General features: G+C 50.7%; 1 protein-coding gene across 4 annotated transcripts; it reads left to right on the top strand.

Annotated features, from left to right (window-relative positions):
- Positions 1-5,889: 5,889 nt before the first annotated feature.
- Positions 5,890-47,413, top strand: ADCYAP1R1 (ADCYAP receptor type I). 4 transcript variants are annotated; one of them, XM_021689641.1, is made up of 16 exons: positions 5,890-5,955; positions 7,973-8,078; positions 19,959-20,066; positions 22,398-22,418; positions 23,467-23,508; positions 25,863-25,975; positions 26,607-26,704; positions 27,189-27,321; positions 28,240-28,393; positions 28,831-28,891; positions 29,435-29,504; positions 33,596-33,687; positions 40,605-40,688; positions 44,041-44,170; positions 45,537-45,578; positions 47,138-47,413. In XM_021689641.1, the coding sequence occupies exons 1-16, from the start codon at positions 5,905-5,907 to the stop codon at positions 47,324-47,326; spliced, it is 1,494 nt and encodes a 497-aa protein (XP_021545316.1). In that variant the 5' UTR covers positions 5,890-5,904; the 3' UTR covers positions 47,327-47,413. The 4 variants fall into 4 exon arrangements, with proteins under 4 accessions (XP_021545316.1, XP_021545317.1, XP_021545313.1 ...); XM_021689638.1 differs by having other exon boundaries at positions 5,905-5,955; positions 40,608-40,688; XM_021689642.1 differs by lacking the exon at positions 40,605-40,688.
- Positions 47,414-70,144: the final 22,731 nt, after the last annotated feature.

Genomic DNA, 70,144 nt, shown 5'->3' on the forward strand with positions numbered 1-70,144 from the left:
CCAGAGGAATTCATGGGGCCGCAGCCCCATGAGGGCAGAAGAAGGACCTAGATCTATGTGGCCCAAGGGAGAGGGAGGGTGGAATGCTCCCCTCCCACTGTGGGGGCGTCCAGAAGGCAAATGTTGGCCCGGAAGGCCATGGTGGAAAGACATCAGAGCTTTCCTCTGAGGGCCTTGGACCAGCCGCTGGAGGGGGGTGAGCACCCCGTCCCAGGAGCTGGGCCATCCTCAGCTGGGGTGCAGCAGAAAGGGTCCTGCAGGGTGCAGGGCAGAGGGGAGTGGCTGGAGGGTGTCAGAGTCCCCTCCCACTCCGAGGGGAAAGTGGGAGCCCTGTGAGTCACCACGAGCTCCGGTGTGCTGACTGCTGATGCTGTCTTCCTGTGTGCTTGGTGCAGTGGCTCCCCAGAGGACACGGCTGCTCTCATCTCTTCCCGCTGCCATCAGTCACTGGGCTGATGGGGCCCGAAGAGGGCCTCCCAAGTGTGGACAGGGGAGCAGACTCCCCTCTAGACCATGTATCTGTCACACATCCATTCCTGCCAGGCAGGGCTCCAGTACTCTCTGCTGTGGGACCTTGGGAAGTATCTCCTCTTCTCTGGGCTCAGTTTCCCCACAGGAGAACTCAGTAGTAATAATGGAAGGTGGCCTTTAAAGTCCATCTCAGGTGTGAAATGGTGTGTCTATAATGAACTCTTTCTAAGGAAGGTATTACAGATGTAGAAATATGGGCAGGGGGTAGCAGAAGGTCTGACCAATCCCCAAAGGTGTGAGAAGGATCACTAATAACATACAATGAGTTCTGAGCTGATCTTCCTTTTATCAGAGACAGAGAATGGCAGGAGGGTAAGGATGGAGTGTTCAAGCTTTAGAGCTAGCCTGCTTGGGTTCCCTTCCCAGCTCTACCACCTATTTGCTGTGTGACCTTGGAGAAGTTATTTAATCTCTCTGTGCCTTAGTCACCTTAGCTATAGAATGAAGATAATGCTAGTAACTACTTCAAGGTTTGGGGCAGGTGAAAGGAGTTAATGCAAACTGATGGCTTGGAAGAGTGCGTGGCACATACTGAGTGTTTAATAAATGTTAGTCATTAGCAAATAAAGGTACAGTGGTCCTGCCGCTCCCATTTTGAAAGTGACACAGGGCTATGGGGACAGAGGTGACAGCAAGAGGTGCAAAAACCTGAACACAATAGTAAGAAATTAGTAACGGTTAATGCCCTACTGGGAACCAGGCTACATTATATTCTCTGTAGTTTACTTACGTGAATTTGTTGGTGTCTCACAGTAGTATCTATGAGATAGGCATTACTATTATTTCCATTTTACAGACAGTCAAATTGAGGCACAGGAAGAACGGGCATGCCCGAAGTCCTAAGGCTTAAAACGCTGGCAAAATGGTCCCCACGTCCACCACCATAAATGCCAGGGAGTAGAGTTTAATTGTTCTCAGATCAGTTGCAAAAGCCAATTGCCCCAGCAGAGGCTGGACCCAAGAGAGCGAGCCCAGGAATACTGGTGACCAGGTCGTCCTGAGCCAGCTGCGTGGCTGGGCCGAAAGAGCCCGGTGTTCATTCTCAGGGAGGGGAGAGTCCAACCCTAGACTGCAGTGGCCGGGCCTAGCCTCGTCCTGGGCGAGGGTCACTGGCAGGCTGGGGGAGTGCAGAGGGAGGAGGCAGCCAGGACGAGGGGGAGGAGGAGCAACTGACAGGGCTGCAGGTGACAGGCCCGGGGGACGCATTCAGGGGCACCATGCCTGTGGCCCACAAGAGGAGCAGGTTTGGGGCAGGTGGCCTCCAGCTGTAAACTCTGAGCGCTGTCCAACAAGGATGGGGCAGGGAGGCGTCAGAGCGTGGACAGGGGGGCGGGCAGAAGTGCCAGAAGGGGCTGAGGAGACTGTCGTCTTGGAGAAGCTGGAGAAGGTGATCCCTGAGGTCCCCAGCCAGCGTGGGGGCGTGGGAAGATCTAGGCCCGGGAGCTCCCACGCTCTCTCTCGCGGGTGAGTCTAGTGGGCAGGGGAGTGGTGGGGAGAGTGAACAAGAGACAATAGTGGGCTAAGGGAGTAGATATTAAGAGTTCTCATCGTGAGAAAAATGTTGTAACCGTGTGGTGACGACGTTAACTCGGCTTACTGTGGTGACAATATATATAAATATCAAATCGTTACGTCGTGTACCTGGAACTAATATAACCTTATATGTCAATTATATCTCACTTAAAAAAAAAAAGAGGGCAACGGTGGGAATGGGGAACCCGGGTCTAGTTCCAGATAAGGCCCTGTGTTGAGCATACCCCAGCCCCTCCACCCTGCGTCACTGGGCTGCTTCCCATCCTTGCCGAAGCAGCCTAGTGACAAAGCAGAGCTGGGGGATGGTTGGGCTGGGGCCTCCGCTTCGGCTTGTTTTGAATCAGTGCAGCTGTGGCCGAGGAACGGGGCCTGCCGAGAGCGGGCAGGAGCATCCTGCGAGCCCGGCGTCCCCGTGTGAGTGCGTGAGCGTGTGCGTGCTCGCGTGGGCATGTGCGCATGTTTGTGTGTGCGCCTGTGCCTGAATCCAGATAGAGCTAATTGCCTCTGTGTATCTGAATGCCTTTGCAGAATCGGGGTGTGTGTCACTACATAGATCGAGAATCTGATAAACATACGCGAGTCTCTGCGCCGCCGTCTGATTGCATCTGTACGTATCTTCATTCTGTGTTTTGCATGTGCTTCTGCGTTTCTGTGAAGGCGAGTGTGCAAGAGTGTGTGTGGAGTTGTCTGCCAGCCCCTGAAGGAATCTGCCCCTTTGCGTATTCCATGCATGGCAGCGTACCGATGCCTCAAGTGGGTGCCCTGGGGGTAAATGTCTCTCTTTGTCTCTGTGGGGTTGACATGTGTTTATGCTCTTCTCTGTGGACCTGTTTCTATGTATTTGTGTATGTGTGTGTGTGAGAGAGAGAGAGAGAGGGAGGGAGAGAGAGAGAGAGGGAGGGAGAGAGAGAGAGAGGAGATAATCAGAGATCAGCCAGCTCTCAAACACAGATTCATTCTCTGCCTGCTTGCTGCCCCCCACTTGCCCTTAGAGCAACCGGAGTCGTGGAAGCTGTTTGGTCTTCCGGACCAGCTCCCTGAGTTCTAATAAAGGTCAAAACAGGGGCTTTAAAATCCTACTCTCCATGAGAGTTACCTGGAGAGCCAAAACCAGTATCGATGTCCGGGCTCCCGCCCCAGAGAGACTGACTCAGTTGGGCAGGGGTGTTTTAAAATGCTCCTCACTCCTCGGTGGTCCTGATGGGTGGTCCGGGCTGAGTGTGGGCTAAGAGGTCAGAGCACGTCTTCAGACTGGGGTTAGGGCTCAGGGAGGGGGCAGCCAGTCTCCATTTGCGGGATCCCCATCCTGAAGGAGGCAGGAGTGCTGTTGCCATCTCAGGATGTCGCTGAGAGCAGGGAGCCCTGATTTCATGTCTGAGTGCTCTTGCCACATGTCCTTCTCCAGGAACTTTGCTCTGTGCCCCAGGGCAGAGTCTCCCCCAAGGGACAGAAACAGCCGCTGGCCCCTGTTTCTGGTGGCACCTTGCTGGGAGTACGAGGGAGGTGGCCTCTGAGGAAGGAGCGCTGTGTCTGCTTGGTGATACGGACTGTGCACCCATATCCCTTCTCTGGCTCTTGTCTGGGCCCTGCTGGCCAGGAGGGAGCTGAGATGAGGAGTCACCTTCCTCCTGGCTAAGACAGCTGAGATCCACAGAAGCCAAGGGTCTAGACTGTGACTGGGTGCGGGGCCAGAGCCCAGGTGCAGGCTGTAGGCTGGGGCTGCTGACACCCACCCCCCAGATGGGCGGATGGAGGTGCTGGGGCCCCCTGGCATGGTCCTGGGTGGGGGCCCACCTGACTTCACATCTCACCGGCCTTTGGCTTGACATTGTCCTAGGTGTGGAAGAGTCAGCTGCAGATCGCAGACGTTTGCTGCCTTGTGGTGGCTTCTCTAAGCCCTTCCCTGGCCGAGAGAGACAGCCTGTGGGTTCTGCTGTGGGGCAGGGGGCTAGGCATCCCTCTGTTCCAGCCAGGCGGGTCAGAGTGTCAGCTCCTGCCTCAGCACACAGGGCTTTAGGCTCCCCAGGGAGAGCGGAGGTGACCGAGCCCACTGGGGACCAGCAGTGCCGGGTCATGCCAGAAGCAGCCCATGCCCAGTAGAGGTGTGGGGGGGGCCTTGGGAATGGGTATAGAAACCCAGGCCTGAGAGTCGAGCATAGATGGTGCCTCGGGGTGCCCAGGGATGCTGGGGCCGGCGCTCCCCCCAGCCTGCCCAGTCCTTCCTGACCCATAAGGGAGAGCCTACACCAGCATCCTCAGGGCCCCCTGGGCTTCTCAGAGCATTTCTTGGGGATACCTGAGGCCTCCCTCCACATCTCTGAGTGGGCCCTGAGTGGGTAGAGCAACAGGTGGGTAAGACAGGGCTCCCTTTTGTTGAGCTATCCTGGGCTTGTTTTCTTTCTCCTTTTTGGGTACTTGCTGGTCACCAGAGTGAACTTGGAGAAGCTAGGAGAGAGGGTCGGCAGCAAGCCAGGGGCACAAAGGGAACCAGGATCATGGCAGCTCTGCCCAGTGAGGGGCGTTATGTGGAGACTAATGGCTGGGGTGCAGCCCCCCATGGGTCTCTGAACCGGGCACCTATGGTGGGGGCCCTGACACCGGCCGACTGAATTGTTTTAATAATAATTTAATAGGAATACAAATAATAATTTTTAAATTACTGTGTAGTATTCCCTAGCATGGCTGCCGGGGCCTATTAACCGGGCCTGCTTGATGGATGCTATGTTGCTTCATTTTCTGCTGTGGATGCTATTTTAGGTGATGCTGCAGTAACTATCGTTGCACATGCTTTTTTTTCGGGCGAGTGCAAATATTTCTCGATAAAAACCCAGATGCGGAATTGCTGGGTTGAAAGGAATGCATGCTAACGATCAATTTTAGAAGCAGACCAGGCTCTACCCCCTGGGAATGTGCCAGGGCTCCCACATTCTCCCTGCTGGACTCCTGGTCCCCTGTCCGGTCCCCACCAGCAGCCCCAGTCCTCAGGGACCTCCCCCCTTAGCGTGCTCTTCAGCAGTCGCTGTCTGGCATGTCACGATGGTAGAGGCTTTCTCTTGGAGGCCGAGTGGGCTGAGGCAGGGGGAAAGGAGGTTACGTCTATTAGCAGGCCGGCTCGGCAGCTGGAACGAAGCAATGCTCTGTGGTGAGCACATGAGTTGAAGTGCAGTTCTTTCTCATGTAGCAGGCTGGAGCTAGGGAGGCCTTCCAGGCTGGTGGGGTGTTCGCGATGATCCAGTTCCTTTCGGTGCGTGGCTCCCCATGCCCCAGGGATTAGCTCTGGCGTTTGGGCAGGGTGAAAGAGCAGAAGCCAAGAGCAGGTACTGCCTCGTGGACAAGGGGTCCAGAGGTGGCACCTGTCACTCCCACCCGTATTCCATAGGTGGGACCTTCGTCACAGGCCCACACCTGCGGGCAGGAAGGACTACGGAATGTCCTCTCCAGGTCGGCACGCACGTGCCGGCTAAAATTCTGTCGCGTGGAGAGAGAGATGGGGAGACAGTTGTCTGCTACTGAGGGGAAATGCAGACCCTTCTGGTGGCCTGATGGGGGCCCAAGCCCATGTGCTCCGCACTGTATCCCCAGTGCCTAGCACTGCGTAGGCGCTCAGCAGATGTTTGTTTGGAAGAAGAACAAAGGCAGGGAGGGGCTTACCCTTGGAGGCTGAGAGCCTTGCTGCAGGTAAGAGGGTGTCAGGCAGAAGGGCTGTCCCTGCCAGGGGACCCACGGCACTCATGTCTTCCTTTCTTTCTAGCCCATAGACACCGTGGGGCTGACCAGCGGCTGCTCTGAGTGGGAGGCCGGCAGTGCTGGCCTCAGTCTCCTTCTGGATTGAGAAGCGTCATGGCCAGCATCTTGCAGGCCTCCCTGGCTGCTTTTCTCCTGCTGCCTATGGTAAGGGCCCAGACCCTCCCCTCCATGACCCACTGGAGCCCCAGGCTCACCGGAGCCCACACCCCAGAGAACCTGTGTCTTTTGTGTGTCCTCAGCCAAGCTCAGTTCTGCTGGCTGGTATCTCTGCCTGAACCCCTACTGGGTCATTCAGTGCCTTTGGGTGAATTACAAAGGGTGGCCCTTCCTCAAAACCCTGTACTGATTTGATTAGAAATTTTGACACAATTTACAGAGAAAGACATGTATCATATGATCTCACTGATATGAGGAATTCTTAATCTCAGGAAACAAACTGAGGGTTGCTGGAGTGGGGGGTGGGGTGGGAGGGATGGGGAGACTGGGTGATAGACACTGGGGAGGGTATGTGCTCTGGTAAGCGCTGTGAATTGTGCAAGACTGTTGAATCTCAGATCTGTACCTCTGAAACAAATAATGCAATATATGTTAAGAAAAAAAAAAGAAGAAGAAGGTGGTAGCGGGAGGGGAAGAATGAAGCGGGGGAAATCGGAGGGGTAGACGAACCATAGAGACAGTGGACTCTGAAAAACAAACTGAGGGTTCTAGAGGGGCGGGGGGTGGGAGGATGGGTTAGCCTGGTGGTGGGTATTGAGGAGGGCACATTCTGCATGGAGCACTGGGTGTTATGCACAAACAATGAATCATGGAACACTTCATCTAAAACTAATGATGTAATGTATGGGGATTAACATAAGAATAAAAAAAAAAGAAATTTTGACACAATTTACAAGTCTATTATGATGGTGCATGTGTAGCAATCTTTAGAGTTGTACAGTGTACAACCTGTTCAACTGTATGCAGCGGCCCTAGTCACAGCTGCAGAAAGCTTTTTGATCCCAGGCCCTAGCCCATAGTCTCTGCCAGGTTAGAGCTCAGAAGCCTGCTCTTTACTTATGCTCTTTACTAACAAGGGAAGGGTAGGGGAGGAGGGCTCCTCGGCATTGACCTCTGCCCCTCAACTTGGGAATTTAGACCAGCAGTCGATGCAGCTGTCTTCAGAGACCTGGATGCCAGTCCTGTCTCTGTTCTGCCTTACTGCGTGACCACAGAGAACCTCGCCCCTCTCCCTGGAAGCCTGCACAGCTGTGAATAGTCAAAACTCAACCGGATCCCTCAGCACTGTCCTTGGTGGCTCAGATGCCTGAGCCTGCCTCCGCACTTGCAGACATCCCCTTGAGGAGCCATCCCTGCCCCAGAGTTTTACCTTAAAGTGACAGCATAAGAACACAGCTGTCATGGACTTTGAAGTTACTTGGTCCTATGCTTAAATCCAGTGCCTGCCACTAACTAGCTGTGTGACCTTGGGCAGGAACATTTAATTTTTCTGAGTCTTGGTTTCTGCTTTTGTAAAATGGGGGCAGGAGTGAATGAGAGCAGCTTGTGGGTCCCACTGAATGCAACCAGTGCTCCTTTGCCCACAGCCCCTGGGGGTGCACCTCCTCCTGAGCCCCCAGAGGAGAGAGAAGATGAGCTCCCTCAGCCTCCTCTCTCTCCCACCCTCTGCTTGCTTCCCTGAGGTACAGTAATAGCCTCGTGGTCTCTGGAGCCAGACTGCCTAGGTTCGGATCCTGGCTGTACAGCCTACTAAGCTATGTGACTTTGAGAAAGTCACTTAATGTCTCTGTGCTTAGGTTCACATCTGTCCAATGGAGAACGATGAAAATAGTACCCACTTTGTAGTGCTCTTGAGCGATGTATGTATAAGACAGAATAATGCATGCACACAGTACAGTGCTGTATATGTGTTTGCTAATATTATTACAACACATGGAAACTGAGACCCAAGGAGGAGTGGAATCCACTGAAGGCCACATGCTGAATTGGTGAAGGAGAGAGCCCTCATGGTATCTGTGGCCCCTGCTGGCCCCGAAATCTCTCTGGGACTGTGCTCCTCCTGCCTCCGCCCCCCACCCTCCACACTGCCCCGGGGCTTAGGTAGCAGGGCTTGTGGGGGAGCGTCCTGCTCTCGCCTCCCATCCGTCCCATGTGTCCCTCGCAGGCCACCGCCATGCACTCTGACTGCATCTTCAAGAAGGAGCAAGCCATGTGCCTGGAGAAGATCCAGAGGGCGAATGACCTGATGGGCTTGAACGACTCCTCCCCAGGTGAGTAGGGTGGTGAAGAGGTCACGGCGTCCCCAGCACAGCCAGGCCAGCCTTTAGAAACTGGCGTCCCATCCTCTGGCCATTTTGTAGAGAGTGGTGGAGGGTACAGGTCCCTGGGTCCTTCTGAAAACCCTCCGGGGTGATGGAGTCCTGGATCTGCTCTGGGCAGTGACCCTGGGGTTGCCCTCCTCGGGGACAGCCTGCCCTGGATGCCTCATTCTGGAGGAGGCTGTTCTGGGCGGCTGGATGTGGCTGCGTCTGATCCCATGGGGGCTGAGATCGGGCTGTTGTCTGGGCTGTGGAGCGGCCGTTAGAAAGCTTATTAGCAAGCAGCCTGGGCCTGGTGGCAGCAGGGACACAGCTGTTGCCAGTGGCCGAGCTGGAGAGCACCTGGTCAACCCAGGGCAGGCAGGGTGGGGTCATTTCCCTCTTTCTGTGCTCACTCCACCAGAAACCAGAGAACAAGCCTGTAGCAGGAACCCCACTCCTAAGCCTGCTGGGTGCAAAATGCTTCTCTTGGGGCTGCTGTTAGCATTGGGGGGTGGGGGTACTGCTTCCTGGTGCTGGATGGGGCCATGCACTGCAGGACACTTAGCAATCATAGCTCTCCCCGTTAGATGCCTAGAACACCCCAATCCCAGTGACAACCCCAGCTTGTCCAAGTTCCCTCATGGCAGGGCCCCTGGCTGAGAACCAGAGGTCTGTGTGAGGCCATTCCTGCTGACTGACTCCCCACTGTGCAGATGGGACGCTGAGGCCTATGGGGCAGAAGAGGGGGTGTGTGGGAGCTTGGGGATTTGGGGCTGGGGGCATCCCTGGAGGCCTTGCCAACCTCACCTGTTCCTAAGTTGCTAGAGGGTGGGGCTCTCTGCCCCGACTAGAGGGCTCTACTTTTCCCTCTGGATCCTCCCCATTTCTGAGGAGCTCTTCTGAGCACCATCTGTTTAAATACTTGATTAATCGGCAGCCCAGTTAAATGTAATGGTCCCTGCGGGCTGAGCTCCCTGTACAGTCAGTGAACATTAACTGGTAATGAAGCTGCTCCTGGCCATGCTGGCCTTTCCCTCTGGGCCGAGCGCTGGCTCAGCCCTAACCAAGGCCGAAAGTGGATTCTAGGGCCCACCACCCAGGGAAGCTAAGCAGGGGGCCCAGATGGGCATAGTTGCAGGAGACCAAAAGAATATCTGGTCCAAGGCGCCCTGGGGGCAGTGACTCGTTAGACCACACAGGGAGGAGTGGGTGGCTGAAGTGTCCTGCCTCCCAGCCTAGGGCTGTGGCTCCTGCATCGCAGGTCTCAGATACACTGGGGGTTGAGCAATGAGATGCATCCAGAAGGGAAGAGTAGAGGTGGGGTGGGAACCAGGCCTGGGGAGCTGCGTACAGATTAATTGCACAGCGGTTTGGGGAGCCCTGGGTTGGGAGAGGACATGAGGGCCTGGCCACAGGGGTGTCCTCGCAGAAGCATGAGTGAGACAGATATAAGGATGGACACCCTCCCAGGAAGGGGCAGGCCAGTGCTGGGTTGGGGGGGGCGGTCTCACCCCCAAGTGATGCTCGGGAGAGGAAGAAGTTCTCTGTGGGGAAAGTGGGCAAGGATTCGCGGAAAAGGTGGTATTTAAACCAGATCCTTGGTTCTCAAACCTGGCTGCACATCAGAAATCACCAGGAGCTTTTAGAAAAATGTACCCAAGCTACAATCCAAACCCATTAAATCAGTACCGCTGTCCATCAGGATGTTTAAAGGCTCCCCAGGAGATTCCAATGAGAAGCTAGGCAGAAACCCCTGAGTGAGGCTTAGGGACAAGCAGGCACTTGCTGGCAGGTGAGAGCTGAGGGCTGGATGAGTGGGGAGAACATTCTAGGCTGAGGGAGCCCCAGCAGGAAGAGGTGGGGGAGGGGAATGGGTACCTCCCTGTATGTGGAACCCTGAATTAGGGTGGGTGCGAGTGGGCTATAGCGAGGGTCTGGCTGAGGTCCCAGGGGCCCTGTGAGTCATGGCTGACCACAGGTCACCCTCAAACCCGGACGTGGGTGAGGGACCCCAGGCCTGTGGAACAAATTCATTCATCCACTGACCTACTCACTCATTCATTCACTTGTTCATTCACTCATTCGTTCATTCACTCACTCATTCACTCATTCATTCACTCATTCATTCATTCACTCACGCATTCATTCACTCACTCATTCACTCATTCATTCAGGTGTTTAAGTGCGAGTTGTTACAGTCCCGCCTACCGTACTCACTGTGCCCTTCCTCCCTCCATCGGGTCATCCCCCACCTGGAGCTCTGTCTCCCTTTCCCAAAAGGTCCTTGGGGCATCCTTGTCATTGCAGTTGAGCCAGGTCTCTTGGCTTCGTATTAAACCTGCTTGTGAAATCCAGGCAGCCGTTGATCTCCTTGCACTGTGCAGTGCCTTAGAACCCCCAGGAGCACTTAAAGATACCAATGGCCAGGCCCTTCCCAGACCAGCGTGATCAGCATTTGGTGGTGGAGTTTGTTGAAGGCACGTGTTAAAAGCCTTCAGATGATTCTAAAGCATATCCAAGTTTGAGAGCCATTGTTGTGGCCAGAGGACAGCATCCACTGGATGCTCATGCCATCTTGGACCAGAGGGCAGCCCCCAGGGTGCAGGTAAGCCAGGCTCGGAGCTCATTCCTAGCCAAGAGTCAAATGGGAACGGCAAGGAGAATTGGCAGTTGGCATGGTGTTGCCAGGCTGTGCTGGGGTGACCTGAGAGGCCAGCCCTCCCCCCGCATCCCTTCTTTGCCCCTCCCCTGCCCCTTCTGTGCCTAAGCACATGCACCATGCACAGAACTCTGGCCAGAGGCTGGCTGATGTCCCTGAAGTGCACTTGAAAGTGGAAAAAGAAAATCTCTCCGCTTGTTCTAGTAACTGTGAGTTACGAACTCACCATCATGCTTTGCTATAATTGAAAAATGTATTTCTATGTATTTTATATATTTCCCCATAATCTTTTAAATCCAATGAAGTGAGTGCATTGGAATGAGGACACTCATCTGCTGGAGGTGAGGTGTATCCATGCTACAGTGTGTGTGGCTGGGGTGGGGGGGTGCTCCCAGGAAGGCACCTGCTTCCTCTTAAACCCTGTCACTGGGACACCCCAAAGAGAACATGGGATGGTAATGCACAGAGTGGCCTTTGGGGTGGAAGCCAAGGAACAGAGAGTTGCGAGGGTGGGGGGTGGGGTGGGACCAGAGCTCCGCAGCCAGCTAAAGAGGGTAGAAAAGCCAGGTGAGGCCGGCAGAGTGAAAGCAAGCTTGCTGACCGCGTGGCTTTGTTCACAACATCCTTGGTGTGTTTTAGATGTGTATTGGGACCGTTACTGAGGCGATCCGTTTAGTGGTTTTGTATCTCATCCCAAACCCCTGAATGCTAAATAGGACTAGAGACAACAGCTCTGTCATGTGACCCAGAGAGAGGTTGAGGCTAGACGTGGCAGTCACTGGCTCAGTCACACGGAGCACTGGAGCCAGCTCTGGGGCAGGACCCAGGTCTGCCATCCCAGCCGGGGGGGTGCCCTCTGTGTGGCAGTGCTCTTGTGTCCAGAGAGAAGGACAAAGGAGTCCTGTCCGTGGGAATGGGCTCTCCACTCTTAAGAGTCGCCGGTCCCACACAGGTCACAGGCATGGGCTGCTCAGCCCGAGCGGCCAGCCTGTGCGGGGCAGGTCCGGCCAGCGCCTCTTCTTTGCAGGACCGTGGGCTTCCGTCAGCCTGGAGGCCTTCCCTGCATTTAAGCGGAGCTGCTTGTGTGTGGTCCTACTAGGGGTCCCCCTACTCCGGAGAAGATGAAAGAGGCCTGCGGTGGCTTTGGCGGGGGCAGGAGGGAGGAGATTTGGAGGGAAGATGAGGAAGCCTGCTCATTGCTATTCTGCCCCAGCCTCTGAGCCCTGTCCCGGGTGCAGAGTGCTTCGCCCCAGCCCCCGCCTCCACTCTCACCACGAGAAGAGAGGCCTGGAGGAGGGGGCCACCTCAGGGCTGGGCCCAGGCTCCCCAGCCCTGGAGCAAGATCGGCTTCTTGACTGCACCTGCCAGCCACTCTGCCACAGAACAGGCACTCAGCCTGGGAAGGGGTGGGGTCCACAGGCACCCTCACTTCTGACAAAGGGTTCCATTTCTGTCCAAACTGGTTTTCCTTTAGTCCCGTAGTCCTCAGACTCAAGCCTGCATCAGAACTTCCTGGAAGGCTGTTAAAACACAGAATTCTTGGACCCAGCCCCAGAGTTTCTGACTCAGTGGGTCTGAGTGGGGTGCCTCTCAGTGGTGCAGATGAACATCTGCATCTCTGGCAAGTTCCCTGTGGTATTCTTGGGCTGGGGACCCCACTCTGAGGATCACTGACTTCCAGAGGAGAGGACTGCATCTTCATTCCTTCCCCACCGCCCCCCACCCCCAGCACTGAGCTCACAGCTGGTCCCCATTTTATGGATCGGAAATATTGGCTGGGAAGTAAATTTCAGGAAATGGAATCATATTTTTTTACCCTTGAATTGTGATGCTAAAATGAGGGGCTTGTTCTAACAATACCCGAGCATCCTCAAAGGGAGGACTGCGTCTTTGTCTGAGTCCCTTTGGTGTCCCTGGTCTCATGGGTTTTGAACACTGTGTGGAACTGGACAAAATCATCACCATGACAACCTGCGATTAGCTCCTTATTTTGTTCCAGTTGAGGCTAATGGTCCTTGTGTTCTCTCTCTGTTCAGTGTGCCCAAGTGGTCTTTTCCCCTCCTGCTGTCGCAAGGCACTGCGTCTCCTTGGCTGCTTTGTGTCTAGTGTCTTAGTGTGAGCAGCACCCTCCCACACCCCCAGAGTGTGCACAGCGCTCTCCCCTGAGCAAGATCCCTGCTGCGCCTGGGTTCCTCGCACCAGGTTCTGTAGAGGCTTTCAGGCTTTTGGGGGGTGGGAAACAGACTGAGCCAGGAGGGCACAGGTGGACTTCGTGTAGAATTGGGGAACCAGAGGACAGGTGAATAAGGAGACTTGGGGGTGTAAAAGCAGAGAGCTCTCCCAGGGGAGAAGAGCCATTCTGATTTTCAACCTCTTTTGCGGGGGAGGAGAGGAGGGGAACAGGGACTGATGCACTTGACCATGTCTTCCTTGAAGCAGGCTTTCCTGGCTGCTGTGTCGCTAACCTGTCCTGGTTTTCCCCGGGTTTCTGGCCACCCCTCCTCAGTCTTTTTTGCCAGCCCCTCTTCTGAATGCTGCATTCCTTCTTCTGTTGGGACCAAGCCTTATTCTCTTCTCTTCTCTAGTGCACACCCTCTCACTAGACCCATCGTCCCGGTCCGCGATGGGTCCTACCTAGCATCCCTGTGCCGACCACCCCTGGTTCTCTTCCCCCTGTTCCGACTCCCCGTCTGCACTCCGGACTTGTATCTAACCGCCTGTTGGAAATCCACCTCCACTTGGCTCCTGGCACCATCTCAGACTGAACACACTCCAGACGAAGCCCTTGAGCTCCAGCCTGCCTCATGCCCTCTACCATTTGCTTCTCATCCAGTTTCTCTCCACTGTGGGGAAAGGCTGACCCCTCCAGCCACACAGACACTCAAGCCAGAAGCCCAAGTGCCATCTTTGGTACCTCTCTCCCTTTCACTGCATCAGTCAGGGTAGCCTAGATGCCACTGCAGTAACCAAAAAAAAAAAATAATAATAATAAAAATAAAGACCTTAAGATTTTAGGGACGCAGCACAACAGCCTTTATTGCTTGCACACACGGGTTACAGGCCTGCGTGGTTGGTAGAGGCGGGAGGCGGAGCTTCATTCTGCACTGTCATTCAGAGCCCCGGGCTCCTTCCATCTTAGAACACTGCCACCCTCAACCTGTGGCCTCCCAAGGATGCTGCAGAGAGGGGAGAGGGAGAGAACAGGCGTGGAACCTGTGAGGGGCGCCTCTGAGAGCAGTCCATCACCTCCACTTACTTACCATTGGTGAGAACTCAGTCACGGGATACGGGTGAGCACCAACGGTCGCTGGCAGGCTGGTCTGTCACTGGGCCCTCCTGTTCTGCCACCTCCAGGCTCCCCTACACAGCATGCCTTTCCGTCTTGGCTGTCCTGGCTCCAAATCAAGACCCTCTGCCCTCCCCTGGACTTCTGCCATATCCTAACAGATATGTCTCCATTTTGATTTGCTGCTCTTGAAATGTATTATTACCTTCCCACGCAGCTGAATCAGATCATGGGACTCCTTGTCTTAAAACGCATCTGTGGGAGGCAAAACAGTGGTGTCCACGTCCTAATCCCCAAAGCCTGAGAATGTGTTACCTTACATGGCAAAAGGTACTTGGCAGGTGTAATTAGGTTAAGGATCTGGATTATTCAGGTGGATCCAATATAATCGCAAGGGTCCTTTTAAGGGAAGGAAGGTGGCAGGAGGGTCAGAGAAGGAGAGAGTTGAGGATGCTATGCTATTGGCTTTGAAGACGGTGAAAGGGGCCACTGGGCAAGGAATGATTTTAGCCCAGGGAGGTCAATTTTGGACTTTCGGACCTCCAGAACTGCAAGATAAGAAATTGTGGCGCTTAAGCCCCTGAGTCGGCTTTGTTGCAGAAGCACTAGGAAGGTAATTCATCATCTAAGGGCTTCTCTTAGCATTTAGCCTAAAGTGCAAGATCTTTCCCTTGGACCACCGGACGGTAAGCTCTATGTAGGCAGAGACCGGGGCTGTTCTATTCACTCCTGTATTGCTGTGCAGCATCGGACTCGTAACTGACACAGAATAAGAGGGAGGGGAGGGAAAGTGAGAAGAAAAATAGGGTAAAAGGAGGAGGGGGAGGAGAAGGAGAAGAGGCGTCTTGAAATCCTCCAGTCCCAACAACACCAAGCTTTGTTGGGACTAGAGTCTGGAACAGATGGGGATAGAGAAGCTGGATGTATTCTGTGGGGGTGGAAGGAAAATGAGTTGCTGTCCTCAGTTAGAGAAACCCAAGGCTCTTTCCCATCCTCCTCATCTCCCCGGAAGTGGTTTCTGGGGGGATTCAGAGCAGGCCCCATGAAGGAGGGGAGACGAGATAGAGCCCACACCACCTCTGAGAGGTGAGAACTGTGGAAGTGTGCATGGGGCATTCTGGGAAGCCCCGAGGTGGCGACCTGAGTCTCCTGCGACCCCAGTGATGCGGGCCAGAGGGGTGGTCGGAGGGCTTTGAGTTCCCGATGGGGTCAGGGACATTGTCCCCTAAAGGAAAACTGTTTTTCTGCTCACAGCATTTCTGACATTGAACGTGTGGGTTTTCCAGGTTTCTGTGGACACCGACTGGTGTTCCTACAATTTAATTCACTTCTGACACTAACTACCTGGAGTTAGCACAGACCCTCCTGGCTAAGAGCTTGGTCTGAAGACTGTCTCCTCCCCCACTTCAGACGCCAGTTGTAAATCATGGGTCCCCATGTCATCCACACTTCTGTCTGATTTGACTACAAATTGGGGGTTCCCATGACCTACCTCCTCCTCAGTTTCAATAATTTGCAGTAATGGCTCACAGAACTCAGGGAAACCCATGTACTGGTTTACTATAAAGGATATACAAGAACAGCCAGATGAGGGGCTCATAGAGTGAGGTCCAGAAGGATCCCAAGTGCAAGAGCTTCTGTCCCTGTGCAGTTTGGGATGCACCAACCCAGAAGCTCTTTGAACCCCATCGTTTAGGGTTTTTATGGAAGTTCTGTTATGTAGGTATGATTAAATCCTAAGCCATTGGTGATTAGCCCAATATCTAGCTCCTCCCCCCTCCCCTGAGTTTGGTGGGTGGGGCTGAAAGTTCCCTGGCAACCAACCACCATGACCCCAGAGTCACCTCATTAACATAAATTCAGGTGTGGTTGAAAGAGGCTTATGAATAACTAAAGACACGCCCCTCACCCTTATTAGGAAATTCCACAGGTTTAGGAGCTTTGCCTGGAAGCTGGGACTAAGACCAAATACATAATTCTTACTATGTCATGGTACTGCAGTTCCCTAAACCCAGACACTGGGATTGGGCCCTCGAATTATGGATTTCAGTTCTAGTCTTTCCACCTGCCCTGGTGCTGTAGGAATTGCCCCTAGGAACCTTAGTCCCTGGAGGGGAACCAGGCTGGGAACCTAAGGAGGGCACCAGGAGGGCTCCTATAGTGTGGCAGGCCATGGGGTAGGGTGGGGCACCTTGGCAGGTACCCCTTGGGAGATGTTTGTCTTGGCAGTGGGGTCAGAGAGTGCAGCCCTGGACTCCCTAGCCACCCTTCTGGGCACCAGCAGGTCGTGAGTGAATCTTGAGCTCTGGTCACCCAGAGTTGGGCATATGCTCAGAGACACCCTGCCCTTGCAATGCACACAGGGAAACTGAGTCAGAGTCATGAAGTGAGCCCTTGGCAGAAGTCAACCCAAATTCAAGTCTTCAGGCTGCCTTGCAGGTGCTGAAGGGACATGGAGGTGCCCTTCTGCTTCCTCTGCCCTCACAGGCAAACTTCTCAAATTTGTTTTCTGCCCCACTGTGGCCCCGGGCCTGATGGGTGCGGGAGGTGGGGCAGGTGTTGAGTAAGTAGTTGCTAAGAGCATGGATTCCCCACCATGCCTCTATGCCTCTGCCCTCCAACCTGGGAGCCCCCAGCTCCCCTCATGGCATCTCTGCCTGGGGCCTGCATCTTTCCTTGCACCTCAACCCTCGGGATCATGCTCCCTCTATCTGAAGTGCCCTGAGGAACATCAGCTGGCTGCAGCAGCTGGTTGTGCCAGGGCCTAATGTTCCATATTTTGGGAGTATCTGTTGGCTGGGGCTTCTAGGGCATGGGCCAGACACAGCCCTGCTCCACGGCCGTTCCACAGTTGGTCTTCGTGGACCACGGCAGCCAAAGATGTGCCATTGGGTCTCTTTCAAGGACATGACATCATAACCAGCCACGTGCCAGCTGGTTTCCTGCTGTGAAGGGTGGGCGGGAATCAGCAATAACTGGCTACTGCTGTGAGACCTGGGACGCTGCTCCCCTCATGTGGCCCTGGTGTCCTTGTCTTCTTGGTTTGTTACCCTCTGAGTTTTCTATGGTGCTTCCAGCTCCCAAACTTGGTCATCCCAGGAGCCAGGAGACCATAGGTCAATGTGACTGGGTGTGAATTCCAAAATAGCCAGGTCTGGATTCTGAGAGACCAGGTTTTCTGCATTTGGAAGCTTGGGGTGCCTTCTTGTCCAAAGGCTACCCATAAGTCCATCATGGACCCCAACAGAGAGGCTGGGAGCCCATGAGGCCTGCCCTAGGCCCCCTTGCCCTGCCTAGAGCCTGCCCAGGCATCCTCTGTGACCGGTTGGTGGCACTCCACTGGAATTTCTCCTCACCTTGCAGGGCTCTGCTTCATCTCCTTGTCTGGGCCTCTCTCAGGGGAATGATTCTCAGGGACACCTAACTGAAATAATGAAATTAATGCCAGTAACAGCAGTGACCATGCATTGAGTGAGCCTGGAGTTCTAAGAGCTTTACATGTATGAATTCATTAATCCTCAGGATAGCTCTGGGAGGTGGGACACTCTCTCAGTCACCCGCTGATTGTCCTTTATCTGGTAAAGAAGCCTCTCCAAAGCCCATATTTACAGACCCCTCAGCAGGATGTGGGTCCCTTCCTGAAACTGTACTCTGCCATCAGACCCTCCACGTGGCTGCCTCCCTCCTCCGCCTTTGCCCCCCCCCTTAGGAATTCTATCACCGCATGCACTTCCTCTGCCCACCTGATAAGTGTGGGGTTCCCTGGGGCTCCCTTCTCCATGCCCTTCTCACTTCATGCCCTTTCCCAGGGCCTCACCCCCTCCCCATGTGCCAGAGAGGGAGGCAAGGCCTGGGCCTTGGGAGCCATGTTGAGGACTTGAGGTGGTGGGTCCTCTGAAAGGTGTGCACTGCTGGGGGTGGGCTGGATGTCCTGACCAGGTCTTCCTTTTGAAAAGATCACTGTCACAGCCTTGTGGGGTCAAGTGAGGAGACCGTGGTGCTAGTAAAAGGTAGCTTACCCCTTAACTCAGTGGGGGTAGGGGGATGGAGAATAGGGCATGGATTTCACAAATACCTGGAGGTCAGACCGGCAGGACATGGTGGCCAGTTGGATATGGGAGAAGAAGGAGGAGACCTAGCAAGGGCGGTCTATTACCGAAACCCAACTTCGGCTGCCCTTTGTTCGAAAAGCCAATACTCAAGAGATGAGTTTTGCTTGGAAAGGAATATGAGCTTTATTCAGGACACCGGCCACTTGGGAAGAAGGCAGTCTTGTCCAAAGGCCAACTCTGAGGTTTCTGCCGGCCCAGAGATTTTTTAAAGGGTTTAGGGCAGTTAATCAGTTAAGGGAGTGCAGTGGTCTGTAACATTTCTTGATTGCGTGCCCACCACAGACGCCAGCTGCAGATGTTATTGGGGTGCTCAGAGGTCATACAGGAGAGTCTGGCGACTGCTACACAAGGACTGTGTTCTTTCTAGGAAAGAATGCATCATCTGTAGGTATACAAAGAAAGGTTTAGTTAATCACGTGGGTTAAGGGAGCTTGCTAAAGCCTGAAGACTACTAGCTTGGCCAGAGGGGCCCAAGTGGCTTCAAGTCTGTCTAGCTGGGGCTGAGACAGGAAATGGGACTCTAGTGGGAGATGCTGAGCTGAGTCTTGGACAGGCTGGGTTTGGATTACCTCGGGCCTTTCATGGTGGGGATACCCAGCCACGGGAGGCTGTTTTCAGGGAGTGCAGGTGTCAGGATCGGGGGTTGTCTGTGTGTAGCTCTGTCCCTAAGTCCATGAGCCAGTGATCCTGTCCGAGGTGGGAGGGGTGAGGCGCTGGGGCAGGGCAGCCGCCAGTGTCTGTGTTCAGGCCCGGTTAGGGAAGGTGGAGAGGTGGCCAGCTGGTGGCCAGAGGCATTTCAGCGGAGAGAAGAGGAGGGATAGAGCCAGAGGAAGGGGTGGAGCACGAAGGGAGGTGAGGAAGTGGCCACGGGGGTTGCAGAGAGCTCCAGGCGAGGCTGGCCGAGGCTGGAAGGAGAGAGAGATTGCATGGTAGGCAGAGGGGCAGGAGGGTTTGCTGAGCCCCCAAATTAATACCTGGTCGTCAAGCTTGTCATCCTTCTCTTGCTCCCAGCAGCGCATATCCAGCGAGGCTCCAAGTCTTGATGATTCCTAAACACCCCTCGGTCTGTCCTTGCTCCCCCTCCAGCTCTCTGCCTCGCCTAAGCTGGGCCTGCACCACCGCAGCACGGGCCTCTTCTGTCTCTGGGCTCTGCGTCCCTTCATAGTCCTGGGCCTTGGCCATGCAGGCCTCTGCCTGGACAGCATTCCCCTCCTCCCCATCGGGCGGTTGCTGCTCCCCCTCCAAGTCTCAGAGCCTCGCCATCTGGAAGGCAGGTGCGGGCCTGGAGCAGCACCCTTAGGCCAGCCAGTTCCTGGCCCTCCCCTAGGGGCAGGGAGGGCCCACCGAGGAGACCGAGCTGAAGCTGGACCCCATAATGATGGCAGAGGCTGGGAGGACTAGGGGGAGCTGGTGTGGGGTGATGGTCGGGTGCTCCAGAGACCCCCAACATCTCATGCTTAGTGATCCCCCCCTGGCCTGGATTGGCCTGCTTCTCCCTTCCCCACAATCCTTCCAGCACGGTGGGGCTGTGGGAGATGTAAAGTTAGGTGAGAGCTCCCTCTCCACCCAGGAGCTCCTGAAATGTCCAGCTCCTCCTTGATGGGTCTTCCAGGGGTGAGGCTGAGCCCTGCCTCACACAGTGAGCCTCACCTTCTCTCCCTGAAACCGTTCCCTCCCCCTGCAAGGGCCGGGCTCACCAGGGTGTGTGTGCCCACCCGCATGTGTGTGGTGTGTGCAGTGTCTGTGCATGCAGGGGGTGGGGCCCCCTCTCACCAGGGTTCTCTCCTGCACAGGCTGCCCTGGGATGTGGGACAACCTCACGTGTTGGAAGCCTGCCCGCGTGGGTGAGATGGTCCTGGTCAGTTGCCCTGAACTCTTCCGAATCTTCAACCCAGACCAAGGTGAGTTTCCCCCTGGGGCTTCCCTAGGCCATGATTGGTCTAATCTGCTCCCCACACTTGGGCCCCAGGCCTTCCTCCCATGCTAGTGGGAGCATGAAACTATAGACCCTGGTCCGCACAGGGACATGGAAGCACCTGCAGACATGGCTCCCAGGGTGATGTCGAGATGCGCCCTTGGGTGTGAGGCCAGGCTGTGCCCTTGGATGTGGGCTCTGTCACTTACCCAATTTGGACCTTGAGTGAGGCAATTCACCCCTCTGTCCCCTGCCCCCCATTCCCTGGTCTGTCAAATGGCAATGTGGCATAGTGACTGGGGAATCGTGTGGAGGAATGCACATGGTAGCCCAGGTCTTGGCACATTTTAATGGTCAGTAGTGTTAGTTGGTGTTACTATCAGTATCACACATACAGGGATGCTCAGAGGCCCAGAGAGATACCCAAAGATGGACACACAATGAGACGCCTTCAGGCAGCTGGGCACAAGACACTCACCCGTGTCCACACCCGCATACCCACTTAGATCCTAGGTATGGTATCACAAAGACCTCAGCTTGGGACATGCCTGTGTTTGAGGTCTCGGTGGGGCCACTGATGTGCTGTGGAGATATTCAGGGCCCCAGACCCATTTGAGAGTCCTAGGGGTGGGCAGTGTCTGAGCTGTGTGACTCAGGATGTCAGGACAGGGGGCAGAAGTGAGGGGGGCAGTGCTCTGAGAAAAGGCACAAGGCCTTAATGACCACATCTTCAAGGGGAAGGGTCTGACAAAGAGGGGTTCGTGCAGATCTCTTCTTTGGGTGTGAGCTGGCCTCTCTAGGCCAGTTCCCACCTTTCACCTGGGACCTTGTAGACTCCTAAGAAGGGCTGCTCTCCAGCCAGACTGCCCTAACTCTGGGAAGGGCCTAGAGTTGGACCCTGGTCTTCCACCCCACTCCTTGTGGCTGTGGAGGGAAGCAGGACACCAAGTTAGGCGGGGCTGGGCTTCAGGCAGGTGATATCCTGAGAACCGCCCCACTGACTGCTGAGCCCTCGGTTGGGGCCTTGTTTAGGGGAGGATGGACGGCAGGGACTCTTGAGGGGTTTAGAGACATCTGAGTCACTTGTGTGCTCATGCACAGGACCTTGTGACCTGGTCTTCAGCTTCCTCTTTCACCTACCTAAGGCTTAGGCCAGTGTCCTTCTAGACCTGGAGTGTGCTCGAACTCCACTCCACTACGGAGTCCTGCCTCCCTCCATCCTCCGACCTGTCTAGGAGAGGCAGAAGGCATATTCTCTTTCACTTCTGGAACTCTAGCAACCGGGCCTCTGCCTGGAGGGGCAGGTGCTTGTGGGAGGTGGCAGAGGGGAGAGGGGCAGTATGTTGGGGTACAGGGCCCCATCTGAAGACCAGGGGAGGCAAGGTTTAGCTAAGATGCCTCCCTTCCCCTCCTCCCACTTCCCCTTCTGGTTGTTTAGCCACACCTCCCACCTCCAGACCTGCCAGCCCAGGAGGATGGCTTTAGGCTCTTCCATCCTGACAGCTGGGGGGCTGGGTGTGGCCCCAGAGCCAGACAGGAAGTGAATTTGGAATCAGAGACAAACTCGGGGTACAGTGTGCATGGGGGGCCTCGGTGCGGTGGCAGCTGGTGACTCAGCCACATCCTGCTGCATTCCTATGGAAACCGCCTTCCCCACTTCCTCCATTCATGTGCTCCTCTCATTCATCATTTACCTGAGGCTTCTTGAACATCTACTTTGTGTCAGGTACCATGGCGAGACTGCTTCTTTTCGACAACCAAAAAGGCAAAATGCCTCAGTGGTGAACTAAGATTTTAAGGAAAACTTTCCTTCACACTCTGTCCCTCCCTTTGGCAACTGCCCCCCCCTTTGGCAACTGCACCATGAATGTGTTATTTACACCTGATCCTTAATGGCTCATTAAGGCAGGGCCCTTTAGCGTCTTTGTTCACAAAGCTGGATTAGTGAGACTTGCCTTACATGCTGAGAAAGTTGAGAACGGCGTTTCTCCTTCTATGTCGTGGCTCCCAGGGCCGAATGTGTTTGCTGTAGTAGTTGCTGTTTTGCAGGCTACTGAAGATACAGGGGCCCTGAGCTCCCCTCCTCCTCTCAAATGCCTTTACTCATCTCTCCTCAGCTGGGTTGCATTCTGGAGGGAGAGGTAGAAGTCTCCCGTGTCTGGCCCACCCCCAGCCTATAGTCCTCATGTCCCTGGGTCCCCCGCAGAGTTTGGGCATGGGGAGTGGGGGAGGGAGGAATTCAGCAGGACCCAATGAGAGCAGACCCAACTCTAGCTCCCTCGTTCACCTCTGGGTTCTCTCTCTTTCTCTGTTTCAGTGTGGAAGCTAGAAACCATTGGTAAGAGGAACCTTGGAGAGGACAGGCTGCTGATCATCTGTCCATCTGTCCATCCAGCGGGAGCCCAGTTCTGACTGCTGGGAATGGGTGGGGGTGGCATGAGAGGCTCCTCAGGGACCAGATTCCCCACCCCTACTGCCTGCCCTTAGCCATCTGGGGAGGTGGGGGACACAGGCAGATGGAAGACACAGCGCTTGGCCTCGGGGTGCTCATGGGCTGATTTGGGAGGCTGAGACACACTGGTGGATGGGATAGAAAATGAGCATTGTACAGGCCTGAATGTGTGTGTGAGCCCGTGTAGATAGTGACATCCTCAGTGGCCTTGATGCTGGAATGGAGGGCAAGCTTGAGAGAACTAACTATGTAGCATGCAGGCAGGGTAATGAAAAGGTCAGGAGAGGCTTCTTGGAGGGGGTGGCATGTCAGCTATGTGTTGGAAACAGAGGATTTTGAGAAGTAGAAAGGAAACGAGGGCTCATTGCTAGCAGGGGGTTCGTCATAAGAAAAGGATGGAGGTGGTATAAAGAGTCAGGAGAGAGAGAGAAAAAATGTCCATGGATGAAGTCCTGGGCTCCCTTGGATGAGAGAGTTGGGGGCTGAGATGGAGGCTTGTAGACCCAAGAAGAAACCCAAGTCCAGGACCTGTGTTGCTGTTCCTGCCTTTTTCTGGAAGAGGCCCAGTCATCCTTTTCCATTCCTCTCCCAGTCCGGAGGCCCTCCCACCTTCCTGACGATATCCCATTTCCACTTCCTGTGGCCCAGTGGGGAGAACTGAGTCATGGGCCATCATCAGCATCACGGAAGTACAGAGCAAATGGGATTGATGCCAGAAGGCACGGGGTGTGTGTATGTGTGTGTGTGTGTGTGTGTGTGTGTGTCAGAAAGGTGTGTGGCTTCTGTGTGTGCTGCAGCCTTTTGGCTGAGACCCCACCTCTGTCCTTCAGACCAGGGATGGCCTTGACCTTCCAGGGTAGAGAGTACACCACGCACAGCCCTGGCATGCTGATGGCTGTGCGTGCTGACTCATGCCCACTTCTGTGCTTTGCAGGGGAGTTCGATTTCCCTGACAGTAACTCCTTGGATCTCTCAGGTGAGGGGATAAACTGGGGCCCACCATGGGCTGGCTGGAGGGAGGGCATGTGCTGACATGGGAGCTTGGGGGCCCCGTTCCAGGGCAAGCAGGGCCTTTCTGTGGCTGTGTGATCTCTGGAAAAGCTGTGGATTTTCTCCACAGAAACTTGCACTCACGTGCTCAGACAGAACGTTGTGTGTACAATTTCTGGGAGCACAGATCTCTCGAAGCCACACTGTGGACTCCAAGTACAAATCCCCTGGATTCGATGACCCCTGATAGTTTGGAACTCCCAGGTGCAACGGTGGTTCTCCGACTTTCAGTGTGACCTCAGTCACCTAGGGGGCTCGTTAAAACTTGGATTCCCCACCCCCAGAGTCGCTGATTTAGTGGGCCTGGGGTGGGGCCTGAGAATGTGCATATCTAGCCAGTCTTCCCAGTGATGCTGACGGGCTTGTCTGGGTAGGGTGCCCACTTTGAGAACCAGTGCCCTAAAATCCTGTGCTCCTACGAAATTGCTGGGGCAAAATAGTCTAGTGAAGTGGGCGCAGTCACGGCAAGGTTTTGACAACCTAGAGAGTACTCCATCTTCTGGAGATTTCCATCAGAACAATAGAGCGGCAAATTCGTGGAATAGTTCTGAACAAAAAGGTTTATATGCCTCTGTGCCCACACTGTCTTATAAAAAGAAACAGAGAAAGGAGGAAAATAAAAGAAAGGAAATGGCTTCTACCTCTGGGACACTTTTAAATAATTGCTTTTCAAAACAGATTCCCTTTCCTCTTCCCACCACCCTGCTGTGGGCAAAGCAGAGAGGAGAGGAGGCCCAGGAATGGGAAGGGACTTGGCCAAGGCCATGACTCCCCCGGGACATGCAGACTTTCAGAGGGACTTGGAAGGAGGTGGCTAGTAACAGCCTGACATGGATTTGCTGGAAGAAGGAGGAATTTGGCATCAACATGGGGGACAGAATTGACTCCTCCTCTCCCTGGGCCTGTCAGGCATCCTCCTTGTCCTATGTCACAGGACTCCAAATTCGAGAAGCGGTAGAGACCAGTAGTCTCCCCACTCTGGGCAGAGCTGTCTTCTGTGGCAGGGTCACTCACCCTCTGCTTCTTCCCAGAGTCCCGGGAAGTGTGTTTCTGACTCTCTTGGCAAGAAATGACTTGGCCTCAGCTCTTCCAACTCAGCTGGCGAGGACACGGGGTTGGAAAAGTAGAGTGGTTTCCTGTCTTGGCCTCTGCCCTTGCCTCCTTCCCAACCTCCCCAGAGGTGGCCTTGGCCACAGCAGGGGGAACTTTCCAGCAACATGGGTGCTGGAGCTCCTTTTCTGTGGAAGTGTCTTGTTTTACACAAGTTCCTGGCCCCTGAGTCTTGTGAAAGAAAGAACCATTGCCACGTGCCCTAAGATAACAGGTAAACTCCCAGGAAGCCAGTCTGGGAACAGGGGTCGGTCTGGGGCCACAGTCCAGGGCTGGAGGCAGAGGGGGCTGCTTGCCTTCTCCCCCCACGGGATGGCCGTGGTTCACCCTTACAGACAATCGGGAGAGGGGAAGATAAAATGAGCAATCATTAAAGGCTAAAAGGCCCCAGGCGGGGCCAAAACCAATCTAGATTCCACCCTACAGACCGTAAATGACTCCTTCCCCTTTGGTGTCCTACAAAATGGCCTTTACAGTCTATCAAAAGGAAATTAAAGTACATTAGTGACAGGAAACAGACCTCTAAACCTGGGAAGACGAAAGTTTTTTTTTTTTTTTTTTTTAAAACCTAAATACATATCTTAATAAGATCTGGCGCTAGGTTAATGGAGGTCTGGTCCTTGTTAATCAAGCAAGCCATGCATGTATCCCCTTGGTGCGGGATCTTGCAGCTGTTGCAAGGCTCAGAGCTCCTGATGTTTGAGGGGCACTCTGGCTCCAGAGTCACCTGAGTTGACTCCTGGACCAGAATCCCAGGGTTGGAGTGCGCTGGTGGCTGGAGTCTGCAATGGTGATCGCACATCATTCATCTCTGTTCACTGACGTTTGACAAGTGCTGACCCAGGGCCTAGGGAAGAGGCTCAGGCCTTTCGTCAGTGAGCGTTTGCCAGTTCCAGAAGAGAGGGAGGCCCAGTCCCCTCAGCCCTTGTTAAGAGATCAGCTGTGCCTTGTCCTCCCCAGTGTCCTTCGTGTAAAGGCTGAGCTTGAGGTCACCAGCAATTCCTATGTTCCCGCGGACGGGGCAAAATTTCATGAACCTTTAATCACTGTGCTTCCCAGATGCGCGTATGGGTTTCTAGAAATTCTCACTTAAGAAGTAAATTTCAAGTAAGAATTGCAGGGTTTTCTTAAATCATTCCCGTGCCCCACTGAGTTTCTGTTCTACTGCAGACGTGAGGGTGGTGAGCCGGAACTGCACCGAGGATGGATGGTCAGAGCCGTTCCCTCATTACGTAGACGCGTGTGGGTTTGATGACTATGATGAATACGAGCCTGGGGACCAGGTGAGTGGCTGTCCCCACGGGGAGGTGGCGAGGGTAGGGCTGAGGAGGCTGGTGACCGGGTGTCCCCACAAAGGCCTTGGCTCCTGTTGGGCCTACGCGTCCCTAGGCAGCACGTGAGTCCCTGCTGTGTACCCAAGCCAGACGCACAGAGACCAAGGCCCTCATTCCCTCGTTCTGGGCCAAGAAGCATCTGCCTTGCTTCCTGAGTTCCCCCAGCCCCCACTACATGGCCCCTACCTCCCTGGCTACTCTTCCAGGACACGCATCCTTCCTGTGGCCCAGCAACTGAAGGGTTGAGGCAGGGCCCAGCGGGGGGCCTCCTGGGAGCTTCTCAGGCTAAGGCTGATGCCTGATCTGATTGGTCAGTGCCCTTGCGTTCAGCAAGCATTTCCTGAGCATGGGCAGAGTACAGGCACTGTGGAGGGGAGGAAGAAGCTCATGGGGGATGGGGTGGGGGGCAGGGTAGTAGAGGCACTGAGCAGGGAGAGGAGGAGGTGAGATCAGCAAGAGGAGAAGAGAGGAGGGAGGAGCTGGGTGGTGGACCCCTGGGGTGGGCAGGCCCTGGCCCGAGGGCGCTGGGGGCTGGGGCAAGCCCCATGTGGAGCCCTGGACGTTTTGTGCTTTGCTGCAGGATTATTACTACCTGTCAGTCAAGGCCCTGTACACAGTTGGCTACAGCACATCCCTTGTCACCCTCACCACTGCCATGGTCATCCTGTGTCGTTTCCGGTAAGGACCCCCTGACACATACCAGCAGCATTCGAGCCAGTGCAGCAGCCCCTAGCTCAGAGCCCTTGCTGTGTCCCGCCCGCCCCTGCCTTCTCCCCTGGATGTCAGCCCTGGAGGTCCCTTAGAAGGCAGTTCCCCCACCCCTCTGATAACAGATGGGAAACTCGATCTGAGAGAGGGCAGCTGACCTGTCCAGGGCCATGGACGGACCCTGGGCAGGAGACCTCCATGCCTCACGTTTATCCTCCTGGTCTAGATGGACCAAGGCCACAGGAAGGGAAGGTCTGGTCTCTCGGAGTCGTGGAGCCAGGCAACAAAGGCCTGGCAGTGAGTGAGGATTTAGAGGGGTGGGAAGGAGGTGGGAAGGTGGGGAGCCCCTGAGACAGAGCCGTGGAGTTGGCCTGGAGCAGACCTCGGAGCGGAGGAGGGGCTGCTGTGGGGTTGTTGCTTCAAGGCCTCTCCCTCCCCCGGCTTGCTGGCCTAGGAAGCTACATTGCACCCGCAATTTCATCCACATGAACCTGTTCGTGTCATTCATGCTGAGGGCCATCTCCGTCTTCATCAAGGACTGGATCCTCTATGCGGAACAGGACAACAACCACTGCTTCATCTCCACGGTGAGTGCGCTGACCCCTGGTGGGAAGGCCCTTCCGGGGCTCCCTTCCCTGTGATCCCCCCTCCCCCCGCCATCCAGGTGTTCTCCTGAAGGTGAAGGCATTGTCCCCAGTGAATGCAGAAATCCGGGAATGACCATGAGTTGCTAGTAACCGGCGAGACCCCTGCTCCATGTCCTTTCCTGTCCCTCAGTCTGTGTATGTACTTGGCCAAGCAGATGTGGAGGGTCGGGTGGAAACGCCAAGTCTCGCTTGCCCAAGAAGGGAACTAGGCTTAGAGAGAGGGTTTTCTGGGCCCCTGGTCATTTAACTAACCCGTGGCAGAGCGGAGGGGCTGCTTGGCTTGCGTCTCTCCAGACCGTCTCCCTAATTCTCATACCTTTGGAGGTAAGCAGAGGAGATAGGTTTTGATGGAATAAGATGGAAAGAACAGCCCAGAGCACAGGGTCTTGACCCAAGAGGGCACATGTGGAGGGGGCAGGGGGATCTGTCTGAGATTTCTGGGGACCGGGAGTCTCCCCCTTGATGTCTAAAATCTTCATTTGACTTAGGAGCCTCCTGCGGGGTCCTCTGTACTCCCCTTACCTGGAGGGGCTGGAGAAGGAGCAGGAAAGTTAGGGGAGAATGAGCCTAGGGAGGGGAGCGGGCCCCATGCTCACCCTACCCCCATCCTTTTCTGACACATGTAGAGTTGCCTCCATGGGCAGCTTCGACTCAGAATCATAGGATGCTGCCATTTTTAACTCTTCGAATCCAGGATTGTGGAGTCTTTCAGATCCATGGGATGTTTGAGCCCAAACATGCCAGAGCTGAAGGGCCCTCAGGATTCTCCCTGCTCCTGCTGGGTGGGATTTTCAGGGCTGGGTGGGGGCCAGCGGTGGGAGCTTCCTGCCTCCCTCACCCTCCCCACCCTCTCTGCAGGTAGAATGCAAGGCCATAATGGTTTTCTTCCACTACTGTGTCGTGTCGAACTACTTCTGGCTGTTCATCGAGGGTCTGTACCTCTTCACCCTGCTAGTGGAGACCTTCTTTCCTGAGAGGAGATACTTCTACTGGTACATCATTATAGGCTGGGGTAGGTCGCTGGCTGTGGCCTGGACAGACTCAGGCCTCATGGCCAGGTATGTCCTTGGTGCTGCTGTCAGGGAGTGTTAGGTTAGAGGAGGGAGGCGCTGTCCTGTCCCGTAGCAGATGCCACACCTCTGGTTTTTGGGGCCCTTTCTTGCTCTTCCTGCCCATAGAAAGCCCACTGTCTGGAAGATGTGCTATGCTCAGGAATCCTGAGAAGTAAGATAGCCAAAGGCCTGGTGGATACATGGACCCCCAGGAGGCACAGGTGTGAGGGACAGTTAGGGTCCCCAAGACTCCAGGTCTGAAAGGGAGACCTGCCCCATGGGTCAGAACCCCTTGTTTGACTGGGGGACAATGGCCCCCGGGGATCCCAAATCTGAGGGGACCCTAGGGCCTGTTGGTTTTCCTGTTATCACCAGCCTCCTTTTCTTGTTCTCCCAGGGACCCCAACGGTGTGTGTGTCTGTGTGGGCCATGCTGAGGCTCTACTTCGATGACACAGGGTGAGTACGTGCCCAAGAGCCTGGGCCAGAGCCCCGAGGAGGTTCTTACAGATGGGTCTCAGTGGCTGCCCATCCCCAACCCCTGCCGGCACCCTGATCGCACCGCGGGTGGACCCACCCAGCCACATCTCAGCCGGAACCTAGTGAGAATGTGCAAGGTTTTCAGAGTCTCTCTGTATTTCTGGGCCCAGCTCTGAGTGTCTGTTTTCCTTTTAGGGAGGGGAGGAAGGGTGTCGAGGGTGAGGTCACACCCTCACAGTCCTGAAGGGGGAACATGGCCCTTGCCCAGGAGCCCACTGGTGATTCTAACTATGGGGCTTCACTCCCCCTGCCTTGACAGGGAGCAGAGGGAAGGACCAAGGCACTAGAAGAACCAGAACTGGGCTTGGGTCTGCAGCATGCCTGAAAACTCTCTTTCCAGCCAGCCCCTGGTCAGAGAGCTGCAGGGGCAAAGAGCCACAGTGGGGCCGGGGGCATTGGCTTGCAGGCATCCCAGACCTGAGCTTAATCTCTCTTCTTTCTCTCCGTCTGTCTGTCTTTCAGCTGCTGGGATATGAATGACAACACAGCTCTGTGGTGGGTCATCAAAGGCCCTGTGGTTGGCTCTATAATGGTGAGTATCCTTGGGACAAGGATGAGGAAGAGACGGGGGCCTAGGCAGAAAGCAGGAGAAGGAGACAAATACAGAGGTTACTGCACAAGTCAGCCTTCTCCTTTTTCCTGGCTACATTATATTTGGCAACATGGACACACTAGTTAAATGTGTTGGACATTTATATTTTCTCATTTTTACTCATAATGAAAAATGCTACTAGGAGCAGTTCTGTGCATTGTTTTGAGCATGAGCATTCCTTTCAATTAAATCTCTAGAAATGGAATTGATGGGTTGGAAAGCGTACCTCTTATCATTGTCTGTGCTTATAACATCAATCATGTAAATTTTTGCACAGGCTCCTGGGGGATAATGGTAGCTCATTGTTTTAATGTGAATTTCTCCATATTGCTAGTGCAGTGAGGTACTTTTCCCCAAACATTTATTGACAATTTGTTTTTATTCTGATTATTACCTGTTTATTTCTCTTGCTCATTTCTCTTTTGCTTGCTTTGCTCAATTGTCTTTCTAATTGTTTGAATTGCTTTCTAATTGTTTGAAAGATAGTAATGCTTTATCTGTTAAGCATGTTGTAAGTATAGAACAGAACAGAATCATGACCCGAGCCGAAGGCAGTTGCTTAACCAACTGAGCCACCCCCTTTTCACTGTTTAGAGAGACTTTTGTTCCTGATCTTTCTCTGAAGCTAAATGCTGTTATTGCCATTGCCAGGCAGTCCTTTAATTAATAATAAAGTCTGCATAATTTTATACAACCTGTCAGGCTTTGTCTTCGTAAATTCTGAAACTTATTTCTTATTATGGGAGGCTTTTCCAATCCTAAGACATAAAAGTATTCTTAGTTGTTTTATAACATGTTTATGGATTGGATTATTATAGATATGTTCTGAATCTAGCTAAATTTTTATTTCTTTGTCTGATCTGAAATGATATCTAATCATCTTTAGTTTCTTTTTCTCCCAGTAGATAGACATTCCACCCTTTAAATTGTTTTTATTAAATAGACCCTTGTTTCTCAATTATGTTGAAATGTCACTTTATCATGAGCATTCAGTATAGTCTACTTGTATTCTATGCTATGTTACTAATCTGTTTGGCTGTTTCCACAGTGAATGCCCCCTTGTGCTAGTTATTATAACCTGGTAGCAGGTTTTGATATCTGGTATGTTAATATCCCCTTCTTTATTCTTCTTTCCTTCAAAATTTTCTTGTCCATTCACTCTTTCAGGTGAACTGTCAAATATCCTTGTCAAGTTACAAAAAGAGTGTGGTTGAGATTTTTAGAGAAATTGCATTAAATTTATAAATTAATTTGGAGAAGTGATTTTCTTAAAATATGGAGTCTTCCTCTCCAAGAACATGGCCTGATTCTCCATTTATTCAGTCTTTCCCGTAGAGTCATTTTGTACAGCTTTTCCTTTGTCTTGTTCAATTTACCTTTAAAGTGGTTTCCAGTTTGGGTGTGTGTTGTGCCTGGAACTCATTCTGTCATTGTATGTTCTAGTGGGTTATGGCTGGTGCATAGGGAAGCTGTTTGTTTCTGTGCATTTTTTCTTTTCTTGGTTACTTTTCTAAACTCTTAGTAGTTCTTGTCCCTTTTCAGTTGGTTCTGATTCGTTTTCCAGGAGGAAAATGACATAATCTGTATATGAAAATTGTTTTACTCTTTCCAGTATTTATACCATTTATTCCTTGGTTTTATTTTATTTTATTTTTTATAAAGATTTTATTTCTTTATTTGTCAAAGAGAGAGAGAGAGAGAGGGCGCCCAAGAAGGGGGAGTGGCAGGCAGAGGGAGAAGCAGGTTTCCCTCAGAGCAAGGAGCCCGATGTGGGACTCGATCCCAGAACCGTGGAATCATGACCGAAGCTGAAGCCAGATGCTTAACTGACTGAGCCACCCAGGCATCCCTATTCCTTGGTTTAGGGGTCATAAGAATGGTGTTTGCTATATAGGTTTGAGCAGTCATTCTTCATTGAATTAGGAAAGTTTCTAATCCTGGCTCATTTTAGTGTGTATTTTAAAAATCAGGAAATCAAATGTGTTTTGGAAACATTTATTGGAGTGGTCCCTTCCCTTAGTGATGGACTTTTACAGTTTCCAATTTTTCTTCTTCTGAACAACGCTACGATGGATATATTCATGCATATCTGAGTATGTGTGAATATGTCTTTAGAATAAATCTCTAGGAGTGGAATTTCCGGGACAAGGGTATGTACATTTAACATTTTCATAGATATCAAATGAGCAGAATACAAGAGTGTTCATTTCTCATGTCTTTTTTGATATTTTGATTATTGAATTATTCACCAATCCTATGGGGTAAGGGTAGCTCACTGTTTTAATAAGTTAATGTAAGAAATACTAGTAGATTTGGGTTTTTTGGGTTTTGTTTTTGAGGTTTTTTTTTTTTTTTTTTTTTTTTTGCATTTCTGGTGTAAGCCTTTATGACCATGATCTGTTTGTTCTTTTAATGCACTACTAAATTCTATTTGTTAATATTTGGTTTATAGTTTTTGCATTGCTCTTTGTAAGTTCTCTGGTTGTGTGTGTGTGTGTGTCTATTTGTATGTTTTCTTTGTTGTAGCAGAGTTTTGTTAGCTTGATAAGCAATTTGTGGGGTTGTCTTTTTATTTGCTTTTAAACAATGAAGTAGTCTGTAAATGACATCTTCCCTAAAGGTGTTATGAAACTGGTCTGTAAAGTTATCTGGGCCCGATGCCTTTTAATGCACACATCTTTGATTGCTTTTTAAATTTCTCCTAAGGTCATTTCTCTACTCAGATTTTCTACATCTTCTTGATTTGATTTTGTTTCTTTCTATTTTCCCATTTTGTTTGATTTTCTCTTATGATTTAAAATATTCTATACATCTGTTGTCTTGTCCTCATTCTCATCCCTAAATTTATTTAATGGTATTTTCTCCTTTTGGATTTGACTAACCTGTGCACTGAGCAGCAGGCACTGTGCTGAATTCCCGGGACTGGTCAGGCACTGGGCTTGTGGTGGGGAAGAAGCCTGAGAGAAGTGCTTTTGTGGAGCATGTGGAAACAAACTAACAAAACCAGACCCCGAAATAAAGTTTTCATTGATCAACTCCACTTTCCCCCCTATTTTTTATAATGAATTTTTATCTTTATTAATTTCCTTCTTGTGAAAGTAAAATGTGTGGCACTTTCCCCCTAGCTTTTGATTTGAATGCTTAGTTGTTTTATCTTCAGTATTTATTATTTTTTCATAAGTTAGTGTCAAGCTCTACATTTTTTTTCTCCAGCTGTAGCTGCTTTGGCTACATTCGGAGCTGTTGCCTTATGGTCCTCTTCTTGTGCCTTGTTTCTATTTATTTGCTCCCCGTCCTCCCCCCCTTTTCACTGTTTATTTATTTATTTAAAGATTTTATTCATTTATCTGAGAGAGAGAATGGGAGACAGAGAGCATGAGAGGGGGAGTGTCAGAGGGAGAAGCAGACTCCCTGCTGAGCAGGGAGCCCGACGCGGGACTCGATCCCGGGACTCCAGAATCATGACCCGAGCCGAAGGCAGTTGCTTAACCAACTGAGCCACCCAGGCGCCCCCTTTTCACTGTTTAGAGAGACTTTTGTTCCTGATCTTTCTCTGAAGGTAAATGCTGTTATTGCCATTCCCAGGCAGTCCTTTAATTAATAATGCTTATGGTTGTCCATTCTTATTCCCCATGTTCCATTACTCTGAACTTGGAGTTTCTCCAGAGGACAGTTCCCACCTCTGCAGGAGCCTCTTCTCTATCTGTTTGGTATTGTTTTCCATCACCCTGATCCTATTTGCTCTTTCTCTTCTAGAAATTGCCTACTTTTCTGGCTCACTCATGATAATCTTCCCTATTCCTCAGTACTCCTATGAAATTCTTTTTCTTCTATCTTTTCTGTCATTTTAGCAATAGTAAGTGGTGAGGTAAATGAGTGTTCTCATGCCACCATCATGGATTATAAGTCTAGAAGGGATTTTGACTGGATTGTGGAGGGTCCTGTTGGGGCAGTAACAGTCCAGGCAGAGGCAGGGGTGTGGAAAGTCTTTGCCCAGAATCATTTCTATCTACTTTTTCTTTGCTCTTCAGATTAACTTTGTGCTCTTCATTGGCATCATCATCATCCTTGTGCAGAAACTTCAGTCTCCGGACATGGGAGGCAATGAATCCAGCATCTACTTGTAAGTACCATTATGTGAACACCATTGTCACTTCCAACAGCTGTGTGGGCCCTGCACTCAGGTCACAGGAGAAGGCCTAGGTTTTGCTGACAGGGTAGACTAGCAGGGGCATTTGCAAGATTTCTTTCTGATTAAAGTGCCTTTAAAATGTAGTTGCCTGCCTATCCTTTAGCCATCCCAGTTGCTAATCTGCATGGTTATTACATGGGAGGGAAGAGAGAGAGGATGAGACGGTCAGATCCTGTGTCACACTAGGAATCAAGATGGAAAACACCAGATTCCTTAGGGTAATTAGGGTCTTAGGTGTTTAGCAGTTGGATTTCCTTTGGGGATTTTGGGTCTATGGGAAGTTCATGAATGCCACTGGATGCGCTGTTGCCTGATGTCCCCACCGCCCAGTCCAGCGTGTACAAGTTGCTCAACCCTCACTAGCAAGCCGGGTGGACATTTTTGCTGGTCTGGGTATTAGAATGGGGGAGTCCTTTCTCTTCTCCACCTTCTTTCAGGGCAGCTCTATCTCTGGGTCTGGTCTTCCTCCTGCAACTCCCTCCTCCCTGAGCAGAGGGAGAGTTGATATGTATGAGATCAATCAGGTTTGCGGGCAACCCTTAACATTGCGTGTAGCATTTTCTCCATTTCCGTAACCATTTGGCTTGTTTTCTACAAGTATTTTTGTAGTCACATCCCTACCAGCATGTCCCACTTGCTCTGTCAGCCTTCCCCCAGCCCTCCACCTGTTCTGAACCAGACTAAGTGCCTTCTATTTCACCCATCTTGCCTGATGATCAGGAGAATGACCAGCTGGGTGTATGGGGTATGGGGACACTTCTGATGCCAGGGAGCAAGGTTGATCCCCTGTGGTTGGCTGGAAGGGCCAGATGGGCACAGAACATTGGAGGGCAGTCTAGGGTTCTTTCTGTGGGCAAGGTAGAAACCATATGTGTTGCCTCCTCAGTTTTTTAAGAAGGGGCAGATTAGAAGGAGCCGAGGTCTTTTCATGGCATTGGTGGGGGATTGGTCCTGCCTTCATCGGTGACCCCAACCCGGGGGCTCAGAGCCTTGATGGCTGCCAGTGGATAAGTGGGACAGCAGAGAGACCCCAGCAGAGGGTTCTCCCCAGCTGACCATTGTCCTGGGTAGAAGGGGACGCAGGATCCAGAGACGAGTCCCAGATCCTTCTGCTCCCTGGGGCTTCCCCAGGGAGGCAGAGCTTGCCCTTGGTCTGTAGGTTCAACTTGGGCACCTCCCCTTGTGGAAGTCCTTCCTGTGGGAGTGGGGGATCTGCCCAGGGCCTGGGTTGGTCAGCCTTGTTTTCCCTGTATTTAGGATGATTATATTACATTGGAAAAGACCCTCCACCTTTTTTTTTTTTTTTGCTATCCATTTACTGTCTTTTTTTCCCCATGTTTTTGCAAGTTTTTACCAACCCATGCTTATATGTATGTGTTATGTCGTCAAAAATTGTTCATGCATATAAGTCATAAAGTCTCTGAGACCTGGCACTGGGGGATCCGTGGGGCTGGCTCCCTGCAACTAACTGCCCTCGAAGGATCATCCTTGCCTTGGTCTCCAGGACCACAAAACAGGGCCCTTGTGCTCCCTTCAGCTCCCCGTCTGGCGTCAGCCCTCATGCCCTGGTGTCTGCTCCCACGCGGTTATTTCAGACATCTGAGGCTAGCAGTAGCCAAGCTGGCCTCTTTTCTCCTTTGAGCTCTAGCCTTGGTTCCCCCCACTCTCTGCTTCCTGGTAGGAAGCGTTTCTTCTTCTTCGGTTCCTGGGATCTCTTCTCTGGGAGGCTCTCCCCGCTTCCTCTCCCCCCGCCTGGGCAGGGATACACACAGGGGCCCAGCTGCAGCCTAAATAAGGACACTCCATGGCCCTGGACACACACTTCAGCTCAGGCAGCAAGAAGCCCCAGGCTCTGGTGGAGAGAAGGGTGGGGCTGGGAGCTTTCAAGTTACCACAGACCTGGAGCTGTAGAGTCTTCCGGGCTTCCTGATGCATAGACGACAGTTTGTCAAATGGTTTATACATTTAAGTGCCAATGTTTAAAGAACTAGCTAGTTGGTTTGCTTCTGTTGCTCGTCTGAAGCCCCAGAGATGGAAAGCTCAGATATTGTCTGCAAGCCAGTGGGGAGGTCTCATGCAGGATAAGGGACCAACTTGATCCTATGAAATTTAGCAACGTATTTGAGCGTTTGCAGGGTCAGGGAGACCCAGTGAGGGATAATCAAAGTGACGATGCTGCTGGGGACTGCAGAGCTCCTAGCAACACTTGGCGCTCAGTCCATGCACATTTAATGCTCACAAACACCCAGTGAATCTGGTGGGCCGAGTCACCAACTGTTCAGGATAATCCCCATTTTATAGCTGAGAGAATTAGTTGTCAGTGAAGTGAAGTGAATCCAGTAGGAACAGGCGAAGCCATAGCTCTGGTACAGCAGGGCCCTTGGCTCTAAGCTTGACTGCACCGTCTTTCCTGTCCTCCAGGAAGTTACAGATGAGAGATGGTGCTAAATAAGTATATAAACAAGGCTTCCTGGAAGAAGAGGCCCCAGTGGGATCCAGCCTCGTAGAGAACTGCCCCACCTGGAGTGCTTTGGGCCCGGGAGGTGTCTGCTGTCGGAGAGGGGAGATTATGGGGGGGATGGGAAGGGGCAGGACCTGGTGGAAGAGGAGGTTTCAGGGCTGTGCCCGAGTCCCCTTGGGCCACCAGAGGTATGTGCGGGGCTGAGAAGCCCCTTCGGATCTACCCACAACAGCTTTCTGGTTTTTCCCTCTGTTTCCAGAACAAATATAAGCCTGGGAGTCCCCAAGAAAGCCCGAGAGGACCCCCTGCCAGTGCCCTCAGACCAGCATTCACTCCCTTTCCTGTAGGTTGGTTCTAGCTGCTCAGATGATAAGGGTTTGAGACATGGCTTCTGTTGGGGGCTTGGACCTCCGCAGGGGGCGGCGGCGCTGAGCCACCCACACTCTCACCTGATGCTCCTGACAGAATGAGGGGCTGGCCTCAGGCCTTGGGCAGTGGCCAGGCATGGAGTGTGGGCCTGGGTCAGGGCTTGGCATGTGCTCTGGCTCCCTTTGTTCTGGGGTGGGAGCTAGGGCTCAGCCTGAGGCTGGGGTCAGGGTTAGTCTGCCCTTTCCTGCCCTTAGCTCTGTGAGAAGCCAGCTGGCTCAGAAAGGGGAGAGTGAGCTTCCCGGGCGGGCACCGAGTGTGCTGAGGCCGCCTGCCTCCAGGAGCTGGCTGTCCTCCCAGCGGTCTCCCCGATGCAGGATGGGCGTTGGAAGCCACCTCTTGGCTCTGAGGTGGGGGAGGGAAACCCCACATGTATTTCCCTTGGGGACCTCGCAGAGCAGGTCTGCATGGCCTCTTGGGGTAAAGGAAGGAAAAGAGAAGAGACACCGTGATGTTGATAGTCAGCAGGGCTGTTTCATACCCAGTGTCTGAAGGACGGCAACTACTCTAAAGACAGGCTCTGTCATGGCAGAAATGCAGCCAGGAAGCTGTCAGTCCAGGAACTCAGCCCATAGCCTGAGGCCTGCAGTTCACGTGGGGCTCCATTTTCCACTTCCAAAGCACCCCTCCTCCGTCTAGGAACACCCTCACAACTCCTGTTAAGGATCAGCAGCGGGGAATGGTTACTCCTGTTTTGCAGATGGAGAAACCGAGGCCCAGAGAAGGAAAGTGGTACCACCTGAGACCACCCAGCAAGTCAGTGTCTAGACGAAGTCTTGAGCTCAGGAGCCCTGCTGGGCTGGGAAGGGGGCACAGAGCGTGAGCTTATCCTCAGTGGTGGGGGAGGGGGTAGCAGTGGGCAGGGAAGCTCCAGGATCTACTGAGCTGAGCTTCTGGTCGGAACACCAGCGTGGTGTACAGTGCTTCCCTGGGCACTGGGCCAGGGTTCCGGGCGCATACAGCATCTTAGTACCACGAGGGACCCTATGGAGAAGGTTCAGTTCAGACTGAGATGTTCTGTGGGCCTGCCAAGGGACCCAGCGCTGCACTGATCACTAGGAGCAGGGCAGAATAGACAGGGGTGCTGCCCTCCAAGAGCTCCCCCACAGGGGTCTCTGTCTAGCACTCTGTCGGGTGTTCCCCGGGGCTACATACAGCCACCCCAGGTAGCTCTGCACACGAAAAGCACCAAGGCATCCATGGAGGTTAGCCTGTGACCAAAGCAGGGATCGAAGAAACCATGTGCTTCCTCCCTGGGTTATAGACGGGAGTGCTGAGACCCAGAGGCGGCTTTGACCTTCCTGCAGATACACAGCAAAGCCTTGGCAGAACCAGGCCTGTGAGCCAAGGCTGCCTGGTTTCCAGATGGAGGCATGGGCCCTTGCCTGCTGTGGGGCTCTCCGGCCTTCTGATCCATTCCCACCCAGCACCTTTGCCTGTTTCTTATCTTCCCTTGGGTCCAAATCAGAACTGAGCTCACCAGCCAGTCTAGGGTTATGTCTTCCTCTTGATTAAATTACTTTCCCTTTTTCACCAATTGTAGTAACATTTTAGAGGTTACGACATCTCTGCCTTTGTCACACCTGTCTCTGGCTTTTCTGCCACCATTTTGTATTCTTTTCAGTGGGTCCTTTTGCACAGAGCCATTGAAGTTTCGGGAGACGTGGAGTGTTTGGGAGGAAGGGCACTTACGTTTGTCCCTAGATCCTTCTCCTGAGAGCCCTCCCAGGCATCAGCCCCCCCCCTACTTTGTCCTGCCCCTCCCATCAGAGACCCACATCTTTACCGGGGGTCTGATCTCCCAGCTAACTTGCCACTAAGTGGCCTTTAGCATACTCTGAAGAAATCAGAGGAGTCTGTATTTACTGTGGCCAGGGCCCAGGAAGGGCAGGGACAACCGTTTGGGAGCTCAAGGAGGAGCGAGCGGTCTCAGAGGACTGCAGCTGAAGCTTTAGAATTCAGGGTGAGGGCTTAAGCCTGGCACATAGGGGGCCGCATCTGAGGTTTGGGCTCTCAGGCTCCTGGGCACCAACCAGGCCACAGTTGAGGAATCAGGCCATTGGCTATAGGAGAAAGTAGCCAACCTTTCGATCTGGGCCAGGCAGAGATAAATCTGGAGATGAGAATGGCTCCCGTTCCTGAATGTCCAATTAAGTTCTTTTAAGTTGTGAGGAAAAACATACTTACATGTGTCCATCCATCTCTTCGTATGTATATGAAACAGACCTCTGACATTCACTGAGGACACATGAAGAAACTTCTCAAATACATGACTTCTTCACAACAGTGCCTCTCAAGCTTTGAGTTGTCTGTGGATCACCTCAGGATCTTGTTAAAAGGTGGATACTGAGTCTGCAGGGCCGGGGTGGCACCTGAGATTCGGCATCTCTGAGAAGCTCGCAGGTGGTGCTAATGCCGCTGGTCTGGGCCGGAGAGCATCATGCCGTCCCTCACATCCCACATCTGTAAGGTGGGCCAGTAGTGCCCCCCCCCACCATGCGGCGTGAACCGAGAGGTGCCAGTTTTTAAACGAAAACCACGCACTTGACAGAGGCAAGGGTCCTGGGGGGACCTCGGCTTGCCTCATCTTTTAAGTGTGTGACTCTGATTCTTGCCTCAGCAAAATGACATGTCTGCACCTGTCAAGGCCCTTCAGACTTACTCTCAAAGAGGTGGAATCACAAATTATGAACCGGTGAATGCCCAAGGTCTGGTCTCTTTGTGTGTCTCTGTTCTCATGTGCGTTAGATCCCCTCAGCTCAGGTCACCTGCAGGTACTAGGGGCTCCATGCCACATGGTGCCCGAGGAGGGTTTGTGGAGGCCTCCACTCTTCTGCCGTCTGACTAGGTGACACAGCACTCGATCCCAGTCTTACATGTTTATGAGAGAAGGAAAAGAAGTTTCTGCAGCTTGTCCCCACCCAAGCATAAGCAGGACCTATGACGAGCTAGAACAGATGGAAATTCAGCCTGACTTCTCTGAGGAAGTAGAAGCTCTCTGTCTCACCCAGTGGAATATAGAGCAAGCCTTTCACCTGGGGCTCCCCTGTGGATGCCTCCTTTAAGATGACTTGTTTCTGCAGGCAGTGGGCCAGTGCCCAAAACGTGCCCCTGTCAGCCTTCAGCCCCTGCCTGTTGGACTTCGATCAGGAAGTCTAGCCCAGCACTGTGCCGTAGAACTCTCAGCAGGGATCGACATGCCCTAGACCGTGCTGTCCAATATGGGAGCCACTAACTACGTGTGGCTCTTGAGCCCTTGCGATGTGGCTAGGCTAACTGAGGAAAGTGGATTTCTAATTTAATTTAATTTTAATTCAAATAGCTGCAGATGGGTCATGGCTGTCCTATTGGATAGCGCAGATTTAGGTTAATTAGCCATCTCTTCCATCCATCCCACCTCTGTTGCCCCGGTTTGCCCACGCTGAGCTGCCTAGGAGCTCAGAGAGGAGGAGGTCCAGGCGGAAGAGTGAGCGGTGTAGAGGAGAAAGACCAGTGAACAGCCAAGGCCAGAACTGGCCTGATTCAGACTGGGTCGGCCCAGGCATGTGTTTCCAGCTGCCCATCTTGCTGAGGGACCCCCAGCAAGGCCATGCTCTGAGCCTGGTGCTGACTTAGTGGACAGCTTCCAGGCCCCTGCTTGAGACCCAGGCCCGCCCCCACCTTCAGAACACACGTGCCCTCCAGCTCCCCTTACCTGCTGTGGACCCAGTGCGAGTGCTCGCTGTGTGGGTATGTCTCCATGCACACACCTGTCCACGTCTGGGCATGCGTTTCTATGTCCAGAGCTGACCATGTCTTGGCCCCTGGCTTCCTCATTCTCTTCCGTGTCACCGCGCCCGCCCTGTCTCCGCACCTGGGCTCCTCTGCCCTTCCCTGAGCCGCGCGTCGCCCTAGGTCCACCTCAGTTCCTTCATTGCCCGATGCCCCCAGCTGACAGAAGTGCTGATCTTGTCATACCCAGCAGCTGCGTGCAGAAATGCTACTGCAAGCCACAGCGGGCTCAGCAGCACTCCTGCAAGATGTCAGAACTGTCCACCATAACTCTGTAAGTGTGCGTGGTGTGGCTGTGGCCGGGAGTCCTGGAGGGGAGGGGGCCGCATGCTGCTGCCGCCCGGAGCTTGCACCTGCCGGCTGGATGAGGGCACAGAGCGAGCTTTCTGCGCTGTTGCATGTTGATGTCTGTGTGTCTTGTGAGTTCTCTGCAACCTCAAGCCATCGGGGCGGGATGGTGGGGGGGGTTGTGGGGACGGAGCTGTGGGCACGGTGGGAGCAGTGGAGCTTGCCCGGCGCTGAGGCTTGGGAGCCTCCTTGCTGCTGTCGCGATATGTGGTTTTCTCTGAATCCCCCACTTCTCTGGGCTTCAGTCTTTGCAACCACCAAATTCTTTCTAAGAGCCTTAGAGCTTGAGTTCCTATAGACTGTTCCCCTGCGTGGGGCAGGGCCCCTCACCCCAAGGAATGTGTGCCAAGTGGCTTAATTCCCACAGTGACCCTATGAGGTGGGTCCTTGTAATAACTTCATTGTACAGATGAGAGGACTGAACACAGAGAGGGGAGGTACTCGCTCAAGGTCACATCCCTGGCCGGGAGAGGATCTGAACCCAGGGAGTCCTCAGCATTAAGGCCCCAGGGCATCTCAAACTGAAGACCAGTCTTTGCTTGGAAATCCCTTGAAGTGGGGGAGCCCACCATAATTTGGGCAGCTCTGGCCATCAGAAGCTCTGCCTTGCGTTTTTTAGGGCTCTTCTGCCCATCGATGCCTCCTTGGGGCAGAAGGACAGAGGTCAAGGCCTGTGTCACCGTCCTGTGGCTTAATCAGATTGTAGGGTGATTCTGTGACTGTCTTCAAAGGGGTCCCTAGGTTCACACCACGTGTTCCCATTCCAAGGCCTCTGGTCAGCCCTGAAGTATAGAGGTCCCAGAACTTCGGACCCTCTTGTCTGCCCCTCCCCCCTTCCCTATCTACCAAAGGGGTGACCGGGATGCCCTGGGTCCCTGGCAGAAGTCCCCGACTATTCCAGGGCTGCTGCAGGGCCACCAGGGAGGGAAAGTGTGGCCCTTGCTGCCATTTGCCACCTGGCCAGGGACTGGAAGGGCCTGAGCTCATGTCTGGAAGGTCCCTGCTTCTCACACACTGAACCCATCCATCCACTTCGCCAAGAAAGCTGGAGAGGTTTGGCCTTTTGGTTTCCAAGAAGTGTCAAACTGCAGGGACGAATCTCTGCAAACAGGCCCATGGAGGGAGGGGGGGAGGAGAGCAGGGACCACAGGCACGTCCCAGGGCCACCTTTCCTCCTGAGCCCCTTCACTTAAACCTTTTTTTTTTTTTTTAAGATTTTATTTATTTATTTGACAGAGAGAGACACAGCAAGAAAGGGGAACACAAGCAGGGGGAGAGGGAGAGGGAGAAGCAGGCCTCCCGCCGAGCAGGGAGCCCGATGCGGGGCTCGATCCCAGGACCCTGGGATCTTGACCTGAGCCGAAGGCAGACGCTTAACGACTGAGCCACCCAGGCGCCCCTTCACTTAAACTTTGTTTGTAAGGTAGCCCCTTTGGGCAGGGTCATAGAGGGGCCCACAGGTGCCCACGTGCCTGCCTTTCCAGGCCACCTGCCACTTCTTTTTGGGCTTTCGTTCTTCAGCCATCACCCCCTGCTGCCTCTGGTGCCAGCCATGAGGCACACGGAGGTGAGCAGGGCCCGAGCCCCGGGTCACAGTCAGGTTTCAGAACCCTGAGGCTTTCCCATGGCCTGTGTGTTCGTTTGTCCCTTCCTGGGCAGGCACCTTCTGAGTGTGAGCCCCCAGCCGGGCACAAGCTGGGCAGGGAAGGTAATTGGTAAGGGAAGCACCATGCCCACCTTCAAGGAGCCACAGTCTGAGAGTGGACAGACCACTCGAGGACCACACCTGGGCTCAGAGTGGGACCTGCTCCCATCCGGTTGGCGCCAGCTCTGGTCCAGGGCACCCAGGCCCTGCAGAACTGGCTGCCTGTGGGCAGGGGTGGAAGGGGCGGGCGCCAGCCCGCGTGGGGCTCCTTGCTTCCAGGGCTGAGCCTTGGTCCACCTGAAGGTTTTCTTAGGTCTCTCCTCCCCCTTCCTCTGTGTCTTCTCTGCTTCTCTTTCTTCTCTTCCCCCTCACTCTTTCCTTCTCTCTCAGTCGAAACTGGGAAGCCAAGGCCCTCACGCAGACCCCATGGATTCATCTTCTCCTGAAATCTGGAGGCCCCACATTCAACAGAACATTGACTCCCAGAGAGGCTGGGATGGGGAAGAGGGCAGGGCACATGTGTAACTGTCTCAAATCAAAGGACCATGCCCCCACCCCCCGCTGCCCACCCCCATGGACAGGAACTGAGAGGGAGGGGAGCTGGACCTCCCACTTACCACCCCCACTCCTATGGCCCAGGGGGCACACCACACCTGCAAGGGCAGGGCTGGCTCTTCCAGGAGATCCAGAGGGAGCCGGTACCCTGTGGTGGGCAAAGATGGGATCCCACTCTTGGAGACCCTCTGGGAACACCCCTTCCAACAGAATAGGACCCACAAGTACATGCAATGTGGACCCTTTGGATCCCATACCATGGCTTCTGTGTCCCCGCCCCTCAGAGCAGAGCTCCACTTCACTGGGCCTAGTGGCCAATGGCAAGCAGAGGAATCCCAGAAGAGCAGCCTCAGGACACAAGGAGGTCCCTTTGGCTCTATCTCTCCCCTCCCCCTCAAGTTCCAAGCAGACAGCCTCCTTTCCCTTGACTGTTTCCCAGGTGGTAGGTTCCTCTGGCTTAGTTGGTGCTTGTTTATTCCCAGAGTCAGTAAATCCTTCCTTGGATCCCTCCTGAGTCTCTCCTTCTGTGGCCCACCCCCTGTGCCCCCCACCCCCTCCCTCATCAGTACTTCCCCATCACTCTCCATGAGTGTCCCTGACAAGCCAACTGAGAAAAACCCACTGCCTCTGTGGCCCCCCAGGGGCAGCTCTTTTCAGGCACGTGGAACTTCCATCCAGAACAGGAGATGGTTTGCTTTGCTTGAGGGTCCATCATGTCACAAACCTTCTGAATTCCATATTGGTCCCAATTTCACTTTTCCCAAGGGTTTTGCACCTCCCACGAGGGGTGTCTGTAAATCACACACTCACATGTGCATTTTTAGTGGTTCTACAGGATACTGACATGGCCTAGAGGGATGGGATGTGGGCCCAGAACCTCCCAGGGTGTTCTGGAAGCCCTGCTTTGTTGGCCATCATCTCTCCCAGGCCCCACGCACTGGGAGAGAATCCTAAGTCTGTGGACAGGAGCCCCGGCTCCGGGGGAGAACGGGGAGCTGGGACTAGCATCTCTGCCTTCCAGGGCTCCAGTAGCAAGACCTGGCAGCCCCAAGAGCAATGTCTTGCTCTCTCCTGACAGACGGCTAGCCCGGTCCACCCTGCTGCTCATCCCGCTATTTGGAATCCACTACACGGTATTTGCTTTTTCCCCGGAGAATGTCAGCAAGAGGGAGAGACTTGTGTTTGAGCTGGGGCTGGGCTCCTTCCAGGTAGGTGTGGTGGGTATGGCAGGTGGGGGGCTCATGGGGAGCCAGGGCTGTGGCCCTTAACCAGCCAGTGGTTCTAAATTCTTTAACCTAGATTCAACCTTGCGTTTCCATCTCTGAAATAGCACTAGAAAGAAGGGAGCTGGGAGAGCCCCTTCTGCTGTCTACCCTGTGGGCTCCTATGAGAACACACACTGATATCTTCCTGTGGCTACATGTGGGTGTTTTGAGCAAGGCCTCCCTTGGGCTGTCCATCCCTCACCTTCAGCCTGGGGTGTGAGCAGAGTGCTCTCCAGAGACCTCCATGTCCACATCCTGACTCCAGCCTGTAGACCATGCCTCTTATGAGCACTGGAGCTCTGTCTTACCCACGTTGGGGTCCCCAGCACAGGACCTGGCCATAGAGAGCCGAAGATGTGGATGAGCAAACAGAAATATAAATGATCCAGGGAATAGCGAGTGGGGGGACCATGAATCCATGCCTGAAGGCCTAAGTAGATGGGATTGTGAACGTGTGAGTGAAGGAGTGAGCGAGTTGGTGTGAGGATGCCTAGTGAGTTAATGAACAGATGGCTGCACAAGTGGGTCAGTGAAGGTAGCAGTGGCAACTTTGCGTGTCCCCAGATAGAGCACCTTGCCCTAACCCAGCTCTTTGATCCAGCTTCTTGATGGTCAGAAGCTTATTCAGTGTATCTGACTTAATCTCTCCCTCCCCCAATTTTAATTCAAGGCCATTTTACCTGTTAGGGTTCTTAGCCTGGTGTGGCTGGGAGTAGTGTGGATGCAGCCCCAGCCTGGGAGTCAGAGCCCAGGATTCCTATCTTAGCACAGGAATTCTAAATACAAAGAGTACATGTAAAGACCATATGCAGGGTAGCCAGCTGCCTACTCTGTGTCAAGCAATTACTCATGGTGTTTTGTATGCTGTGTATAAGAGTATCTGGCCAAGGAAGGGTGGGCTGGGGAGGGAGTGGGGATAAAGAGACAGGTCTGTTCTATCCTGGAGTGGTGCCACCCTCAGGGTCCTGCAAGCTGGTTAGGGAGCCCAGAAAACATCCTGGGGACATCCAGGAAAGGCTTCTTGCAGAAAGTTGGATAGAGCTGGCCCTTGGAAATGGGAAGGATCTGACCTAGGGAATGTGAGATCCAAAGCCGGGGTGTAGCCACTTGGCCTCCTGGGTGTGGCCATCTTGGTGCAGCAGAAATTTCCCCATCTTACCACAGATTCCTGGGCAGGGCGCACCCCCCATCCAGGTCATTGTATGTTTCTGCTTCCTGGTGTCATTCCCCATTTCCGCTGCTTCCTATGCTCCCTGTGCACAAGGTCCCTAGCGAGCATTCTCAGGTTATTTTTGCTCTCTCTCCCTAGGGCTTTGTGGTGGCTGTTCTCTACTGTTTTCTGAATGGGGAGGTAAGATTCTGGCCCTCTGGCTTCATAGCAATGGAGGTGGGAATTGCTGGGGAGCAGACAGGGGCATAGCCTGCTGCCCACCAGAGCGGATTCTCCTGACCAGGGCAATGCCAGGCTCCTGGGGGAGGGCAGCAGTGCTAGGGTCTCCTTCCTGTCAGCCTCCACCCTGTGCCAGAATCTCTCCCACATTGCCTGCTGTGCAAGGCATCAACTGGACCTGTAAAGGTGTCTCCTGCCTGGCAGGGCTTGCACTGTAAGACACACCTTAGTAAAGAAAAATGGAAAGAGAGGAAGGCCGAGGCACAGAAAATGGTACTTATAGTTTATGAGGCTGTGCCAGGCAGGGGTGCTGAGTGGGGAGCTGCCCAAAGTTCAGCACTGATCCCAGCAGCCCCGCCTGCCTGCCCAAACCCATCCCCTGTAGAGTGGGGACTCTGGGGACCTGGGAGAGACCCCGGGAGAGGCCTGGAACCTTCTTGCAGTTTCCATTTCCAGAGCTATGGTCTTAGGGCCTCCTGCTCCAGGCTGTTAGGGTGATGCTTTTGAGTAGAGTCCAGAACAGAGGTGCTGGGACAGGAGTGGGGGCTGATTGGGGGAGACGGGTGTGGAGAGTGGGTAGGAGTCTTTGCACCTGTGCTTGGGTTGTGGCTGAGTGACCTCAGCAGGCGCCTCCCCTTTCTGCATCTGAGAAACAAGAAAGCTGGGTTCAGTGATTGCCAAGACAACCTCTAGAAAGGTCAGATAAGGAGAGGCGACAGAGCCCGGCAGGGAGCGGCTGGGGGAGGCAGGGAGTGGGAGCAAGTGGAGCTTGCCAGGAGACCTGTGGGGGAAGTGGCAGCTGGAACTGGAGGGCTGGGTGCTAGGACCACTCACTTGCAGTCGTGCAGTCCATGCTTCACGCAGAGGTGCTGGACTGTGGAGGGGGTGTGTGGAGGCTGAAGCTGGCCATGCCGTGTGCATCCCATGCTAAGAGCAACATGGGAGTGTGTTCACCCAGAGAGCACCTTAGTTAGCCATCCTCGAGCCTGACTGCATATTGGAATCCCCGGGGAAGCTTTACAACATATGAATGCCTCACCCCAGAGATTTTGATGTCATTGTTTTGGGATATGGTTGGGGCATCTGGATTTGTAAAGCTCTCCAGGTAATTCTGATGCGCAGCCCACTGTTAATGGTCTGAGAGAGGGGGACTCCTTCCCTGATCTGTCTGCCCCAAGCACCTGCTTTTTAAGATTCCCTGAAAGACCCTGTGAGCTAGTCACTTCCCGTGGAGTGCCAAGGCCCATGGAGTGAACAAGAAGCCATTCGAAGGCCTTGCTCAGGCAGTGACGGGAAAAGGGGCTAAGGTTAGCTCCTCAGAGGCATTCCTTTCCCATTGGTGGCCTGGAGGGCTGCGAGCTGCCATTTGGGTCGGTGGGTATTGCAGGAGCTGGTGGTGGGCCCCGGCAGAGCAGTCAGGTAGATGAGGCTGGAGACGCTGTCTGCCCGGAAGTGACCACTGTCTGCCCGGAAGTGACCGCTGTCTGTCCGGAAGTGACCGTCCACGTTGCTCCCTACAGGTGCAGGCGGAGATCAAGCGCAAGTGGCGGAGCTGGAAGGTGAACCGCTACTTCACCGTGGACTTCAAGCACCGGCATCCGTCCCTGGCCAGCAGCGGGGTGAATGGGGGCACCCAGCTCTCCATCCTGAGCAAGAGCAGCTCCCAGATCCGCATGTCTGGCCTCCCGGCTGACAACCTGGCCACCTGAGCCCAGCCTCCCCTCCTTCTCTCCTCTGTACACGGGCTGGGGCTGCGGGCAGGCGCTGGCCCACGCATGTTGAGCTTCTTTTCTCACTTCGGGCAGGCTCTGGGCTGGAGGCCGGGCTCCCCGAGGTGGGAGAAGGATGCAGGGTGCACTCGGGTATTGTCCTTCCCCGTTTGGCGCTAGCCCCACTCACCATGGGCCCCTGGGCCCTGATACCAGACCTGTAAATACTCCACAAATTTTGAGAAGTTGTCTCATCCCTACCCCTTGACCCCACTGTCCCTGCTCACCTCAAGCAAGTCCCCAGCTTCACCCTACCCTGTTTCCACCAGCCTTAGTGATCTCCTTGACCCTGTGAGTGAGGCCTTGTGAGCTGAGGTTGACGACCTTGCTTTGGGGGGGTTGGGGTGGGGCCTGCCCGACAGCCCCCACAGTGTCTGACTTTCAGTGTGGACTCCTTGAGTCTGCTTGCCACCTGAGGCCCTTCTCAGGCCTGGCCCAGTCCCTGAGGCGTGCCAGAGGTCCGGCTTGGGTACCCAGAGCATCCTTTAGTGGAGGCGAGACCTGAGCTGAGACTCCCTCACCCTTCACACCCCGCATCTTGGTGTCCAGGTGCCCAGCTCCTGGGTATCAGGGCGGTGGACAGCTCCAGGGCTCTTCCAATCAGAGACTTCATTTTGGGTGTGGGGCTAAGGGTCCCGGAATATTCTGGTGCTCTTCATTTGGTGGAAGAAAAATTGCCAAGATCCAGCAATGTGGATGTGATTGGAAAGGAGATGGAAAGAGTTTGGAGGCCCGTGGAAGAAGACCTTCACTGGCTCCATTATTTTACTCCCGACCCAAGGTGGGCGGGGGTTCCTCTGGTAGCCTCCCTTCTACCCCTCCCATCCCCAGGCATCAGCTGCAGGAGGTGAGAAACTCATGCCTCAGAGAGACTGCTCCCCACCCATACCTACCACAAGGAGCCCTTCCCCTCCTAGGGAGGAGCCCTAAGCCCTCCCCCTCCTCATTTCTCCTTAAGTCAAAGCCATGAATAGGATGAACCAGCCGCCTTCCTGTGATGTCAGTGAATCCTGAAGCACCTTACCTCCATGTGCCCGAGTCAGGGCCCCCAGAACTCCCTTTCCCCCCACCCTCATGGACAATGAGGAGCCCCAGCCACCAGCTCCTTGGGCTTGGGCTCAGCTACTGAACTATCTCTGAGACCTTTGCAAAGACTTCCCTCCGTGTGTTCTTGACATTGAATCTCCACAGATGCTTGAGTGGCCTAGGGTGTTGGGAGGGGAGCCTCGCCCACCATGCCTGTTAGAAGAAGCTGCAGATGGAAGGCATGGCAGCTCCCCAGTTCCCGTCCTAGTTCTCTGTTGCAAGTTGCTTGGCCACAGCCTAAGAGTTCAAAATGGGGCAGAACCAGGTTGGGGGGAGGGTGGAAGAAAGTGCTAGAGTGCCATGGCCCGTGTGGGGGGCCCATTTCATTCCATGTCAACTTTCGGTGTTGTTCCTGTCCACATGTGTTTGCAGACCTGTTTCGTGATTGTGTTCTGGAATCCTTGGGGGAACTTGGGTGGAGAGGAAATGCTGCTTAGCTTGGTTTTATAAAGAGGAAGGGGCCTGGGGGATTTGTGGGTCCAAGTTTGGAGAGATCCTCGAGATGACTGGAAAAGGACTTAGTTGCATGGTTTAGAGATGAGCCCTGTGTCCTTGGCCAGTGAAGCACTGTGGACCCTGGGTCTTTGGCAGACCTAGAATCTGCCCCCTTTGGGCTCCTACTGCTGAGACTGTGGACACAGAGCTTCCTGTTCGGGGTCTCAGTCGCTCCATTTGTAAGATGCAGTGGCTTCTAAAGCTTCTCCAAGCTCTGCACTTCAGTAATTCTCCCATTCAAAACTAAGCAGATGATAAAAGGGTATGCATCATTGTTACGTGTATCACCTAAGGTTTTGAAGTGTACCTGTTTGTGTATATGTGGAGGGAGGGGAGAATGCCGTTTATTTGTCCTTTCTTAGAAAGGAAACATCTGTCTCTTCCATTGGGACACCACAGGGGAAGCTGGTGGGCTGGAGAGAGGGATCATGCCAGGGACAATTGGACAGGGGCCTCGGGCGTGATGTGCAGATCCAGTTGTGTCCCTAGCCCGGGCAGGGTGCCAAGGCTGCTTGGACGGTAGCCATCTCCAGATCCTAGGAGCGGTGCCCTGAGTGGACCTCATTTCTTAGTCCCCGTCCCCACCAGCAGCTCTGCTTCACTGTGGAAAAAGAGACTTTGATTTTATACATACATCATCACAAAACAGCAAAAACATCATCAGCCTAGAATCTCATGTGCTGTGCTGCTACCTGAGCCCTGGGTTGCATCCTTGTAGAGGTTCCAGGTTCCTGTTGGTTTGTTTGTTTTTCTATCTGAACGAATTATTGACCATCTTGTGAACAGATGTACCCCATGTATTTTGAATGTTCCAGAAGGTTAGGCAGCTGGCCTGCAGGGTCATAGGCAGTGGGGGGATAGCATAAGGTCTGGACAAAACCTTTCCCTCACTGCGTCTTTGTTCTCAAATCTGTAAAATGGGTAGTAGAACTAGGTGATTTGTTTAGCCCACTGCGCCCCTGGAATTCTCTGTCTAAACACCAGTCATCTACTTACTGGGAATGGGCGCCAGGCAAAGATTATTATTTGTCTGCCTGGGAAAAGGTAAGAAATGCTGGTGAGCAGGGAGGGGTTTGAGGGCTTTGGGGATGGTCAGGCTGGAGAGGAGCGGAGTTATCCTACTCCATGACTCTAGAAGATCATTACCAGGAGGGTTTTTTTTTTTTTTCTTGTTTTATGCAATTCTAAAGGGCAACAGTCACCCAGGGGAGGCTGAGTTCTTGGAATGAAGAGATTTTTCAACTTCTTTTATGAATATTCCGCCAGGGGACAGACCATGTTAGGAGAGAGTCTCCAACACTGGGGGAAATGGGATTCCAAATTAGGGATGCTGAGGCTGTCAAGAAACCCGTGAGAAGAGAGAGTGTGTGATTCAGGGATGGTGGTGGGGGGGTTCAGTAACTTCTTGGTGGTCCCCAGCACTGGGGGCTTCTTAACCACCTACCATACCTAAGGCCAGGCCACATTTTCTATCTCAGTGGGTGTCTCTGTGACCCTCCTTGACCTATCCAGTGGTCTGCAGTGATTCCTTTTCTTACCCTCACCCCTCCCCAAACCAGTTTCTTTGGGGAACAGGGCCAGGGAGCTGGAGCTGGGCCCAAGGCTTGAAATACACATCATCACCCACCAAGTGTGCTGACTCACCTCTTCCATCTGACCCTTTCCCTTCCTGGAAGGAAAGCTAGAAGAGGCTTTCTTTGTGATTCTGTGAGTACCCTTGACCCCCTCAAGGCCACTCCAAAGTGAAAGCAGTGAGTGCTTTGTCATCATCAATTCCTCCTTGAGCCCAGTGACCCTGGATGCCTGTCAGAAGAGCTCTGAGCAGGGAATGGGGAACCTGGGCTTCTCCCAGCTTTGCCAGTGACCTGCTGTTTGGCCTTGACCCCTTCCCCATATAGCTTTAGGGAGACTCACAAAGCACTAGAGCTGGGAATAAAAACAGCTCTGCAGGTCAAACCTCCCCATTGGGCTGATAAGAAATCACTTACCACCAGGCTTAGCACGGTGCCTGGACTGTGTTGGAATCCAATATGCTTTACGAGCCTGACTGAGGCAATGGGCCCATCAGCATTTGCCCAGCCCTGCACGTGAGCCGGAATAAAGCATCCATACAGAAAACATTCAGTCTTGCGCAAGAAAGGGGCTCTGGCTACAGAAGATCTTAGGACTCCAAATTGCAGGAAGAGCAATGGAGTTGATACGGCATGGGGCGAACCGTGTTCTAGCCTGGGGTTTTCTGCCTGCTCTGTGCTCCAAGACTCAGTCTCTCTGAGCCTGTGCTTCCTAATCTGAGAAATGGGAGGACATGATGTGCAATCTGCTCCCCAGCCCAGGAAGAGGTTGAAGTGAGACATCCTTGTGTATAAAAGGGCTTTGGGAACTACACAGGTATGGGCTGGTTACTGGGGTGAAGACCCCTGAAAGGGACCCCGTGCTGTTTGTCAACTGCTTTGAGCCATCCTGGGTTAACTTTTGCCCCATTTGTAAAACCACCAGCACTGGGGGCAGGGAGGAGGCCAGTGGGCTGTGATGGACACAGGAGTCCAGGTTTACCTCTGTCAACTGATTCAGTTTGCTCTTGGGGTTAGGAGGGGGAGAATTTCATGTGGGTGGTGATTTCTCTGTCACCTCCATGGGAATCCTTCAAGGATCTGGGACAGTCCTCAAGTGGGCTATGTCCTCCTTTCTTCTTTCCCTAAATGTGAGGTCCTGGGATGTGTCTGTGCTTGGCCATTTTTGTCTTGTCTTATGTCCGTGTTCTGTGGTTTGCCCATTGTGAGGGCTAAAGTGGGCCAGTCCCCGGCATCCCAGATGTGCCTCCAGGCTCGCTTGTGGAACCAGGCCCCCCTGTGTTTCATCTCCCACAATAAAGATAAACCCTGAAGACCTCACTGCTCCCGCTGCCGCCATTAATGCTGTGCTCACAACCTTGTCTGGGATTTTAAGGATGTCAATGTGCTGTAGATGACTCAATAAATGTCTTATCATTTTGCCTGGTGGCTGTAACTTGGCAGAAGTGGTGGGCAGTGAGGAGTGGAGGTGGAAGGGGAGGAAATCTGACCACCCCGAGTAATCCAGTCCACACAGTCCTGTGGCCTTCTGGATTTCAAGGGAAAGTGTGAGAACAAGCATGAATGAGCTTAGAACTACGGGCTTGGAAGAGCAAAGTCGTGGCCTCAAAAGGACCTGCAAGGATCATGCACACTGAGTGGAATCAAGGCCTGTTAGATGTTTTGAGTGGCTAGAAATGGAAGTAATTCACCCCCCGGTTTTTGATGCCCTGTGGTCTTATGTTGTTTTATGAGCATGGCTACCAGATACCTCAAAGCTTGCCTATATGAGCATTTCATTCCAGGTAAGCACAGGTGCATCATTGACTGCCAGAGTCCCACCCCCTCATCTGGATATTCTGAGCCATCAGCCCATGCCAGACCAGTTAACCAATTCCAGGTAACCTCCATTTCCTTGAATGCCTACTGATTGTTATAACCTCCAGTGCCCATTTTTATATGAGTCAGAATTTACAGTTGCTAGCCACAGAAGATAATTTTGGCTGACAAATCAGAAAGGGGGCTTAGGGGAAAGATATTGGGCATCTCCTAGAACTCTCTCAAGGCTACAGAAACCAGCAAAAGTGTCTCAAGCCCGAGCAAGCCACAGACCTGGTGACAAAGCTGCTGTCTGCTGCTGCCACCAGGCCAGAAGAGGTCTCCTCTGTGCCAGGGACCCACCCTCATAGTTACCAGTTTTGAGAGCAGACAGCTTGGCTGCCATCCTAACCAGCAGATCAGATTCCACATGCAGTCTCTTTCCTCAAGGCTCTCACTTCTGAGTCAAAGCCTCATACGAATCCATTGGGTTGGCTGTGTTGCAAAGGAGGCTGGAAATTTGACGTTTCTGGATTCTACCTTGGGGAAGTCAGGCTCCTAAATCTGGATTCTACCTTGGGGAAGTCAGGCTCCTAAATCTGGAAATTTTCTAACAGTAGTATTTAAAAGCCTTAAAATAACAAATGCCCATTACAGCAGGCCTGAGGTCTACGGCTGTTGGAGAGCCAGCTCCCTCCAGTGATCAGGTGGGCCACGATGAAGAAGTCAAGCCAATGAAAAGATAAATCCAACCAGATAACATGCAAGCCCTACAACTAGAGAGGCCACTTGCCAAATGTATAAAGTGTCTAGTGGGGCTGTTCCCCAGCTGTTTCTGCTTCCTTAAGATTACCCCTGCTCTTTTCTCTCCAGGTCCACCTCTTCTTTGAACCCTAAAGGATATTACCAGGCTATATCATATGACCCACTTAGCAGATATCTTGAGCTGCTTCCAAAATGGAACCCGTCCTCAATAGGTGAAAATCAATTTCTTTGTGTGTCAGACTGCTGACCACTCAGGCAGAAGATTTCTGTAGTGTCTAGAAAAATATCTTCACTGGTTTGACCATGCTAAATTGAGGTTCTATAGGTTTCATTCTTAGAGGGAGGTCATATTCAAGAAGCAAAGATAGGGAGCCAAAAGTAAGCTGAAAGCCTTGAATTCTGTATTAGACTTGAATTTCTTGGCAACTGTGAAAATCATCAAACTACTCAGTCTATGAACACTTATTAAATCCTGTCCTATCTCTTCCACCAAATCTGTCAACTATTCCAGCCCTCTTTCCTCCCAAGCCTCTTAAAAGAATGCCTTCAACCCTGGTTATTCCTGATGATGCTCTTTGCTACTGGTAGTGTGAGCAATTCTTCTTGGGTACTCAGTGGTTCTCAAGCATTAGCATGCATCAGAATCACCTGAGGGGCTGTTAAAACACAGATTGCTGGACCCAAATTTCTGATCCAGTAGGTCTGGGGTAGGACCTGCCTGATAATTTGCATTTCTAAAAAGTTCCCAGGTGCTGCTACTGTAGCTGCTTTGGTCTGGAGACAGTACTTTAAGAACCACTGTTCTGGACGGTCTACCAAGGACACTGGCTGGACATCACAGTCCCTTTTTGTGAACCTTGGACCTGGACAATGATTAGCTTCCTAAGAGGGGGAGGACAAGCACAGACATCAGCACCATAAGATTTAATCGACTTTTCTTCCCAGGCCACTGTAATAAACATGCATCAGTGCTGGCCCACCCAGCCCTACTCTGGTCCTTTGTTGAGCATTTCTCATGTTTCCCATGGAAATTGGCTGGCTTCTAAGATTCCACTGCCTTCCAGATCACAATTCCCACAGCAGCATCCAAATGCTTAGGGGGCCCAGCCTCAGCAGGTGAAGTTGGATGAAATCCATTCAAGAAGGCTAGATACTGACCTTCTCTCACTGTCCAAATAACCCCAGCTTTCAAAGAAACCGAGTGCCCATTCCAAAGCAGAAGCAAAGGTAAACTGAAAAAATATTCTGATAGCCACATATACTCATGAATGCCAGAAGACTCATACAAAACCATAATTTACATCTATTCCAACTCATATAGACTTTCACATGGGCATCTGGGAGTGAAGTCCCACCAACTCAATGGAAAGGGTCTTTGTTCTGGCCCTTCGGGCTTTCAGGCCACCCCTCTCAGTCATTCTCTCTTGTTCCCCTTCCAGACATCCCCTATCCCCAGTTTATTCTATTCTCTTTACTTGCTTTCCTTCACCCTGAGTCCCTCCTCTCTGCCTTTGATCTAGAGTCAGGCATGGCTTGGTGTTCATTGTTTTCCTTGAGATGATACCCTTTTGGTGTCCTTGTCCTTTGGTCCTTTGGGTTTCCCTGACAATTGAGAGTCATCTGTGGTTTTCTCCTTTTTAGACCCTCTCTCCATGGGCAAAAGCACTCATTCGTATTCATTAACCATGACATCAGTTGATAATCCCGACTCTTCATCTCCAGGTACAATCTATTGGCATGGGGGGTGGGGGGTTTGTGCAGTAAGTACCATGGAGAGAGCTGAGTGAACTTTAAGTCCAGCACCACAGACAGTTCCAAGATACTAGACCTACTTGAGAGTCAAATCTTTGTGTGGCCAATTTATCTGACTTGAACAAAGGCAGATCTAGGATTTATAGGGTCTGAAACACAATTTTGGGGAGGGGGCCCTCTTTAATAAAAAAAGTAAAGATTTAAATTAAAACAGGTATAAAAATGACTTTTTAGAATGAGAAAAGTTGACAACTATCACAAATATTTCAAAATCCAAAAAAATTATATAATATTTGTATTAATTACTCTGACACTTTTGTCTGTTTTTGGGGTTATTTGCTCTTTGATTCTATCTTTATTGGATAATAATTTTTCTATCATTTTCTATATAGATAATTGAAATATAATTCAGTCACATGATTCATCAAATTATGTGTTTTATTATTGGTAATTTGGACTCAGTACCAATGAGAACAGAATCCCCCATTTAAAATTTTACATATCTGATGATTGGATGATTATATTCACAGACTATTGCCTGGCTCCGTATACGTCAAATTTTGTTTCTCCATAACTAATCACAATGCCAGACACTTTCATATTATGATGTGATCTCAAGTTCTCTGTTTTTGGATGTAATGATGAATGAAATATAAGAGCATTCTTATATGACTTAGTAATAATCTAACTATATAATGAAGCAACAGCATGCTATTTAATTGTCACCCAAACTGAATGTATCTCTAACTTAACTTCCCTTTAGCTAGATCCCCAAAATCCTCATGGTCAGTTCAACACTACCCACCATGTGAGATGGTGTCAGGTTTTCAGTCTCTTGTAACATATAGTATCTTGACTGTTAGAGGCACCTGATAATAGCTGGAGGAGAGGTTTGGTAGGCAAACTTTTCCAAGAGAATTTCTCTTGAGCCTGAGTGTTAATGAACAAATGGCTATGAAGAGAGAGAGAAAAAAAAATGCCGTTAGAAGCAGAGAAGTAGTATTAGCAAAGACTTCTTCACTTTCTTCTGAAAAGCTTCCCATGATCCCAAGTCTGGTTAAATGCCTCTCTAATGTTTTCTCATAGAATTTTGTACTGAAGTCACACTGAGTTTGAGCACTTGTGCAAGAAATATTAATGGCATGTCTATTAAGTTCTATGTGCTTTAGATGCCTGGGATAAAACCATGAGTGAAGGATAAGATTTTTTTCTTGCAGGGAATACATTCTAATCAGGAAAGCAAAAAGTATATAGGCAAACAAATAATAAGATGATTTCAGGTAGTGCTATATATAAAACAAAACAGAGTAATGGGATAGAGAAGATTTTAATAGGGTGCTCCAGACAGGCCTCTCAAGAAGGTGACACTTGAGTTGAGACCTAAAAGACAAAGATATGGTCATTCAAAGATCAAAAGAGTGATGATCTGAAAAGTGCAAAGATCCTGAGGTAGGCACAGACTTAGTGGTGTTTCTGGAAACAGAAAAAAGACCAGTGTGGCTAGAATGTCTGGTCAAAAAGGCTGGTAAGCAAACTTCACTTTCAAATACATAGAAATTCTGGATGAATTGTGAGATGAATTGTGATATATATATCTATATATAGATATATAGATATATATTTAGAAATCTAGCAGAACTAATGCAGGAAAAGGAAATCTCCAGGTGATGGAAATAAGGAGAGATTTAAAAGATAAAGCAATGAGTGCAGCAAGTTAGGGGGAGGGTCATGATGTTTGAGAAGCCCGCAGTGACCAGGTCAAGTAGCATCTTGTAGGCCATGATAAAAAAAATCTGGAATATTTAAGTGCAATGGAAAGTCCTGGGAGAGTTTTAACCTGGAGAGTTAGGCCGTGCAGTTCAAATCACTCTGGCCGCCTTGTAGAGAATGGACTGTGGGCTGATCCGGAGGCTGCTGCCATTGTCCAGATAAGGATAATCTTTTAGCTTGGAGTGGAGCTGTAGCAGTGGACATGGTAAGAAACGACTGGATTGGGAGCATCTGGAGCTCAAACCAGCGGGAGTTGCTTTTGGGTTGGGCATGATAAGGGAAAGACAATGATCAGGTTCTTGGCTTGAGCAATGGCTGGGATGGGAGTAGCATTCATGGCGATGAGGAGGACAGGTGGGCAGACTAGGAAGGAGACTCGAAGAGTTCTGTTACTGAAATGTCACTGACGATCAGTCGGGAGTCAGGAAAGAGAAGCTATTGTGGGTATTCTAAGTATGAGGAGTTTTAATAGGGAGCATTAGAGGCTCACAGAACCATTGGAAAGGCTGAAGGAGTGCGACCCAAGCTGCACTGAGTCCCCCAGCAACACCAGGATCCAAGACTGGGCCATGGCCCACAAAGCAGGCAACATAGAAGCACAGAGAGTGCAGAAGATAGGTGTCCTGGGCTCTGCTTCTCAAACATCATGACCCTGCCCCTGACTTGCTGCACTCATCGCTTATCTTTTAAATCTCTCCTTATTTCCAACACCTGGAGATTTCCTTTTCTTGCATTAGTTCTGCGAGATTTCTAAATATATATATATCTCACAATTCATCCAGATTTTCTATGTATTTGAAATTGAAGTTTGCTTACCAGCCTTTTTGACCAGACGTTCTAGCCACACTGGACTTTTTTCTGTTTCTAGAAACACCACTAAGTCTGTGCCTACCTTATTTGCAGAGTGCCTGGTGGGTGACCCTGCCTCCTCATTCGTCTGCATCTCGAGCAGAGAAATACTTAAAACAGGTCATGAACCAACCTGTCATTTAACCGGAATGAGCAAATATAAAAAAGCCCAGGCACTGAGAACCAATTCCTCTTCCAGCCAAAATGGCTGGAGGAAAATCAGTGCGTGGGTCTGCACTGCCCCCTGCTGGTCACTCAGTTCTCAACAAGGCAGAGGTACTCCCTTCTGGAAATTGCAGGAGCCCTTCCCAGGGCTGATTTCTCAGCCAACCAGGCTTGTTTCCACACAATGACTCATAAATGAGATAATGAGGGGCAAGAGCAAGTTAAAATATTTACTATAATTAACGTCTGGAGGAAAAACTTATATCCGAAATCGCCTGTGGAGAGAATGTGGTCCAGAGAGGATTTGGCAGTGGGTTTTACCCTTTGCATTTTCGGTTGTGAAGCATTAGCTTACATTTTTTTTTTTCTTGATCATACAGAAAGCTTATTTCTGAAGACCACATAAATATAAGAAACATATGTTTGGTGTCATTTAGGAAGTGAACACGGGCTTAAGGATTTTCACACTCAGTCGTAAACATGAATACACTCATTTACTCATTCATTCGTTCCTCAGATTTCCACTGAGGTGTTTGCTATGTCCTCCCTCAAGGACACGAAGGTGAAAGATAAGGACTCTGATCGCAAGGAGCTTGCTGTTTGTGAGGAAGTTAATGAATCTGCTGAAGGAAGGCACACGGGGGGATGTGCCCTGGTAGGTGCTATTCTGCCCACCCAGGTCCAGCTGCTGCAGGTGTGGGCTGCTAATGGTGCCCACCTGCCCCCTTTCCCAGATGATCGCTGAGGGATGCCCGAGGGGTAACACCACCCTCCCTCCACACTTCCCTCTGGGGAAGCCTTCCCTCTGGCGTGGCCTGTGGCAGCGACCGAATAATGGAGGGGTATGACAGCCGGGCCCCTTGCCTCTGGGTGGGACAAGCTGTGTGGTGCCGTGTACACATTAGAGCTCCCTGAAGGGGCCAGAGGGGGCTGATTCAGCTGAAAAGACATCTCTGCCCAGCCCTTCCCTCTGCCCCTCCCGGCTTTCTTCACTCCCCTACAGTTTCTCCAGAGGGTACCCCCTCGATAAGTTACTTGCTCCAGATTCTCCAGGCTCTGCTTCTATAGAATCCAAACAAAAACATGTGCCATCGAAGAGGTTCAGGAAAGATGATGTCTATTCTCAGGGTCAGGAAAACGTGCCCGGAAGGTTCGGTTAGATTTGAGCACGTTAGAGATGACCGTTCATTCCACAAACACATATTGACTGAGTGCCTTCTCTGAACTGGGCACTCTTCTAGGCCTTGGGCACACAGCGGCAAATACGGCAAAGTCTTGTGATGACTAGCTCGTACATTCTAGTGGGAGGGAAAGAGACGAGAAGACAAACGACGGACAATTAGATAAATTCAGGTAGGTTCCGTAGTGAAAATAAAACATGCTAGCTACTTAATGTCAGATAAGTTTCCAAAAACTTATCCATGGGGACAGATGTTCTAATTCTTTACATCCTTTTTTTTTTTTTTTTTAAATAATGGTTCATGTCTCAGTCAGTGTCAACTCCCGCTGTGGATGGTTATTTGAAACCGTGGCATTGCCGTGATCGTATAGTGGTTAGTACCCTGTGTTGTGAAACCGTGGCATTAACCACCAAGCATTTTCAAACACTTCCAAACAAACGCTGTATTTGGGATCTTGGAACATTCTCTAGACTTTCCACATTTAAGGCACTGAAGTATTTCATTTAGTCTCTGGATTCAGAGCCCAGAGTCCCTCTAGAGGACCAGGGATGGTGTGAACCAGTAGGAGGCAAGTCTCTGCCGTTGCTGGTAGTGATCACCACTGGTGGTCACCTGACAAGTGGCAACGAGGCAAGTGGGCCCCTCTGGGAGCCCAGGCTCTACTCGTCCTGCATGGCTATCAGCTCATTCTCCATGCCAGTGCCCTGGGGCTGCACTGTTCTTTGATCTAATAAGCCTTCCCAAGACCTGTAGCCTTAGGAGCTAAAACCTCCTACTAGCCTGGAAACTCTCCCAGGCAGGGGTGTGCTTTAATCATCTTTCTATGCCTGATGGGCACAAAACAGATTTTACTGCACAGGAGTTAACCAGGGACATTTGTGGAGATAAGTGACTTCCAGGACACTTTTTAATCCCTACTTGCTTGCCTTGCTCATGATCCCGAAGGCCAGACTACAGTCCTCTCTCCTTCTGACAAGCCCCATGCACTTTCTAGCACAGTGCCTTTGCTCAGCCTCTTCTCTTGTTCAGTGGCTGCCTGGGGAATTTAAAGAAACCTCTGGCCTGCACTGGAATCTCAAAGTATGTGACTTAGGGCAAATGGCTTCTACACAGAAATCTCACATAGAGTGTCCCACTCCTGCCTGTACAGAGTAGGGCTCGACATATTTCTTTCTCCAGCTCCCATCTTCCACCCAGTCTGCTTTTGAAATATTCTCCTCAGTTCCAAATAATCAAAAGGCACCCACCTTTCAAATCTCACCTCTTCTACAAAGTTCTCATGATTGCTGGGATGGCAGACTGACCTTAGAGCCAATGTTTTGTGTTTTTTTTTTTTTTTTCCTTTTATAATTTGCATGGGATAGGATCTTCCTAATGCAGCAGTTACCAATCCTATGAAATCTAATACTCTTTTCTCATCACACTTTGGGTGGCTGTTAGGGCTCTCCTAAATATTCTGATCCTTCTCTTTATGGGGAAGAAATTGGATGGATTTCACCCCAGTCCTTGAAGTCAGGCATGGCCACGCGACACGCACTAGCCAAGGACCCGTGAACACAAGTGAGCCGGGCCCCTTTGCTACTGAAGCTTTTCAAGAGCCCTGTGAGATTTGTCATGTTCTTATTCCCTCTGCTGGAGCAAAGATCAATGTGGACATGCCATTTGCGCCAGAAATAAACCTTAGTTGTTTTTTATTTATTTATTTATTTATTTATTTATTTATTTATTTTTAATTCATGTGACAGAGAGAGAGATAGAGAGAGAGGGAATATGAGCAGGGGAGAGAGGCAGAGGGAGAGGGAGAAGCAAACTCCTTGCTGAGCCAGGAGCCTGATATGGGGCTCGATCCCAGGACCCTGAGATCATGCCCTGAGCTGAAGGCAGACGCTTAACCATCTGAGCCACCCAGGTTCCCCTAAACCTTAGTTGTTTTAAATCACAGAGATTAACACAGTGTTTTTGATTTCTGCAGCATAATGAGCGCATTATGATTGATGCACGCATTTTACTTTCCTAAAATGAAATTCATAGTATGTATGTGTCTATATGTATATGCATATATATTTACTTAAATTTTTAAGAAGCAATATAATGGGGCACCTGGGTGGCTCAGTTGGTTGGGCGACTGCCTCCAGCTCAGGTCATGATCCTGAAGTCCTAGGATTGAGTCCCGCATCAGGCTCCCTGCTCAGCAGGGAGTCTGCTTCTCCCTCTGACCCTCACCCCTCTCATGCTCTCTCTCTCATTCTCTCTCTCAAATAAATAAATAAAATCTTTAAAAAAAAAAAAGAAGCAATATAATGGTCTAACTGCTATATAAAGGAGAAAGAAAGGGGCATTAAAGTGTAATGATATATATTCAATAAGTAACTGCCCTCAGCTGACAACCCTAGCAGACATACAGAAATAGATTCTTGTCCCTGTGCATCTTATCACCACAAATACAGCCGCTGCAAGATTATCTAAGATTAGGAACACATCTCAGTAGGGTTTGTTTTGTTTTGTTTTAGAGAGAGAGATTGCATGCTTGACATGCACAAGCAGGGGAAGGGGCAGAGGGAGAGAAATCCTCAAGCTGATTCCCAGCTGAGCGTGGAGCCTGACTCGGGGCTCCATCCCAGGACTCTGAGATCATGACCTGAGCTGAAATCAAGGGTCAGATGCTTAACTGACTGAGCCACTCAGGGGCCCCAATAGAGTTTTTGACAAGGGTTTAATCCTCCTTTGATTAACAAAGCAGTTACTTTCCTGGGAAATGCAACGTATTTTAAATCTACGTCCCTAATACTTTTCATTTAAGTATAAACAGGAGTTGTGTTCTTGGACCAGGTTTAAATGTCAACCTCTTCTGGCCCAGGTTTTAAGTAAAGACCTGCATGTTTTGCCAACACAAAGGTCTGTTAGGATGTTGGAGAACAGTGCAGTGTGTGGGGCAGTGGTTCAGTGTGCGGACTGTATCGCAGGATGTCCACTGTTCTTGGCCCCTACCTGATAGATGCCGATTGCACTCCAGCTCTCATTGTTGCGATGATCAAAAATGCCCCCCGAAACTTCCAAAGTAGACTTCGAGAGTGGGTTTATTTCCTTCCTTGAAAGCTCTCCAGTCTTTCTGAAGAAGGATGCTGCTCTACACTTCTTCAGGTTACCTAATACCATCCAAACTGGGAAATATCAAGAGTAGCTTCCTGGCTCTTTTGAGTTGATTTTCTAAAGCTGATTCTGTTAAGCTGAGTTTTTCTTATTAGCACATGCTGAAGGATTGCTCCTAGGGCCAGATCCTCCAGGGCCCTGTCTCTGATGGCGGCGCTAGGACTGGGACGCAGGGCAACACATTGCTGCCCAGAGGGCTGAGTACGGCATACCTTCCTGGGCAGCACCATCAAATGCCAGGGATGTTTCTGGAACATCTGGAACTTTTCCTCATTTGGTTGTTAGAGTTGATCATGTAAGTCCTTTCCCCACCTCCCAGGAAGCTCTTGGGGGTTTTCACCCCATTCCAGTGCCTTCCCAGTGTTGAATGGCCCAGACCAGGTTCAGGAGATAGTGGTACTTGGGCCGGGCTGGCTCAGCTGAAAATAGCTGTCCAGATCCACTGCAGGCAGCACATGTTCTCAGCTCTTCTGGAAAGGATGGTGTTCCCAGATTCTTGCGGTTCTCTCCCTGACCTCCTCTCCCGATCCACCATTCACCATCCCCAGCTGCCCTCAGCTTCACTCTGGAGGGACTTCCCTCATGCCTTGCCTTCCATAGCTACCTTGGAGAGCAAGCTCTGGGAGGATTCTCCTCCGCCAGGTGCTGTTGTGCATCAGCAGCTTACTTCCTGTGGGCATCGTTTTGGGAACCAGGAGATGGTCTTGGAGATTAGTAATCCCTGACCCTCATTTACCAGTTTTTGGGATTTGATAAAAGGCTGATTGACAATCTGATTCTTGGAAGTGCTGTGCTCTGCTCTCCAATGTCATAAATCATGCACGGTGGCCCCGGACTCAGGCTCCCGCCCTTACGGTTCCTTTCTCCTAGCACAGGCTCTCGCTCTATCTTAGGTCTCAGTTTGGTGGCTACTTTCCTGACCTCTGCCTCCGAAGGTTAGGAAATATGTTTGTGTTTTGTGGGGGAGGGTAGAAGCCATCTGTTCCATCCTCCAGACCCCATTTCCAGCTGGTGCTCCCGGATGGCAACAGGCATTATCTCAGACACACAGCAGGGGGCAGGAGGGGACCGAGAATCTCATGTCCCCCATTTCTTTGATTCTTCCATGGCGTGAATCTTATGTCCTGCCATATTTCGGCTTTCTGCCTCTGTTCAAACAGGATTTAGGATACACGGGGCAGACATTTAGCTTTTGTGGTCCTGCAAGATGTTTGATTCTCTGATTCTTGACTTCCTAGACCTTCTTAATAAGGCGGAATCCTGTTTCCATTCTCATTTCAGATAGGCCAGCTTGAACCAAACCATATAGCTTTCAAGAAGAAACTTAACAGATAAAAGAAACAGGAGAGGCTAAACTCTAGTATCTATGGATATACAGTGGTGTAATAAAACTTTAAAGAAGGCAGGGAAACGATTACTATAGAAGTCAGGATAGTCATTAATTTGGGGGCAGGGACAAGACTGTGATTGAAATGCCACATGGGGGGCTTCTGAAGCAGCCAAGGCAAGTTCTGGGTGCTGGCAATGTGGGTTTTTACTTTATAATTTATACATTTTTGTGTCATTTCTATATCCGTATTTATCTTACAATAAAAAAGTTCAAATAAACAATTCCATCAAAAGGCAGAGATTGTCAGATTGGATTAAAAAACATGATCTAGCTCTATTCTGCCTCCAGGAGACACTTTAGATTCTAGGCGACAAGTAGATGGGAAATAAAAGGATGAGCAAAGGGACGTCATGTGAACAGCTACCACAGGAAAGCTGGAGTGGCTATGTTGATATCAGACGACATGGACATAAAGATTTTATAATGATGGAGGGTCCATCAAGCAGGAAGATATGCATCTAATAGTAGAGCACTAAAGTGCATGAAGTAACACTGACTGAAATGCAGAGAGAAAGAGTTCAATAGCCATAGTTGGAGATGTCAATACTCCTACTTTCTTTTTTTTTTTTTTAAAGATTTTATTTATTTATTTGAGAGAGAGAATGAGAGAGAGAGCATGAGAGGGGTGAGGGTCAGAGGGAGAAGCAGACTCCCTGCCGAGCAGGGAGCCCGATGCGGGACTCGATCCCGGGACTCCAGGATCATGACCTGAGCCGAAGGCAGTCGCTTAACCAACTGAGCCACCCAGGCGCCCCAATACTCCTATTTTCAATAATGGACAGATCAACTAGACAGAAGATCCATAAGGAAATGGAAGCCTTGAACAACATGATAAACCAAACTAGACCTAACATGTATAGAACCCTCCACCCCACAAGAGAATATGCATTCTTTTCAAGTGCACAGGACAAACCATCTGCTAGGCCATAAAATAAGCCTCAATAAATGTAAAAGGATAGAAATAGTACAGAGTGTGCTCTCCAGCCATGGTGGAATGAAATCAGAAATCAATAACAGGAAAACAATTGGGAAACTCACAAATTTGTAGAAATTCGACAGAATACTCCTAACTAACCTATAGGTCAAAGAAGAAATAAAAAAAAGTCAGAAATTACTTCGAGATGAATGAAAACGAAGATACAACATACCAAAAACTTATATTATGCAGCTAAAGCAAGGCTTAGAGGAGAATTTATAGCTATAAATTTCTATAGTGAGAAAGAATAAAGATTAAAAAAGCCATATACATGATTGTTTCTAGCAGCATTATTTACAACAGCCAAAAGATGGAAACCACCCAAATGTCCATCAACTGTTGAATAGGTAAAAAAATGTGGTATAGCCATACATTGGGATCTTATTTGGCCTTATAAAGTAATGACGTACTGATACATGCTACAACGTGGATGGACCTTGAAAACATCATGCTAACTGAAAGAAGCCAATCACAAAAGGCCCCAGATTACCTGGCTCCATTCATATGAAATATCCGGAACAGGGAAATCTATGGAGACATAAAGGAGATTATGCTTACTTAGGGCTGGGGAAGGATTGTGAACACAGAGGGATGATAGTGAAAACACTTGGAGGTTATTGTTTGTTTGTTTGAAATGATGAAAATGTTATAAAACTGTGGTGGTAGTTGCAAATATCTGTGAATACACTAAAAAAAATCATTGAATGGTACACTTTAAATAGGTGAATTGCTTGGTATGTGGATTGCATCTCAATAAAACTATTTTTTTAAAAAGTTAAAAACTGAAACACCACTAGAAAAGAGAAATATTGCTGTAACTAGCTTTGAATACATTTGATCAGACATATTTGGGAGGATCTGTAAGTTCAGGCTTAACTACTACTACTACTACTACTAAATGTAAATAGTGGAAGTTTAGTTTTTCTTAACTTTATCCAACTTAAGCTGTACTTGTTTTATGTAAGTAAGTACTATCATAGAGTCTATAGTTAATCTGTCTTCAGCATTTTTTTTTTTACATTTCACTTTAGCTTTTGTGATTAGCTATTTTAAAAGGTTGTGTACAATTTTAAGGTGCAAATTTGCTGAAGGCTAGGTCATAATTCTCCCTACCCTTTGTAAGAAATCGTTAAACTGTTTTCCAAAGGCTCTGTGCCATTTTGCATAGCCAGCAAGAACAGATGAGAGTTCCAATTGCTCTGCATCCTCACCAGCACCTGATATTGATAGTTTTTTTTTTTTAAAGCCTTTCTAATAGGCCGGTAGTGCTATCCCTTGCAGTTTTAATCTGTATTCTCCTAATGAATTATGCTGATGAATGTTTTTTCATGTGTTTATTTGCCACTCATATCATTCCTTTGGTTAAATGTCTGCTCATATAACTCATTTTTCAGAAACAATTGGGTTATTTGTTTCCTTCTTACTGAGTTCTGAGAGGTTTTTGAAAAAAATCTTCATACAAGTTCTTCACCATTTATGTGTTTTATAAATATTTTCTTCTAGTCTGTGGCTTGTTTTCATTTTCTTTCTTTTTTTTTTTTTTTAAGATTTTATTCATTTATTTGCGAGAGAGAGAATGAGAGACAGAGAGCACGAGAGGGAGGAGGGTCAGAGGGAGAAGCAGACTCCCCGCTGAGCAGGGAGCCCGATGTGGGACTCGATCCCGGGACTCCAGGATCATGACTTGAGCCGAAGGCAGTCGCTTAACCGACTGAGCCACCCAGGCGCCCCTTGTTTTCATTTTCTTAGCATCATTAGAAGAACAGACTTTTTAAAATTCTCTAAAGTCCAATTTATCATTTTTTTTCAATTTTTAAAAATTTATTTTGCTACTTTTGTTTTCAGAGATCTTTTTACACAATAGGAAACAAAGATTTTGAAGCATTTTGAACAGGGGAGCAACATATAGAAAAAGACATTAAAAATCACTTGGTCTGATTATAGACAACAATATAAATTGGAGTAGAAATAAATTTAGAGTAAGAAATGTTCTTGCATGTTCTTGCATGTTCCACCAGGCAGATTTGGGGTGGTTTGCTTGGGGTTGTTGGCAGCTGGCAGGGTTCCAAGAGACTGCACTGAAGTATGCAAGGCCTCTTGAGTTCCAGGCTCAGAACTGGTAAGTGTTTTCTACTACATTTTATTAGGAAAAAAAAACAAAAACAAAAAACAAGTCAAATCCAGGCCAGACTAAAGGAGTAAATGCAGGGAGGGGAGTAACTGTGGCTTTTTGCAAGCTATTTCAGGGTCTATCTTATGACCTGATCTAAGGTCATTTTGTGAATTTTTTTGGAAAGAAAAGCATTTTTTTAATTTTTTATTTATTTTTTTTAAAGATTTTATTTATTTATTCATGAGAGACAGAGAGAAACAGAGGGAGAAGCAGGCTCCCAAGGAGTGGGAAGCCCGATGCGTGACTCGATCCCAGGACCCTGGGATCATGACCTGAGCTGAAGGCAGACGCTTAACCATCTGAGCCACCCAGGCACCTGGAAAGAAAAGCATTTTTAGAGACCCTTTTTCAGAGAGCTGATGGTGAAGGGATTATTTCCAAGACAAACTTTCATTGGATTCATTATTGCAAAATCTGGGGCCTTTAAAAATGAGCCAGAATTACGATCTAAAGTGGAAATCCCAATTCTTGTTATTTGCCTCCCAAAAGGATAAGAAACAGCCGCATTATTAAGTGCTGTACTTTGCTACAAATATTAACTAACAACAATTGACCCTCTCTGGGATTTTCCATTTAGTTATTTACTGGAAGCTGTTCCTTGTAATTTTCAATAGTGCTGTTATCTATGAGATTGTCTTTCTTTTAACTGTGCTGGGTTTTCAGATGAATTAATACAGCTTAATATCTCTTCCTGTTGCTTCTCTAATTAAAAGCTTGTTGGATTTCCAAATAAGAAATACTATATCCAGGCACTAGTAATAAAGACTGCTAATAATTAGGAGGAAAGCGTCAAGCAAGGGATGACATCAACCAGACGTGAGGATCTTCTGGTCAGGCAAAGAAAAGGGGCCAGGGATCTGGAGAGGATTGTAGGGGAATGATGTGGCTCTGAGAAGCCAGCCTCCCAGGAGAGGGGCTGCTGCGGATGGAGGACCGCCAATGGTGCCCTGTTCCGAGCTGGATTTATGATTCCTGGGTCCCAGAAGAACAGTTTGTATCTACCTTTTCAATCATTACCTCTCTCCTTCCCTTGCTTTCCTAACTCCCTCTCTCCTCCCCTCTGCCCGTGCCGGCTCGGGTCCTCACAGCAGATCATAGTGCCACTCGTTATAAGGGTCAGCCACTAGATGGCGCCAGCTGTTCGGATTACAGTGCTTTCCTTAGGAGCTCCACAGGTCCTAGCTGAGAAGGCAAGGTCTGAAGGTGGCTTCTCTGCTCCGCCACTGTCCTGCTCAGTCTCCCACTTCTCTCTCCGTCTTCTCCCCTTCTCCCCACCCCATTTAAAAATTTCTTTCTTCCGGCAGCAGCTTTTGCACGCGTGATTTCGAAGCAGAGGGAACAAGTGTGTGTGCGCGTGCATGCGTGCGTGCGTGTCTCGTGTGGAATGGCGGTGAGTGGGGCGGGAGAGGGAGTTTGCGGGTACCACCAGAACTTTGGATGGCCTCCCTGAAGGCACAGCTTTTACTCCGGGCAAGGAAGAAGGTAGGGCAACTGCTTCCTCCTCTCCTCTCTCGAGCGTCCCCACTGGGCTGCCCCACAGGCACCTCAGCCTACCATTTCAAAGTCTGAACCCATTACTTCCTTCCCTCCATCCTGTGGCACCCCAATCTACTCTTCTTTTTGTAGCCCCCTCCTCCTTCATTACAGCCTTGTAACCCAGTCATTTCCCTGAAAAGCCGTCCAGTGTCCTATCCAACCTTCCCCCTCCCAACCAACCTGCTACCGGTTAATGCGGCCACACTTCACGGCCACCTGTGCAGTCCTTCCGTTCTCGTCCGTGTGCACCGAACACTGCTGCTGTTGGCTTGATCACCTGTGTGCTGGAATATAGCAGTGGTGTTGACCCTGGGGACACAGCAGCGACATTTAACCAGAAATCTTAAGGGTGAGTTGAAGTTAGCCAGGTAAATGGGGGTAAAAGCGTTCTCCATAGAGAATGGAGCTCCTAACCAGGCGGCCCTAGATTTTGCCCCACAGGGGACTTTTGGCAATGTCTGTAGACGTTTTTGGTTGTTACAACCAGGGGCAGGTGGGCATCCAGTGGGTAGAGCCCAGGAATGCTGCTAAACATCTGACAACACACAGGACCACCCCCACAACAAGGAATTATTCAGCCCCCAAAATGTCAGTAGTGCTGGGTTGAGAAACTCTGGGACAGAAGCAGCAGCGCAGGGGTGATGGAACATGGCTTTTTTTGAGGAACTAGATGAGTTTTGTTATGGTGGGAAGGTGTGGTGGGCAAATGTGGCTAGTGACCCACGTGCGGAGTTGCACTCAGGAGCGTAGACTCTGTCCTCAGGCCAACAGAGAGTACCTATAGCCACTGGAACCACACACTTGATTCTAAGGGTCATTGAGAGCCACTGGAGCCTTGGAAATAGTGAATGAAAAGGCACAGTTTCAGTCACTGGTGTCAACCAGGCATCCTTGTCCAGACCTCTGTAGAATAAATATTGGTGTGCCATGATCCTTCTGAAGTAAACTGGAAGTAATCATATTCATTTATTTCACTAAACAAACAGATTAATTGAATTCACATATTAAAGCACTGTTCTAAGTTTCATAAAGACTTTTACCTTTATCCTCCCAACACCCTTATACAGTAGGGACCTTTTAAATTTTGTTTTTAAATCCTTGCTTTTTTTCAGATGCGGACACAGAAGCCGTGAGAGGATAAATCACCTCCCAAATATCACGTAGCAGGTTGGTAGTTAAGTTCATGATTTTCACCCAGAGCTGCAAGACACAGCTCAGGTTCTTAACCATAAGCTATATTGTCATATATGATTTAGCCGTATTTCCAAAGAATAATGGGAAGTCAGTAATCATCCACCTTTTTGTATATTTCCAGTAGCCTTGAAAATAGAACATGGGTTTCATGTCCTTTCTTGGATAACTTTGCATATATGTATTTATTTTTAAACACTATAATCCAATAATATTTTAAAAGAATTTGAGGGGTTTTAGAGGGGAGGGAGTGGGGGGATGGGTTAGCCCGGTGATGGGTATTAAGGAGGGCACGTATTGCATGGAGCACTGGGTGTTATACACAATGAATCATGGAACACTACATTAAAAAAAATTAATTAATTAAAAAAATTTCTGAAAAAAATTCACGGTCACAAAAAACAAATGATGAAAACAAATGAATTAAACACTGTTTCAAAAGTTAGGGAACAATAAGACCCAAGAAAAGCAGAAAAAAATTAAAAGCAGAAATTAATAAATTGGAAAACAAAAATCTTTGGAAACTCTAACTAAACACATGGGTTTGTTATTTGAAAAATTAGAGAAATAGATAAACTGTTACATAATCTAATTTTTAAAAAAGGAAAATGTAAAATCACATATTAGAAAAGATAAGGTAGATCTAATTGCAAAACCAGGGGAAATGAAAAGAATCAGAAAAACACTATTTTTGCTCAATATTATGGAACTACATTTGAGCAGTTATATGAAATTGGTTGATATTCTAGGAAAATATGAAGGAACAAAACCAATCCTAGAAGGAGTTAAAAAATACATAGCCCAAGTACAAAGAAGAAATAGAGAAATTTCCCAAAGAGGTACTGTCAGTTCCCACAAAAGGCTGCAGACCCAGATGAGTTCATGGAAATAGTCGACCGTATCTTTGATGA

Source organism: Neomonachus schauinslandi, chromosome 12 (genome assembly GCF_002201575.2).
Source record: "Neomonachus schauinslandi chromosome 12, ASM220157v2, whole genome shotgun sequence".
In the NCBI taxonomy this organism is placed as follows: Eukaryota; Metazoa; Chordata; class Mammalia; order Carnivora; family Phocidae; genus Neomonachus; species Neomonachus schauinslandi.

Excerpts from the sequence above, each read along its gene's own strand:
- ADCYAP1R1 (XM_021689641.1), top strand. The coding sequence starts at position 5,905 with ATGGCCAGCATCTTGCAGGCCTCCCTGGCTGCTTTTCTCCTGCTGCCT. Across the intron at positions 20,067-22,397 it reads AATCTTCAACCCAGACCAAG|TGTGGAAGCTAGAAACCATT; the intron begins GTGAGTTTCCCC and ends TCTCTGTTTCAG. Across the intron at positions 26,705-27,188 it reads GTCATCCTGTGTCGTTTCCG|GAAGCTACATTGCACCCGCA; the intron begins GTAAGGACCCCC and ends TTGCTGGCCTAG.